The sequence below is a fragment of the Pleurodeles waltl genome, chromosome 9 (genome assembly GCF_031143425.1).
Source record: "Pleurodeles waltl isolate 20211129_DDA chromosome 9, aPleWal1.hap1.20221129, whole genome shotgun sequence".
NCBI lineage: Eukaryota > Metazoa > Chordata > Amphibia > Caudata > Salamandridae > Pleurodeles > Pleurodeles waltl.
Window position 1 is genome coordinate 222,210,275 of NC_090448.1, and position 72,089 is coordinate 222,282,363.

The window sequence follows — 72,089 nt, forward strand, 5'->3', positions numbered from 1 at the left end:
GTAGTAGAATTAAATCAGATGTAGCAGGCAGTGTTGTATTCTTACATGTGTCTCACTGGAAGTATTGCATGATCACCATGTTCCTGTTGTCTATGACCTCTTCTTCTGCTTCCTCGTCTTAACTGTCCACAGGCTCCACAGCTGCCACAACACCTCCACCTGGACCATCCTCCTGCAGAAAAGGCACCTGTCGTCGCAAAGCCAAGTTGTGAAGCATACAGCAGGCCACGATGATCTGGCACACTTTCTTTGGTGAGTAGAATAGGGAACCACCTGACATATGGAGGCACCGGAACCTGGCCTTCAGGAGGCCGAAGGTCCGCTCTATAATCCTCCTAGTTCGCCCATGGACCTCATTGTAGCGTTCCTCTGCCCTTGTCCTGGGATTCCTCACTGGGGTCAGTAGGCATGACAGGTTGGGGTAACCAGAGTCACCTGCAAATGTCGAGGGACAACTGTTAGACACACACTAACTCATAGGGACATCCCCAGACCCAGACACCGAGTCACACTGTATTGGGTCCATGTCTTCACCTAATAGCCACACACGGTGCCTCTGGAGTAGCCCCATCACACAAGGGATGCTGCTGTTCCGTAGAATATAAGCGTCATGCACTGAGCCAGGAAATTTGGCATTTACATGGGAGATGTACTGGTCTGCCAAACACACCATCTGCACATTCATCGAATGGTAAATCTTCCGGTTTCTGTACACCTGTTCACTCCTGCGGGGGGGCAAGGCCAAATGTGTCCCAGCAAGGGCACCTATGATGTTGGGGATGTGTACTAGGGCATAGAATTCACCTTTCACTGTAGGCAAATCCTCCACCTGAGGGAAAACGATGTAGCTCCGCATGTGTTTCAGCAGGGCAGACAACACTCTGGACAACATGTTGGAAAACATAGGCTGGGGCATCCCTGATGCTATGGCCACTGTAGTGTGAAAAGACCCACTTGCTAGGAAAATTGAGTACTGACAGCACCTGCACTTGAGGGGGGATTCCTGTGGGATGGCAGATAGCTGACATCAGGTCTGGCTCCAACTGGGCACACAGTTCCAGGATTGTGGTACGATCAAGTCTGTAGGTGATGATCACGTGTCGTTCCTCCATTGTCGACAGGTCCACCAGCGGTCTGTACACCGGAGAATGCCGCCACCTCCTCACATGCCCCAGCAGACGGTGCCTATGGAGGAGAACAGCGAGCAGAGTGTCAACCAACTCTGAGGTACGTAAACACAGCTTAATCGAAAAATATTAGCAAATCGACATATGCCTGTATTAGTGTTTAAGCAAGGCCTAGATATGTGTGACGCAGTCCAAAATAATGCCATGTGGGCCCATGAAATGGCGGCTGCCTGACCTGTAAAGTGGGACAAGGGGATGTGAGGTAACTGCGCTGGCGTTGTACACCGTCGCGGTAGGCGGTCGAAGATCGCAGCGCTATCCTGCATTGGTTAACATTGGACCCTATGGGTCCCAGGAGCCAATGACGATGTACGCCGGCGGTGACGGTACGCACCGCCGTGGACGTGACCGCCATTTTCTCTCTGTTCAGTCACTTGATACATGATCTTCGACAGGAGAGGACCTACACTGCAAGTGCTGCTGTGACCTCAGTCTGGAAGAGACAATGGCTCGTGTGTCTGGGGAAAGGGCCCCTGCCTTCAGCACAGAGGAGTTGGAGAAACTAGTGGATGGGGTCCTCCCCCAGTACACTCTACTCTACGGTCCTCCAGACAAACAGGTAAGTACACTGTGAGCATGCTGTATAGGCAATGCGGCATGCATGAAACGACGGTGAGTGCATGTGCGTCATGGCAAGGGTAGGGATGTGGGCCAATGACTGTGACAGTGCGGACGGTAATATCTTCTCCTTTTCCCCTGTACTATTCCTGTAGGTCAGCACCCACCAGAAGAAGGAAACTTGGTGTGCCATCGCCAAGGAAGTCCGGACACTGGGGGTCTACCACAGACGGAGCACCCACTGCCGGAAAAGTTGAGAGGACATTCGCCGTTGGAGCAAGAAGACGGCGGAGGCCCAGCTGGGGATGGCCTCCCAACGTGGGAGGGGTGCCCGTTGCACCATGACCCCCCCTGATGTTCAGGATCCTGGTGGTGGCGTACCCGGAGTTGGATGGGCATCACAGCAGCCACAAGGGGGTGAGTACACTCTCATTCTGCTGATTCAGCGAGTATTGGAGGTGTCTGGGTGGGGGAGGTGGGCTGTGGGTTCCCCTAGGCCAGGGCGAGTTTAGTAGGCAAGCTCCCTTCTTAAGCCAGGCCCTGTGGCACCCCACCCCACCTGTGTACAGTGCCAACTACACCTAGTCAGGCTCCTGTGTCATCCATGTGTGCAGCAATCGGGCATAGCCTTGTAACCCGTGTCCATGGGATTGATTAGGGAACTACAACTGCACGGCGTAGTGCAGGGGGCTTCTGTGTCTGTAGTGTCCGCCAACGGTAGCGGTATTGCATGCACTCAACATGTCTTTCTTCTGTCTTCCCCTCCTTTTTGTGGTCTCCCTGTTCTTGTGTGAATTAGCATCATCAGGCGGAAGAGCAGTGGCACCCGAGCAGGAGGGAGCTGCATCCCACATGGCCCCGGAGGGCGACACAACGGAGTCTGAATTCACCAGTGGGACGGAGGGCGAGGGGAGCTCCACGGCTGGGACAGGAGCTGAGACCAGCGATACGGACTCCTCCTCTGATGGGAGCTCCCTTGCGGTGGCGGGTCCATCTGTGCCCCCCGCATCTACAAGTACAGACGCCACACCCCCCTACCAGCACCACCCTCCCATCAGCCCCTCAGCATGTGTCCCGTGACCACTGACCCAGGAGGGTGGGCATTTCCTTCGCCCCAGGCACCTCAGCTCCTGCCCCAGTCAGCCCTGCTGCCCTCAGTGAGGAGCTCATTGACCTCCTCAGGTCCCTCGCTGTTGGGCAGTCTACCATTTTGAATGCCATCCAGGGTGTAGAGAGGCAGTTGCAACAAGCCAATGCATACCTGGAGGGCATTCATTCTGGTCAGGCAGCCCACCAGCGAGCTTTTCAGACTCTGGCCTCAGCACTGATGGCAGCCATTGTCCCTGCCTCTAGCCTCCCCCCTCCAACTTACTCCACCAAGACCCAAACCCCTGTACCTCAGCCTATCCCAAGCACACCATCAGACCAGCATGCACACACCCCAACACACAAGGGAAGCTCTGGCAAACATAACAACCACACATCCCACAGGCACTCACGCAAGCATCATACACATGCAGACACACCAACATCCATTGCCTCCACTGTGTCCCCCTCCTCCTCCCTCCCTGTCTGGTCTCCACTCGCACCTGCATGCACTACATCCTCAGCCACTATGTCCATTACCAGCACACCCACCACCACACCCCGCTCATGTGCAGTCACCACCCCCACTACCATTCACACATCCCCTGTGTCCTCTACCAGTGTGTCTGTGAGGCCACCACCCAAGGTACACAAACGCAGCCACACACCCACCCAACAGCCATCCACCTCACGACAGCCTCCAGTCCATGCACCTACACCCAAAGTCACCAAACATACACCTCCTACAACCACTACCTCTTCCTCCACTCCCAAACCCCCTCCATGTACCCGTCCCAGTGTTCCCCAAAAACATTTCCTGTCCAACCTTGACCTCTTCCCCTCACCTCCCCCACCCCTTCAGTCTCCTAGGGCCCGCCTCTCCAGGTCCCAACCCAGCACCTCAGCCACAACATCTGCGGGACCAGTGGTGCCAGTAGTAACCGGCTTCTGGAGTGCGCCAGGCAGAAAGTCAGCCAGTGTGGCAAGGAGCCAGAGCACGGACAATCCCCCACCTGTAAAGCACAAAAAGTAGGCCAGTGCCCAGCGGGAGAGAGGAAAGAAATCAGCCACGAAAGCCGCTCCCAGGGGTACAGCTGGGAGTATGGAGACAGCTGTGCCACCATCCAAGGTGGGGAAGGGGCACAGTAAAACCAGAAAGTCTGGGAAAATCTGCACAGCGGACAAGACCGCCACCAGCCCCACTGCCCAGGACACCGCCGACACCAGCCCCGCTGCCCAGGACACCGCCGCCACCAGCCCCGCTGCCCAGGACACTGCCGTCACCAGCACCGCTATCCAGGACACTGCCGCCACCAGCACTGCTGCCCAGGACACCGCCGCCACTAGCACCGCTGCCCAGAGCACCGCCGCCACCAGCCCCGCTGCCCAGGACACCGCCACCACCAGCCCGCTGCCCAGGACACCGCTGCCCAAGACACCGCCGCAACAAGCACCGCTGCCCAGGACACCGCCGCAACAAGCACCGCAGGCCAGTGAGCGCCAAAGATTCCGACCCTACTGAGGCCGCCACAAGCAGGATGAAGCACTCTGGGCACAAAGCCCCCTCCAGAACCAGTGGAGATTCACATCCACTCACACAGTCCTTGGCAGGATGAAGCACTCTGGGCACAAAGCCCCCTCCAGAACCAGTGAAGAAAGGCATCCTCTACCTCAGTCTTTGGCAGGATAAAGCACTCTGTGCACAAAGCCCCCTCCAGAACCAGTGGAGAAAGGCATCCACTACCTCTGTCCTTGGCAGGATGAAGTACTCTGGGCACAAAACCCGCTCCAGAACCAGTGGAGAAAGGCACTACCTCTGTCCTTGGCAGGATGAAGCACTCTGGGTACAAAGCCCCCCCCCAGAACCAGTGGAGAATGTTATCCACTTGTAACCCACCCACCTTATAGACTTGAGAGACTGTGGCTTTGCACTTCCCAGGATTGAATAGTGGGCAACCCACCCACTTGTGAGACTTGAGAGACTGTGCCTTTGCACTCCCCAGGATTGAACAGTGGGCAACCCACCCACTGTAGAGACTTGAGAGACTGTGGCTTTACACTCCCCAGGATTGAACAGTGGGCAAACCACCCACTGTAGAGACTTGAGAGACTGTGGCTTTGCACTCCCCAGGATAAAGCAGTGGGCAAACCACCCACTGTAGAGACTTGAGAGACTGTGGCTTTGCACTCCCCAGGATTGAACAGTGGTCAAACCACCCTCTGGAAAGACTTGAGAGACTGTGGCTTTGCACTCCCCAGGATAAAGCAGTGGGCAAACCACCCACTGTAGAGACTTGAGAGACTGTGGCTTTGCACTCCCCAGGATTGAACAGTGGGCAAACCACCCACTGTAGAGACTTGAGAGACTGTGGCTTTGCACTCCACAGGATTGAACAGTGGGCAAACCACCCACTGTAGAGACTTGAGTGACTGTGGCTTTGCACTCCCCAGGAATGAACAGTGGGCATGGAGCCCCCTTGTGGATCTGGCGTCATGCACTCATCCGGCTGAGGTGCACCCCCTTCCCTTCCTCCTGAGGTGCCTGTTTTTTTTCTATCTGATGCCCCAGCAGTGTTCTCGCTGTCTTGTTTGGGTATCTTGTGTGGGCCTTCACCATGCCTTTTGGGCCCAGTGGTCCACGGACTATGATAGTGGAATACGTTGGACTTGTATTCTTGGTGTATATATTTGTTTATAGTGTACATATCTTTATATATGTATATATTTTTGATTCATGTCTTTGAATATATTACAATCATTCGGGTCATTTCCTTTTGTCCTTGCATTCTTCCAGGGGGGGTTGGGGGTGTAACTGTAATGTATCATGATGTATTAGTGTGTGTGTTGTCGTGGGTGAGGGTGGGGGTGGGAGTTTTGCGTGTTGCGTGTGTGTGTCACTGTTTTTTCCCTCCACCCTCCCCTGTGTCGTAGGTGCAGTACTCACCATGGTCTTCGCCGCCAGCGTTCGGGCTCCTGGTAGAGGAGCAGGAAGATAAAGGCTGGAAGAATCTGGAGCTCGGGTTCCATGGCATTCTGGTTCCTCGTGGGATGTGTAGAGGTGAGCGTTTCCCCTTCCAAGTCCTGTTTCCGCCATGTTTTTGTTCGCGGTGAATCCTCCCCAGAAAAGGTGGCGGATTGGACTGTTGTAATTCTTAGTGTTAAAGTGGCTGTCTATGTTGCCGGTTTCCGCCACGGTCGTAATTCCATTTTTTTTTTCGCCGGCCTGTTGGCAATTTTACTGCCGCTTTAACACCGACCGCCAGGGTTGTAATGACCACCTATATTTCTATGAAAAATTTGAATTAAAAATGGAGTAGTTTCTATTGTATCTACAGGTCTTTCTAGCCACAGTAAAAATGCCTTCAATGAATGAATTACATAGTTTTATAAATCCCGTAATTGCATTTATATAGAAATAGAGATGGAATGCAGACAACTGTAAACAATAATTAGTTTGGCATGTGATTAGAAAAGTGCAAACTTGCAAATTATGTTCTTCTCGGACTTCAGAATGTTGTTTTCTAAACTCTCTTATCTCGAGAAAATACACCAAGTTAATCAAACTCATGAGAAAGATACACTAATGGGGTGTATTGCTAAGGGAAGAAAAAGGTGTTCAGGACAAGAACCAGCCAAAATTAATTACCAATGAGGTGCCCTCACAAGGGAAAAACGCCCATCCCTTAAAAGTTTTCACAAAGAAAACCACAAATTATAGAAAAACAATGTGAGGCACCCAACAATTTTATGGTCAAAGTATATATCTACGCAGTTTAATGATAATATAGAAGACTTTTTTAAATCGAAGTTCGAAACAGTCCTATAACGTATAGTCCAATCAACGTAATTTATTGAATCATATCTTCCAGCAGCTTGAATCACAACAATTCATCCATTGGAAAGTCACAACACATTCCAAGCCAACACGTGTTTCGTCATGGGAAATTTTCCCAAACGACTTCTTCAGTGCTGGAAATTATAAATAAATTATTTGAGTTAGAAACCAAAATGCTCAAATACAACAATTGGGTGTTTTAAAACCCAATTCCAACCAAAAAAAGACCCAGAAACCCAGAGAAAGTGAGAGGAAAGAATAAAAAATATATAAAAAATAAAATTAAATAAAAAGGGAGTTAACCAACATTATATTTGACCCTCAAACATATGAAAAAACCTTATTTCCTACAACTACTGAAACAAATGTGCTCGTGCCTAGTATCCACCAGAAAATTTGTGGAAACCTTTTGACAGACTATTCTGAACAAGAATTGCATTTAAGCCCAAAAGAACACTAGTGCCACATAAGAATGATAAAATAGCCAAACACCGTGCATGGTAACCAGTGAACGAATCATGCTGCCCACATGTATAGTTTCAAAAAGCTCATAGAAATACCTTATTGTTAACCGGCATATAGTGCAACCGTGTGATGTGTCCGTATACAAATCGTCATCAATGCTCATCAACAATCAAGACCACATACGTTCAAATCTAGTTGAGATGTAAAAGAATATGTAAATGTGGTTAAATAATACTCTAAACAAAACTTGACATGTATGCAGCATGCCACCAATCTAATAAGTGCCCACTGAAATGTCATTGTCTATAATACCTTGAAATCAAAGCCCGGTAATGGAATCTGTGATTGCACGATCATGTCTCAAACATTTGCCCTTTCACTGCCCGATAACTGTAGGAAAAAAATAAATAATTTATATTAATATTAGCCCCATTCATTGTGGTCCGAGCGACCCAATATCCAAATTATCTGGTCCTTATCCTCATCAAGCGAAAAAAATCTGCTCTGTAAAAGCCTGTCACAAACAGCAACTTACCCTCGATAATAAGAATCACGGCATTCTCATGTCAAAGCGCCATAGCCGCGAGTACGCTGACCGCATTCGTATGACCCGGAAGTCAATAAAAGCGCTGCAAGTGCCGGAAACATCGAAGACGGGCAAATTTTCAACAACATAGAAATGGGACCAAAGGTCCAGTGAAACTTGTAAAAAATAAAATCGGTCCGATCTCAGTTCAAATTGACAATTGAATTTAAAGTGTAGACTTGAACGCTATCCCAGAGCTTTTAATTTCACAAACCAGCAACCTATAAACCAGTACCTAACTCCAAAAGGTCATATTCAGATTTTGTTAACACCTGCTCAAACCCCCCTACATTATGGGGGATACACCAAAAGAAAGAAAACCCAATAAGAATATATCTGAGAGAAAGAAATATACAGAAAGAAAAAGTGAATGAAAAATAAAGACCCCAGATTACAACATGTCAAAAATAATGTACCTAAATTTGACACAATAATGTTATAGTCACATTTCTAACCCAACTACTATAATTAAATAAATCTATATTTGAGAATTTTGGTTGTCAACTCCAGTAACCCAAAAAGTGTTAAAGCCCAAATAATGGTAACAACAATGTTGTATTCCAGTAACGCAGACGGAGCGGATTTTGGTAAGAAAACAAGTTTAATCGGAAAACAAACAGGAGCCACCCACAGCGCGTCCTTCACGCCGACCGCCAACCGCCGATCACCCACATCCGTACACCCCGTTCCACATTCCAATATTCTACCTCCCCGCGCCCACCGTTCTACCTCCCCGCGCCCAACATTCCACCTCATAAACAATAGATATACATAACAAACAAGTCATGCAGAAAACCACAATAATTATACATCATATGAATTGAACCTATTACAGAGACTCAATTGTATGTATACAAATGAAATTCACATTTCAATCTCCCAAAAAGTACTCCAATTCTCTGTCGGAATTGAGACCCAGTTCTACAGCCCTCAATCTCATTATCCATAATGCCTCTTTCTTTCGTAAAGATAATTCTCTATTGCCTCCCCTTTGATCACTAGGGACATGTTCAAATCCAAAAAATTCAAAACCTTTGTGAGCAGATTGTGAATCACAGGTTAATATATGTGCCACTATAGGATATCTTACATCACAATTTTTAAGTACTCTAATATGTTCCCCAATTCTGATCTTGAGTGGGCGTATAGTGCTCGCCACATATATTCGAGTACACTTACAACGTATTATGTAAATAACATGTGTGGTATTGCAATCAGTTGTTGATCTAATTGTGAATACTCGCCCAACGGTAGAAAATTCTTTAGTGTTATGGCATGCCCAACGACATACCCCACATCAACCGCACTTGAAAAAAACGGTTCCTCGTGGAGATAACCAAGTGCTTTTAGATAAAGTAGTAGTGAAACTAGGACTCAGAATATTCTTCAAAGTCCTACCTTTCCTATACGATGTAGGCACTTTTTCTGATATTAAATTCTTTAGTGATTTGTCTTGAAATAATATATTCCAATGTTTCATCATAAATTTCTTCAAAATCAAAGAGGCATCATTGTAGTCTGTTATAAATCAGACCTTGTTGGATTGCTCAATCAGATTGTTCCGATCCTTGACTCTCAAAGTGTCACTTCTCAATAGTTGTTTGGCTCGATGTTGTGCCCTTGTAACCACCTTGTTAGAGTAACCTTGTGCTCTAAATCTCCTACCCATATCATCAACATGATCTAAAAACTCACTATCCAAGCTACAATCACGTCGTGCCCTCACAAGTTCCCCAAAGGGAATTGATACCACCTGATGTCTAGGGTGTGCACTCCTGGCATGGAGAATAGAGTTGCATGCTGTGGCTTTACGAAAAAGCCTACTTTGAATCTTACCATCCGCAATGAAAAGTTCTACATCCAACAATTCAATGTTCTCAGAACTAAATTGTTAAGTGAATCTTACATTCATGGAATTTGAATTAAAAAATCTGCAAAATTCCACCAATATGTCCTCCCCACCAGTCCAAATCAGAAAATAATCGTCTATATAACGACCCCAAAATAATATATAAGCCTGCCATTGAGTAGATTCAGGACCCCAAACCCATTTATCCTCAAACCACCCCATGAAAAGACTCACATAGGAGGGGGAGAATTTGGAGCCCATCGCTACACCCTGCTTTTGTTGAAACCAATCTTTATTGAACAGAAAAAAATTATTCATACGGATCAAATCAATCCTCTCAACTATCATTACGGTGTGTTCCCATAGACTTGCTGATCTTTTATTAAGAAAATATTGTATGGCCTCCTGTCCTAACTCATGGTTGATGCAGGTGTATATGGATACCACGTCCAATGTGACTAATAACATATTACTCTCCCAATCTATGTCACTCAGAATGCTGAGAATATGTGTGGTGTTTTTAATAAAGGAAGGAAGATTATAGACCAGGGGTTGTAGAAAACAGTCCACGAATTCCGAAAGTTTCTCAGTGGGACCTAATATACGAGATACAATTGGTCTACCCGGTGAAAAAGGTAGTCCCTTGAGTACTTTAGGTTAGGTATAAACACAAGGATATCTTGGATGATTGTTCTGCTTTCCCACTTATCTCCTATCGGAGCTTACAGAACCTCTCTGGAATGCACTTCTGAGTTTAAAGAAGACTTTTATTGTTGTTAATTCTCCCCCACCCACAAGTTCCTGAGAGACGAAATTAGTAGATTTCAAGCACATGATTAAAAGTAGTCGCAGCAATGAAAGCAAAATATATCATAGTACTTCTCAGTTGCAATGTACACAGCAAATATATATAACATAACTGCAAAGCAAAGCATAAAAGTCAAATTCATCACCGTATGGGCAAGGCGGTAGGGCCTAAAGCTTCATCTTTCTGGGGTCTGCAAGTTGATGACTCCGGTCAACTGCGAGAAAGAGATTTTCCACCCAAACGGGAGACTGGCAACTGACGTCTAGCTCCATCCTGAAGTCAAGCAGATTCAAATCTAACTCACTGTAGCCCAGAGTCATCCTTAAAAGCAAACTCAGTGTGAGATCCGAACAACCTTGGAGAGTGGCCAGTTCTCCTGAGCAATTCCGCTCTCAGACTGGATTGCGAGGTAAACACAAAATCTACGTGCTCTTATCAGCTAAGGTCTGGTGTGAAGAAAACAGGTTGGTCCATCTTGTGGAAAAACACAGCTTGGAAAACACAGACATCTGCGATGTCTCAACTGCAATGTCTAACCCCACGTTAAAGCCAATAGGCAGCTAACCTAAATATCAAATGTAATGTCTAATGTCATGTCAAAGCCAATAGGCAGCTAAGCTGAATACAGAATGTAATGTCTAATGCCATGTCAAAGCCAATAGGCAGCTGAACTAAATACAGAATGTAATGGCTAATGCCATGTCGAAGCCAATAGGCAGCTGAATTGAATACAAAATGTAATGGCCAATGCCATGTCAAAGCCAATAGGCAGCTGAACTAAATACAGACTGTAATGGCTAATGCCATGTCAAAGCCAATAGGCGGCTAAACTGAATACAGAATGTAATGGCTGACTCCATGTTAAAGCCAATAGGCAGCTAAACTGAACAAAACATATAGGCCCTCATTCCAACCCTGGCGGTCATGGACCGCCAGGGTGGAGGGACACGGAAGCACCGCCAACAGGCTGGCGGTGCTTCAATGCCCATTCTGACCGCAGCGGTAAAGCCGCGGTCAGAAAAGGGGATCCAGCGGTTTCCCACCGGAATACCCCTGCATGGGCTGAATCTCCATGGCGGTGCTGCTTGCAGCGCCGCCATGGAGATTCCGACCCCCTTCCCGCCATCCTGTTTCTGGCGGTTTTTACCGCCAGGAACAGGATGGCGGGAACGGGTGTCGTAGGGCCCCCTAACAGGGCCCCATAAAGATTTTCACTGTCTGCGTTGCAGACAGTGAAAATCGTGACGGGTGCAACTGCACCCGTCGCACCCCTGCAACTCCGCCGGCTCCATTCGGAGCTGGCTTCATTGTTGCAGGGCCTTTCCCGCTGGGCCGGCGGGCGCTCTTTTGGCGGTCGCCCTCCGGCCCAGCGGGAAAGCCAGAATGGCCTCCGCGGTCTTTTGACCGCGGAGCAGTCAAATGGCGGTGACCGCATGGCTGGTCAGAATGACCGCCATAATGTGCTACTGATGAACACTGAGTAACTAATATGCGCAGTGGTGAAACACAAAGTTATTGGTCAAACACAATTAATAGCATCACATTCCACCCTATGAGCAATGAATTTTTGTTTCACATACCTCTTATTTCAAACAAAAACAAAAAAACAAAAACATCAACACAAAAAAACATTGTAAGCAAATCAGATTTGAATGATCAAAGCAATAACTGTAAAGCAATGGAAGTGGATTAACATATTGATCTCATAACCTTTCACATCAGATACATCTACACAGAAAAGTGTCTCTAAAATAGCAATTTGATGTAGCATGAGTTCTACTCATGTAAAGGTGCACGGTCCACCTGAAAGGTTTGCTGGAATGTAAGCGAAAGTCAGAGTTCCACACGAAAAAACACAGACAGTTAACTGTTAAGGTTGCTTAGTTCCAGTGGAAGAATGTAATCAAACAAGTTGAACTTGAACTGAAGGTGCCATTTGCGCAAAATGGATCCATGGTGCTTGTACTTTACTCAGTCAGGTTCAGGTTGGGGGTTCGGTCCCTTCCCCGATCCCACACGCACACACCCGAAGAGAGACCACACAACACACTCAGGGACAGTGGCGAAACGTGGTAGGATCTGCAAAAGAAAAAAGTATGACTTTTCTTGCAAATAACGTTTGTCATCTGAAATGTGCCCTTCCTCTTCCTTTCCTTGTTTTATAATCAGCAGGACGTTTTTGGGGCCCTTTGTTATGATTTCTGCAGGTTCTGGAAGGTCATTTGGGGCTTTAACCCACACCTCAACACTGATGTTTTTATCTGCTGCACCACAGCTTCCCTTTCCTTGCACTGTCAGAAGGGCTGGGGCAGGCTTCTTCTTTACCAAACCTCCATTCACTGCATTTTGTACAAGTTGGGCCATTCTGTCTCCAATTTGTATGAATGAATCAGATTATTTTCTAGTTATCAGCAGAATTTTGATTTCTCCTTGGTAATCTGCAGCAATCACTCCCCCTAAAACATGATCAATGCCATATCTGTCCTGGTAACTTTCCTCTCTCCAACTGTTCTTTGACTGTTTGTGGGACAGATTGCGCTTGTGCGTGCTGCACAGTTTTTATCAAATCTAGGGGAATGTGCATCTCTCTCATCTCTGCCCACCTGTAAGTAGCTTTTTCTCCCAGCTGTCCACATTTCTGGTGCACCCACTTAGCCATCCCCACTAAGTCAGAATTCTGGGTGAACACTTCAGACTCTGAATTTTTCTCTTTAACATCTGCAAGGGAATTGAACCAGTTATGTACAAGCCATGTGGAAAACCAAACGGCTAATCCATTGGCAGTGAACCAAGAATCAGTGTAAAAATGACACATCTCACGCAGCTCTTGCTTTAAAGTCTGACACACATTGTACAACGCTGTTCCTTCTCCTGTGCTAGAAAACAACTTTTCAGTCTATGAATCATTAGTCAAACACACACGCTTTTTATCCTCAGGGGACACGAATTCAAATGGTGCACTCAATTTCACTGGTGACTCTTTTACCTGTGGTACTCCCTGCACCCTCTCCACATCCTGAAAAGGGGCTTGTGGCACCTGTTCATGTAGGGCTACAGTGACTCTAGCCCTGTCTTGCAGGGGCACTCTTTTCTTCCCCTGTTCCTGATTTACATGTAAATCAGTGTTTCCCTCTTGCACTGCGCAGAAACCTAAAGTCTGAATTATTTAATTTGCCAAATCACAAGGGCGCAGCTGCTTATATTTTTTCCTAGTGACTTTATACCAAAGTGTTAGGATTTCACTCAGATGAGGGCTATACTGTTTCAAAAAATCAAACAAGCAAATGAAACTCAGTGTCTCTTGCTTAGTGCAAACAGTAAGAAACTCTAAAATCTTTTGTTTTACTTGTGCATCTGCCATGTAATTAATTTTTCTTTGCAGAAGCGGTCCGTCAATAACATTCTGAGCTCTGTTCTCCGTGTTATCAGTTAAGAAATGTGCTTCAACTGGCAAAAAAAACGGCACACACAGAGGCTCAGACTGGCTCACAGCTGTCTTAACCCCCTCATTACTGGAATGGGAAAAGACAGATTCTTCTAAAACAGCAGTTTTATAGATTTCAGCATTATCTTGCATTAATGTGTTCTGGCTAATTTGCTCACATAAATTCTTAGTTTCATGTTCTAACTGCCTACAACTCTCCTGCATTTTTCTGTAAGCAGATTAAAGTATACGCACCCTTCTGTCAAGAAGAAAAGGAACATCATTGCTTTCAAAAGTCACATTTTCTAAATATGCTTTATCACAGCAAGAAAACATGTTTCTCACAGCACCATCAGGCAGTTTAACTTCACATGCATTTTCAAACATGGTCTGCCGTGCTTCTGTAATTCTCTAAACAACAAAAAAACAATTACACTTTTAAATTGTGCACTTAGAAATCTATAATTTGACTCTCAAAACTGCCGACTTTCCCACTTATCTCCTATCGGAGCTTACAGAACCTCTCTGGAATGCACTTCTGAGTTTAAAGAAGACCTTTATTGTTGTTAATTCTCCCCCACCCACAAGTTCCTGAGAGACGAAATTAGTAGATTTCAAGCACATGATTAAAAGTAGTCGCAGCAATGAAAGCAAAATATATTTTAGTACTTCTCAGTTGCAACGTACACAGCAAATATATATAACATAACTGCAAAGCAAAGCATAAAAGTCAAATTCATCACCGTATGGGCAAGGCGGTAGGGCCTAAAGCTTCGTATTTCTGGGGTCTGCAAGTTGATGACTCCGGTCAACTGCGAGAAAGAGATTTTGCACCCAAACGGGAAACTGGCTACTGACGTCTAGCTCCAGTCTGAAGTCAAACAGATTCAAATCTAACTCACTGTAGCCCAGAGTCATCCTTAAAAGCAAACTCAGTGTGAGATCCGAACAACCTTGGAGAGTGCCCAGTTCTCCTGAGCAATTCCGCTTTCAGACTGGATTGCGAGGTGAACACAAAATCTACGTGCTCTTATCAGCTAAGGTCTGGTGTGAAGAAAAGAGCTTGGTCCATCTTGTGGAAAAACACAGCTTGGAAAAACACAGACATCTGCGATGTCTCAACTGCAATGTCTAACCCCACGTTAAAGCCAATAGGCAGCTAACCTAAATATCAAATGTAATGTATAATGTCATGTCAAAGCCAATAGGTAGCTAAACTGAATACTGAATGTAATGTGTAATGCCATGTCAAAGCCAATAGGCAGCTGAACTAAATACAGAATCTAATGGCTAATGCCATGTCAAAGCCAATAGGCAGCTGAACTGAATACAAAATGTAATGGCTAATGCCATGTCAAAGCCAATAGGCAGCTGAACTAAATACAGAATGTAATGGCTAATGCCATGTCAAAGCCAATAGGCAGCTAAACTGAACAAAACATGTAATGTGCTACTGATGAACGTTGAGCAACTAATATGCGCAGTGGTGAAACACAAAGTCATTGGTCAAACACAATTAATAGCATGACAATGATCTACCTTCAAATAGAGACATTCGTCCCTATTGAGTAACCCCTGTTGTTGCCAGACAAGTAGCCTATTGTTGATTTTATACATAAGGTTGGGAATGGGATTACCACTAATTCTTTCATAACATGTCTTGTCATTCAATTGCGACAAAATCTCATTGTCATAATCTGTCTTATTTATGATAACCACATTCCCCCCTTTATCTGCTTGCCTAATAATGATATCCTTCTCATGTCTGAGTAATTCCAATGCAGCTAATTCCTCTGAACTCATGTTTTTCGAGAAATGGCAATATTTATTCTTTGACAAGTAATTATCATAATCCTGACATACTAAATCGAAGAATTTATCAAAAGGATTCATACCTAATGATCTCGGAGTCCAAGACGATTTTCTCTTCAAACCACTAGAAATACTCCTACTAGATACTACATCCAAATCCTGTAGTACTCTCAAAAGAATATCAGGATCTTCATCTCGTTCAGCTATAGATAATAAAAGTGCTGTATCGTGCACTTCTTCAATAGATAGCGTACTCAAAGATGACTTGTGCAGAGGTAAATCTAGAGTTGAACTGTCCTTTGGATTTAATTGAAAATGTTTCTTTAATTTAAGTTTGCGAACAAACTTGTATAGGTCAATTTTAGATCTACAGGGATCACCAAAAGTGGTGGGACAAAAATTGAGGCCTTTAGCCAAAAGACTCTTAACCCCTGATGAAAGCTCAATTCTTGAAAGATTAATCGCATCAATGGATGACGATCCATCCAACCCTATATTTTCTTGTCCCGAGATCTCGTTTTTATTCCACCCTGTTCTTTCACCTTGACCACTTGCTCCTCTTCGACCCCTCCTGGTCTTCCTGTATATGATACCCCTCTGTTTTGATTGTATTTGCCTCGTTTCATCCTCATAAGTTCCTGTAAAAAAACATTACCACTAGGAGTGTCACACCTTTGGGCAGAAGTACCCAAACTGCCCTCAACCTCACTATCACTTGTAAGCGAAGTACTAATAGATGTTGAATCTGAGACATTAGACATACTAGATCCTCTGGGAACCAAATTAGTAAGTACTAAATGATCATATTTACTGGAAAAAGTGAAAACTCGACCCGTCAGGTAGCCTCTCTCATCTCGCTTCAGTTTTCTTGCTTTCCTCTGAGTGACCTCTTCCTAGAACTTAAGTAATACTTCTTCTAAAATTTTATACATTTATGTCGGTAGCCTCTTTTAAATTCAAATCCTCGATTTCCTCCTCAAGAACCCCAATTTCAGCTTGTAATCGGTCCACTTTCCTCTCAGCGTTTATAATCAAAATATCCATAAGTTTAATTGAGCTAGCAGTTAACTCATTATCCCATAAGGTCAACAAATCGGCGTCCAGGTCATTGTAAGTAGGGAATATTTGAGATCTCAAACCGCGGGGGATGCGGTTAAGTTTCTTATATTGTTTTAATGTTACCCATCCCACCATTTAGATAATTCACTCTTTTTCATTTTCTCTAGTCTAATAAATTTACTCTTTAGGCCCTCTTTCTGTAGGTGTGAGTTATTCTGCAACGTATTGTGAAATGTACCTCCCTTAGCTAAATTCCTCCGCTAGTTTTGTCCTATCCATAATAGAGTAATCAAAGTTCAAGGCCAGATCCAAGCAGCCTCCCTCAATGCAAAATTCACTAATGGGGTGTATTGATAAGGGAAGAAAAAGGCGCTCAGGACAAGAACCAGCCAACATTAATTACCAATGAGGTGCCCTCACAAGGGAAAAACACCCATCCCTTAAAAGTTTTCACAAAGAAAACCACAAATTATAGAAAAACAATGTGAGGCACCCAACAATTTTATGGTCAAAGTATATATCTACGCAGTTTTAATGACAATATAGAAGCCTTTTTTAAATCGAAGTTCGAAACAGTTCTATAACGTATAGTCCAATCAACGTAATTTATTGAATCATATCTTCCAGCAGCTTGAATCCCAACAATTTATCCATTGGAAAGTCACAACACATTCCAAGCCAACACGTGTTTCGTCATGGGAAAATTTCCCAAAACGACTTCTTCAGGGCTGGAAATTATAAATAAATTATTTGAGTTAGAAACCAAAATGCTCAAATACAACAATTGGGTGTTTTAAAACCCAATTCCAACCAAAAAAAGACCCAGAAACCCAGAGAAAGTGAGAGGAAAGAATAAAAAATATATAAAAAATATAATTAAATAAAAAGGGAGTTAACCAACATTATATTTGACCCTCAAACATATGAAAACCTTATTTCCTACAACTACTGAAACAAATGTGCTTGTGCCTAGTATCCACCAGAAAATTTGTGGAAACCTTTTGACAGACTATTCTGAACAAGAATTGCATTTACGACCAAAAGAACACTAGTGCCACATAAAATAGCCAAACACTGTGCATGGTAACCAGTGAACGAATCATGCTGCCCACATATATAGTTTCAAAAAGCTCATAGAAATACCTTATTGTTAACCGGCATATAGTGCAACCGTGTGATGTTGTCCGTATACAAATCGTTATCAATGCTCATCAACAATCAAGACCACATACATTCAAATCTAGTTGAGATATAAAAGAATATGTGAATGTGGTTAAATAATACTATAAACAAAACTTGACAAGTATGCAGCATGCCACCAATCTAATGAGTGCCCACTGAAATGTCATTGTCTTTAATACTTTGAAATCAAAGCCCGGTAATGGAATCTGTGATTCCACCATCATGTCTCAAACATTTGCCCGTCACTGCCCGATAACTGTAGGAAAAAAATAAATAATTTATAACAATATTAACCCCATTCATTGTGGTCCGAGCGACCCAATACCCAAGTTAGCTGGTCCTTATCCTCATCAAGCGAAAAATATCCTCTCTGTAAAAGCCTGTCACAAACAGCAACTTACCCTCGATAATAAGAATCACAGCGTTCTCATGTCAAAACGCCATAGCCGCGAGTACGCTGACTGCATTCGTACGACCCGGAAGTCAATAAAAGCACTGCAAGTGCCGGAAACATCGAAGACGGGCAAATTTTCAACAACATAGAAATGGAACCAAAGGTCCCGTGAAACTTGTAAAAAATAAAATAGGTCAGATTTCAGTTCCAATTGACAATTGAATTTAAAGTGTAGACTTGAACGCTATCCCAGAGCTTTTAATTTCACAAACCAGCAACCTATAAACCAGTACCTAACTCCAAAAGGTCATATTCAGATTTTGTTAACACCTGCTCAAACCCCCTACATTATGGGGGATACACCAAAAGAAAGAAAACCCAATGAGAATATATCCGAGAGAAAGAAATATACAGAAAGGAAAAGTAAATGAAATATAAGACCCCAGATTACTACATGTCAAAAATAATGTACCTAAATTTGACAGGTGGTGGCCAGACTGTGTATTAACATGACAGCTAGAAACAACAAGCATTGGCTAAGCATATAAGTCTCTCCATAGGCGAGCTATTGGCTTTGACAATCAGGTGGGAGAGAAGAAACAGAAATGTGAGAGAAAAGAAACAGAGAGGGTATGTGGGAGGTATAAGAGAAGAAACAGGGTCTGGGTTGGGAGAAGCTTAAAAAGAGATGGTGTGATTGGGAAGCGGACAATAAACAGGGACGGGCTGAAGAAACAAGCGAGGTGGGATGAGTTTTTTAAAAAGAGCTATGACGCAGCCCACGTTGACCACGTCATAACACAAATAGTACCTGAATCACAGTGCGAGCAGCAGATGACCAGCATAGGGGCATTAATGAAAGCTAATTATTCTTTATTTTGTTTGTGTACCACGGACGCTGCTCAATGAGAAGGCAGCAAAGAACAGTGACAAATTGGAGTTAAAAAATAGGGTTGAGCAACTGGAAAATTACTCGAGGAGAAACAATCTAAAACTTTTGAAAGTACCGGAAGGTGCAGAGGGTAACGATCTTAAGGCCTTTGTTGTATCACTAATTAAGACAGCAGTGGATCTGGAGGAGTCTGAGGAGGAAATCGGAAAGGAGATTCAGAGAATCCATCGGGACCCTTTCAAGCTGCGAATGAACAGTAGTAGACCTCGGAAAATTTTGATAAATTTTTTGACATACCAGATGAAAGAAAAGATCTTATCTAGAGCATTGAAACAAACATCTTTAAGAGTGAACGATATTGTTTTCGAGATCAGGTCTGATTTATCCAGGGTTACTATGGAAAGGCAGTGGGAGCTGGGGAAACGCTTGGAGAGTTTTAAATCTTTGGGGGTCTCAGCTCAGTTGAAATTTCCAGCCTTCCTCCGGATCATGTATAATAACAAAATGTATAATATCAGAGATACAAGTGAGGCGGATAAATTATTGGCAGTGGTGAAAAATGGGCAGCCTACTAAATAAAGTTGCGCTTAAAAGTTTGAGTTCCCCCAGGAACACGGGGACCCCCTAAAAATTGGGATCATTAAGGTCCTTAGTCGGGGGGGTTCTCCACGGCTGGGGTATGGGGGGAAGGGTGTGGGGAGTGGAGGGTAGGCTCAGGGGGGGGGAGGGAGAGGGGAGAAAAAAGGAGTGCCTCTTTCAACCCAGTAATCTGTTTCCTAAGATTGATCGATAGCTAGCAGGGAGAGAAGGCAGGGGGTGAAGAATATACCATTGCAAATCCTTTCATGGAATGTTAATGGCTTGAGGGTGCGAGGAAGAAGGGAGCGAATATTACGGTATTTGCAGGATTCTCCGGCTCAGATTGTGGTTTTGCAGGAAACGCATTTAACAAAGGCAGAATTTACTAACATTATACAAAAGTTGAGGTGGGTCCAAACATTTTCATGTACAGAACATAACTATCATAATAAAGGGGTGGCAATTTTAGTTAAACACTCACAGCACGGGAGTGGGGTAATTTTGGAATCTAGATCAGATACAGCAGGGCGATGGGTGATAGTTAAAATACAGTTTGGGGGGCATAATCTGAGTGTAGTAGGTTACTATGGCCCCAATTGCGATGATATAGAACCTTTGAAACAGCTTCTTGAATTTTCGGATCCGGTTATCTTGATGGGTGATTTTAATGTGGTGTTGGATAACAAGTTGGATAGGTATAACTGCAAGTCTCGAGGCACGCCTAAGTCGCAACAGTATTTAAGGAGGATGATGAAGGAATTTGGCCTGTGCGATATTTGGAGACAAAGGGCGGGGAATAGTAGGGATTTTTCTTTTTTTAATAAGAAATATAGACACGCCTCTCGAATTTATTACTTTCTATTAGATTTACGTTTCAGAGAGGAGGTGAAGAATATAGCGTATCTGCCCTCGCACGTATCTGATCACTCTGCGGTGGTGTTAAATTTGAGTTTGCGGCAGAGAGGTTTTAGTAATCGGTGGACGATTGACTGGTCTTTGTTATTCGATCAGGAGGTGCTGTTAAAGTTGCGTAAAGAATCCAATTTTTTTTTTAGTGTAAATCTGGGTTCTGCCCCAATACCAGTAGTATGGGACATGTTTAAAGCGGTTATTCGTGGGGAGATTAGGAGTTGCTCTATTCAGAAACATAAACTGCGGAGAGACGAGATTAATTCGATTGAGCAGGAAATGCAAAAATATAAGGTCGAAATAATAGAAGCAGGGGAGACTGAGGCCTTGAGGGCCAGCTTGGATGGGCTGAGAAGTCAGCTGGAGAAGATACTACAGGGAAGAATTCAAAAGAAATGGGAGGCAAGCAAATTGGCTAATTTTGAATATGGGGAAAATGCGGGGAAATTATTAGCCTGGAAAGGCAAAACAGATCGTGTTAGGAATTATATCAAGGAGGTTGAAGTGGAGCACTCAGGAGAAAAAAGAACGGATGAGGCAGCAATAGAATCGGCTTTTCGTTTTTTTTTTTTACAACTGTATTCAGAGGAGTTAGTGGTGGATGAAGACATGGTAACGGATTGGATGGGGGCCGATATATCTTTAGGGATATCATTACAGGAGAGGGAAGCTTTGAATTCTCCAATGACGGCTGAGGAAATTAGGAGAACCTTGATTAGTAGTAAGTCGGGCACGGTGCCGGGGCCAGATGGTATCCCAGTGGAAGTTTATAAGGCATTAGGGGATTCAGTTATCCCCGTATTGACTGAGTTGTTTGGGGGGATTCTGGAATCAGGTAATGACATTCCTCTTTCATGGAATGAGGCAGTGATCTCTTTAATTTTTAAACCGGATACAAATCCAGCGAAATGTGCTTCCTACAGGCCTATATCATTGCTGAACAGTGATTATAAATTACTAGCTAAAATTCTGGCAGATAGGTTGAGTAAGTTAGCTAATAACTTAGAGGGGTCATTCTGACGGCGACTGAAGCACCGGCAACAGGCTGGCGGTGCTTCATTGCCCATTTACAGCCGCGGTCAGAAAACCGGGTCCGGCGGTTTCCCGACGGATTTCCCCCGGCTGGGCGAATCCACCATGGCGGCACTGCAAGCAGCGCCGCCATGGGGATTCTGACCCCCTTCCCGCCAGTCTGTTTCCAGGAACCGGCTGGCGGGAACGGGTGTCCCGGGGCCCCTGGGGGCCCCTGCACTGCCCATGCCACTGGCATGGGCAGTGCAGGGGCCCCCTAACAGGGCCCCAGTATGCTTTTCACTGTCTGCCTAGCAGACAGTGAAAAGCGCGACGGGTGGAACTGCACCCGTCGCACACCTGCAACACAGCTGGCTCCATTCGGAGCCGGCTTCAGTGTTGCAGGCCTCTTTCCCGCTGGGCCGGCGGGCGCTATTTTGGCTAGCGCCCGCTGGCCCAGCGGGAAAGTCAGAATGGCCCCAGCGGTCTTTCGACCGCGGAGCGGCCATATGGCGGTTCCAGCCAGGCGGGCGGCGACTGCCGCCCGCAGCGGTTGGAATGAGGGCCTTAGTGCATACAGATCTAAAAGGCTTTTCTAAAGGCAGATATCTGCATGAATTAACTTTTGAACTGATTGGGGCAATAGATATGGCTACAACGTTTGGGGCGTCATTGGCAATTATTATGTTAGATGCAATGAAAGCCTTCGACCAAGTAAATTAGAACTTTTTGAACTCGATCTTGAGGCGGGCCAACTTAGGATCCAAGTTCTGTGGGGTTATTGACCAGTTCTATACATCGCCATGTGCTAGGATTTTGGTGAATGGGAATCTTACGGACCCCATAACAATTTCAAGAGGTACTAGGCAGGGCTGCCCCCTGTCGCCTGTATTGTTTAACTTATATATTGAACCGTTTGCTAGAAAAATTAGACAAAATTCTCTAATATCGCCCTTTTGCTGTAATGGTTGGGAAAAGAAAATCTCCTTATATGCGGATGATTTACTGATTTATACTAATAACCTGCCTGTAGCTTTTAATACAGTTAAAGATCTGGCCGAACAATTTGGAAGGGTATCAGGGTATCGGATCAATGTGGGGAAAACAGAAACTATGCAGTGGAATATGGATGTAGGGTCAATATCAAATAAGCAGGAAATACGGTACCTGGGCATTTTAGTCACCCAAAATTTGAAGGATTTAGTGGAAAGGACTGCACGGAAGTTATTAGTTGAATGTAAATCCTTGTTACAAAAATGGGCACATCTCCCTTTAACGATTCTCGGGAGGATAAATTTAATTAAGATGTTTATTCTGCCCAAATGGAATTTTGTGTTTGCAACCATACCACTGGCAATACAGAAGGGATACCTGGAGAAAATGCAACAGGCGATAAGTAGTTTTATTTGGAATTCTAAGGGGCCGAGGATATCGTGGAAAAAACTATGCAGAAGAAGGGATAAGGGAGGACTTGCCTTACCTGATTTGTCATATTATGCATGGGCTTTTTTGTTCAAGAACTCAAGGATGTTGTTTTGGTGCCCAGATGGCTCAGCAGTGGGCAGAATGTATAAGGCAATGGCTTCATCTGTGAAAGGGGCCTCAAGGTTCTTTCTATTCAAATTCGGCTATCCTAAATTTTTCAAACAAATTAAACTGAAAGTGTTGCAAGGATTGGCAAGGAGTTGGCATCAGTTGAGACGACGTCTGGGTGCACATTACTACAGCTATCAGGCCCCTATCTGGGATTCTCCGGGCACCCCAGAATGCTGTAAAGATATCTTAGCATTACCACTCAAAAAGGCAGGTGTGGAAAGGTGGGGTGAGCTTTCGCGAGTGGGTACTTTACTCTCATGGGATGAACTTGTAAGGATGACGAATGGATCGCTGTCCAGGTTAAAATACTTACAGATAAAAGAGTGGGAAAAAGAAATTAAAGGGGGATTGGGAGAGGTAAACGCTTTGGAAGACTCTTTTTTAGATCTGGCAAGTTCGACACCGGTGAAGAGGCTGGCGGTGTGGTATTGGGAAATATTAGAAACTCTTGATGAGAATTTTGTTCTACCAAACAATCTATGGGGCAAGGTGGTGGCAGGTGACAAGATTGGGATATGGTGGAAGAAGTCGTTTGTGACGCTTTGCGAAGTAGTGAAGCCTGCCCCACTAAGGAAAAACCATCTTTATACTTTACATAGAGCATATATATCACCAGCAAAACTTGACAAGTTTAAGAAGGGGGAAGGGGTCAAATGTCCGAAATGTGGTGGGCAAGGAGCAACGGATATTCATATGTTTTGGGACTGCCCTGCTATTCGGGTATTTTGGGAGGAGGTTTTTGGGGCAATATCATCTATGCTGGGCTGGAAAATCGATATATCACTCCCACTGATTATATTTGGACAATCACAGGAAGAGGGTTTATGGACCAGGGTGAATACAATTAATCGTAAATTTTTGTTTTATGTAATTGTGTTGGGCAGGAACGAAATTTGTAAAAATTGGATGAAGGAGCACCCTCCGAGTAATACAGACTGGCTTAAGGCAGCTCTACGGGTGGCGAATATGGACTTAAATGTACAGGGCTCTAAGAGAAACGCGGAACTGTGGTCGCCATTGCTAAAATGGGAGGGAGTAGTTTGAATCTGTTTATTTTTTTTAATTTTTTTTTGTTAATATTTGCTATTGAGAGACTATATGAAATGGGCTTGGTTATTTTCTTTCTCTTGTCCAATGATTAGCCACCGTTTGATGCTTCGGCAGGTTTGCTCAGGCAGACCAGGAGATACAAGGGTGCATCCCCTGGCTAGAGTCTCTCTCTTAGTTAGAGGGCGAGAAGGCTATAGGAACTAATAGGTGACTCAGTAAGCAGGGTTGAATGAGGACTAAAAAAAAAAAAAAGAACAGTGACAATCATGCTAACTAGTGTTAAGCTATGGGCTGGTTCCAAGCCCATTACTGAATAGAAGAGTCTCACAGCAAGAGCGTATGTGCAAGACCATGTTCTACCAGGCTCAAACTAAAAAAGGATTAACTGAAGTGGTCTCAAAGACTGGAGGAATCGACCTGGAGCTATGCAACAACTGGGCATATTGGAAAGCACTCCCTAGTCATTAAGATGTTGAAACACTAGGTTCAAATGCAGCTGTGCAGTGTGGGAAACATATTGAAAAAAGTAAACATGGAGTGCAATATTGCCAACTTTTCCCAATTCTGTAGAATTACTACACTTAGCTCCACAAACATAAAATTTAATGCTATATATATCTTCAAATGCAAAAACAGGGAGGACTTGGCTTGGCACTTTGGGCTAGAGTGCTCTGACTGGAGAAAAGTCAAGACTTGGTTTGCGTACAGCTGTGTCCAAACAGGTGACATGGTGTGCTAAATAGCAATCTATCAGGATGCAGCCAAGTAATTACCAGCTGCAGGAGGCTGGCTCTCCATGTAGTGTGCAAAGCTAGGCACACTGTTCAGAGAGTCCGGGCAACCACACTTTGGTTTACAGAGGTAAATACTAGACCACCTAATTCTCTAATTTTTATCATAGCTTGGTTAGGTTAATCTTGGAGAAATTTGTTGTACCCACAGTATCAATAAAGCAAGACACACACTCAAAAGAATAACTCAAGACAATTTACAAAATACTGCAGATTTTTCTAAAATATTTAAGACCAAGATCATCATAATTGGGTAAGTGGTTTTTAAGTTATGAATGTTTGAAGTTCAGAAAATGTCTCAGTTCTGTGAGTAATTTTGCCCCATAGGAATCAATGGAGCAGTGGTCCCCAACCTGTGGTCCTGGGAACCTTGGGGGTCCTTGTAAGCCTTCTCAGGGGGTCCGTGACTGCTTAGAAAATTAAGTAATATTAACAGATTACATCCCTAACTTTCAGTAATGACTCAGTGAAGGGATCCCCAGATTCCAATAATGGTTCCAGTAATGATAAAGCGGGGGTCCACAGAAGTCAGTCAAAAGGTTGGGAACCACTGCAATAGACAAAAACTTTAAAAAATGCATATGAAATCAGGCAATGTGTTTACCAAAGCCTCCTTTTGCTGGAATGTCAAGGTCGTCAGTGGGCCCTATGGACCAGCTGCAGAAGTTTGTGTGGCTCCCGGTTTCTGCTGGTGCAGCTACAGAAAGTCATTGGAGCTGGTACAAGGCCACTGCAGAGGACCACTTGGAAAAGCACTGCACTGGTGGACTTCAAGGTGAGTCCAGTGCATCCTCTTAGAGTGTTGAGGTCACAAGAGGTGGGGGACCCTTAGAACACAGCTGGATAATGCGCAAAGGTGCCCTTGGAAGCAGAAGGTAGGTCGATTTGAGGGTCGCTTGCAGGTTAGCAGGTGCACTCTGGTGGTAAGTCCTTGTGTTTTCTGAAGTCCCTCAAGTGGGGCTTCTGCCTGGTCCTTTTTCAGTCCAGAGTGGACTGCCCTTCTGGGTTTCCGATGTTATGTGACTAGTACCTGGGGCTTTTGCATGGTTTGGCCACTACAGTTCACAGTGCCACCAAACATGGTACACATGTGGGGTTTGTCCTAGCAGTTTTTGGGTGAAATTTGGTCTGACTATGGCATGTGGTTGCTTGGTCAGCAGCCAGTCAGTGAACTGGACTTCACTGTTTTTTTTATCTTTGTTACAGGAGAGTGATATGTTCACTCTGGAGGGAGATCTTCAGCCATTTTTAGAAGAGTGTGGGTCCTCTCAGGGTTTGTAGAGTCTGTCCAATGTCCAAGCAACCCCTCAGTGGCAATTGTCAAGTCCTGGGTGCAGCAGGCAGGGTTTGGTGCCTTTTTCTTGGTGCAGCAGGACTTCATTCCTTTAGCCTTGGGTCTTCTTTCTTGCTGGTCTTCTCTTGTCCTTGGAATCTGAATCTCTGGTCTAGGGGTGACCACTAAATACTGTATTTATGGATCATCTACCTTGGGTCGGTTACACCCAATGGGTGACCATTTCCTGTGGGCAGAGGTCACTTCCCTACGCCTGTTCGGCTATTTTCCCTTCATGCAAGATGGAGGAAAATGACTTTAGGGTTGGTGCAAGCTGGGGCTGACCACTCCTCCTGTCTTTTGTGTGTTTTCCCACCGTTGTTCCCGCCAATAGTGGGGGTTTGTAACAAAGGCAGCAATCTGCTGCTAGCAGCAGGGCTGGGGGTTGAGGTTCAAAGGTGGAAAGCCCTTTGAAGTTCGCCACCTGGACTGTGCATATTCCTGGATGGAGGAGGTGTGAGACCTCTGCCCAGGAAAGGCTTTGATCTCTGCACCCAGAGAGCAGAGGCTCTCACCACAGGATTCCACAATCTTGTCTGATGGTGGTAGGCTTGTTGTGACTGGCCAACAACCATGCCAGGGTTAGTTGGATTTGCAGGAGTCACCTCAAAGGTGGGCTCTGGGTACATTTTGTAATAAATCCAATACTGGCAACAGTTTGGATTTATAATTCTGAGTTGTTTGATACCAAACAACCCAGGGTTCAGAGTAGCCATCATGTAGCTGTGAAACTCATACTGACCAGTGTCCAGCACATGCATTTAAAATGGCTGCTCTGGTCACTTGTTATGCCCCAGGTTTGGCAACCACACAGTAGGGGCATATTGCACATGCATCTCTGCCTCCACATGTTTATAGAACATCCTGCCTTAGGGCCAGAAGGCCTGCCAGAGGGTTGACTTACCTATTCTGCATGCAGTGTGTAATGGACAGGTCCCACAGGCTGTGTGCCATGTCAGTTTGTGTTTTAGGATTGCACCAGGACACTCAGCCTGCAATGGCAGTGCTGGGTGCAGCTGGATACATGGCCCTTGAGGGAGGCACAATCTGTGCTGCTGTCCTCAGGGACCTACCCTTAGTACCCCAAGCCCTGGGTACCTAAGTACCATTTACTAGGGACATACAGTGGCAGCTAAAGGCGTTGGCAATTGTATCAATACCTCTGCAATTTTTAGGGGAAAGAGCACTGGCAATGGGAACCTGATTAGTAGGATTCAAGTGCATTCCAGTCAAGTTGCATCCAGAAACCAGGCAATAAGTGGGGAGGTACTGCAACAGGCTGTCAGTTTCCCACACCAGTGGCTGAGATTAGTTCAAGCATTCCATTCATCACTTTTTTGTATACTTTAATAAATATCTTAAAAGTACATAGGTGTGGAGTTAAGAAGAGTAAATCAATATGTCAATCTTTAGGCTATGATATTTTGCACATCCAAGATATTGTGATATACAACTATCCCCAAATCTTATTTTCATTACCACTGAGCATTTTTGATTATGCAAAGTTAACTTGTAAAGCAATTACCATTTGTTAGAAATGGGGTCTCTAGTTGGCAGAGGTATACACCCTTGTCCAAGTAGGGACCACAATCCTAGTCAGGGTAAGTCACACACAATCCAAATTATCCTGTGCCCACTCTCTGGTAGCTTGGCACTGAGCTGTCAGGCTTAACTTTAAAGGCAATGTGTAAAGTATTTGTGCAATAAATCAGGCAGTAACACAGTGAAAACACCACAAAAATACACCACACAGTTTTAGAAACATATGAGATATTTATCTGAATAAATTAAGGTCAAAATGATCAAGATTTGATAATCACAAATTGAAATATCACTTTGAAAGTAATAAGAGTCTTAAGTTCTTAAAAGTAACAATTGTCTCTTGCAAGCACAAGGTGCCTGATATGCGTCAAAATCACACGCACAGAGACCGCAGAGAAGGAGATGCGTGGAAAACTAAGGGTGTGCGTTGGATTTCCGGGCGCACACAGATGATGCATCAATTCTTTTCCATGCGGCAAGGACTTTGCGTTGAATTCTGGCATGCAGGCTTGAATGCTCTTTGCCATGTGGGATCTTTTGATGCCCAGGGGCGATACATGGAAATCCTGGGCATGCAGGAGGAAGTCACAGGTGCTACGTTGATCCGGTGGGCGATGCGTCAGAGTTTCTGTTGAGGTGCTGCGTTGATTCCTCCTGCAGGAAGTTGGGCTGCATTGTTCTGTATCGGTGATGTGTCGATCCAGTGGGCTGTGCATCGAAGTTCCGGTCACAATGCTTGCACTGTGTCAATCTCCTCTCGGGGAGCTGGGCTGCGTCATTCCGGTTCGGCGATGCGGTGATTCTTTCACTGCTAGGCAGGCTGTGTGGCGATTCCAGCAGGCTGTGCTGCGATTTTCACCACACAAGGAGTTCCTTTGCAGAGATAAAGGCCCTCATTATGACCTTGGCGGCAATCATCGCCGACCGCCGTGCTGGCAGTGAACAAAAGACCACCACTGGTGGTGAACTGCACAGCGCCGTATAATGATGCCAAAAAGACAAACCTCAAAATATCTTGCAACCTTCACCCACTGCAAGGGACAACAACGGCGGAAACGCAGTACACCTCACCCCGCCACCACCATGCTGACAAATCCTCCACCCACACAATAACGATGCACAAATCAGCTCAACGGACAGTGAAAGTCGAATGACCATTGGCGGTACAGACCGCCACGGCCAGCAATGTGACCCGCCAACAACAAATGCACACATTGGCAAGTTCGAAAAGCACACACCTGACACACATCCACAATAATTTAAAACACACACATACACACCCCACAATCCTTTGCAACGTCAATAGCACAACAGATATTGACACCACAACACACTTACACTGAACTAACCATCACACAAGTCACATACACAAAAACACCACCAACACTCATACATTGCACACCCACCGTCACAAGCCACACACCCAACCACACAACAGCACCCTCACCAATACACCTACAAAACACCACCCACAACACACACCATAGCACCCCATAAGCACCCGCTTCACAGACAGGGAGGTAAGGACCATGGTGGACAAAATATTCAGGGTCGGAACCACGCCTACTTGGGGCATAGGTGCAGCAGACACCCTTGGCCAGGAAGATGGAGCTATGGCAGAGGATAGTCAACAAGGTCAATGCAGTGGAAAACCATCCACGCACAAGGGACGACATCAGGAAGAGATGGAACGACCTTCGGGGGAAGGTGCATTCCATGGCATCCAGATACAATATCGCCATACAGATGACTGGTGGCAGTCCCCCCACATCCCCCTGAATACACCGACTGGGAGGAGAAGGTCTTGGCTATCCTGCACCCGGAGGGCCTCACTGGACTCACTGGCGGACTGGACTCGGTTAAGTCAGCTACAATACCCTAACAGTCACCACACCTGAAATGCATGTATCACCCCATCCCTCTCACTACCACCAGGACCCCATCCCCTACCCAGTCCACAACACCCACACACTCATATCCATGTCACCTGCATGCCACAATCTCCCATTCAAATCACCATCCAGCCCCCTGTGCACAGTCACCAACCCATGTATGTAATCTCAGGAGCACTACAACACCCAGAATGCACCACCACCCCCTCACTAAATGCATCAAAAAGAACACGAAGGGAGCCTGCATGCCACTACATGGGAATCCAACCACCAAATACTGCTGACCAGAGCTACAATTGACAAGAATGTACAGGGCACTCACATCTCAAATCTCTCATCCACAGGCACCACCACCCATGCCACCCTGACAGAGACATTAAGGAGTGCCAGTCCTCCACCTGAAGATGAAGGCCCCACTCAGGAAAGTGCAGATGGATGTCTGTACACAAAGGAAATCCTCCAGAAGCCCCACTCAGGACAACACTGACACCGCTACCACTTAGCCACCACCATCAGCTCTGGCCCAACGCCCCCACACCAGTGTCCCCAAGCCACAGACTGGCTGCCCACATATACAGAGGCCCGAGTCCCCATCCACCACCACACAGGATGATGAAGGGCCCATTTCAAGTGGGACGGCCAGACCTGTGCAGGGGACACAGGCACAGGGGGCTGGGCCAGTGGGAGGGTATCAGTGGCCCAGGGGGGAAGGCCCAAGAGGGATGCTGCTGCCGAGGAGGACATTGCTGAGGTACTGGGATCATACCACCATCCCCAGGAGAGGATGGGCCAGATCATGGCCACCTTGGAGGAGAACCAGAGGCTGCAGGTAGCACACCACCAGAAGGCCATGGAGCAATGGTAACAGTTCAATGCTACCATGGCTATTGTGGCCACCATTGTAGGGGTGCTGCAGCGCCAGACAAACATCCAGATTGAGTCCTCTACCCACCTGCAGGCCCCTTCAACTAGCCAGGACACTGCCCTGCCATCTACATCTGCAGCAGCTACTGGACTGGTGGTGCTTCCATAGGACTCTAAGGACACCAACACACCTTCCCCTGCAGTCCAGCTTCACCCTCGCAAACATGGCTTCAGACCCAGTAAACCCACTGAAACACCAGCCAAGACCAAGCCCACCACCAGGAAGTGACTCTGCCCTGAACTGTCTCCCTTTATTGCCACTGAGCTACCTTCTTGACATGCCACTGCCACTTCGCCATCTTCCAGTGGCCCTATGGACCCTCCCCCTGTGCTACCAACAGCTGTGCAAATGTACCTAAGAATGTTGTTCACCATGTGCCCACTCCTTTCCACTGTCCCATCACTCATGGATGTTTTGACTTAGAATAAATACACATGTGCATCATATATATCTGTCCTTATTTATTATGAGCAATCAAATGTGATTGTGTGTGCAATAGCCAGTTACCATCATGATGCTGCTTGCATTGCAGGAGTGGGGGTCTAACAGACTGTAGTGTCTGAAGTATTTCACACTGTACATTCCATTGCGTTAACTCACATCTGCCACTTCAGTCATGAAGTTGCTACATCACTGGTAAGGGACACCACAGCACTTACTACATGAGTCACCCTGAAAAAATGCAGTGAAGCCATCAGCATCATAGGAAATGTACCTGAGAGTCAATGGAAGTATAGCCGGATTAGCTGGGTCCTGGAGTTTATGTCTTACCCTTCTTCTTCACCATCACTCTCATCCCTCCTCTGAGGTGGCAGGGCCGGTTAGACAGCTTACTCCTCATCCAGAAGTGGGATAGCTTTCCTCACAGCCAAGTTGTGCAGCATGCAGCAGGCCACCACTATCTGACACACCTTGTCAGGGCCATAGCACAGAGATCCTCTAGAGAAATGCAGGCAACAAAATCTTGCCTTCAGGAGTCCTATGGTCCGCTCAGTCACCCTCCTAGTTCAACCATGTGCCTCATTATAATGCCTTTCTGCATCTGTCCTAGGATTTCTCACATGTGTCAGGAGCCATTGCATGTTTGAGTAGCCAGAATCCCCTGCAAAGTGGGCGAAAGAGGGTTTAAACAGACACTATCTACTTGTATACAGCCTGCCTTTCAGCTATGTAACTGATCCAGTGTCATACACACTCACCTGTGAGCCAAGCTCTGTCCCCCTGTAGCTGTCCCATCATGTGTGACACACTGCTGTTTCTCAGGACAAATGATTCATGGACTGATCCTGGGAACCCTGCATTAACTTGTGAAATGTACTGATCTGCTGTACACACCAATTGGACATTCATGGAGTGATAGTTTTTACAATACCGAAACACCTGTTTATTTACTCTTGGGGGTATGAGGGCTATGTGGGTACCATCAATGGCACCTTTCACATGGAGGATATTTGCAAAAGCATAGAATCCCAATTTGATGGCGGTGTAATCAGTCCTTTGGGGAAACTGGACATAACTTTGCAGGTGTTGCACAAATGCATTCAGGAAATTGGACAGGATGTGGCTGAACATTGGCTAAGATACCCCGGCAGCCATGCCCACTGTCACTTGGAATGAGCCTGTGGCCAAGAAATGTAGCACAGATAGTACCTGCACAGTTGTAGGTACGGCATGGGGATTCCTATTAGCTGGCTTCAGAACAGGCTCCATTTCTGCACAGAGTTCCAGGATTGTAGCTCGATTCAGGAGGTAATTTATGATGATGTGACGTTCCTCCATTGTGGCCAGATCCACCAGGGGTCTGTGATCAGATGGTTCTCTCCCTTTCCACATGGGTCTGTACCTGTGAGGGAGGACATACGCTTGCATCACATGGTGACAGAATTCATATTTTACATGCAACACAAATGTACCTCACACAGACACAAAGAAGGAAATAATCCTGCCAGGCTAATGTGTGGTGAGGTGTCTCATTCATAATGGCATCACAGTGCAGACACACTTCCCACCATGATTCCTTGTGGAGGACCAGTACTCATGTCAGTACTCGATGAAGGGGAGAGGGAATGGAGCCATGGATGAGGCCCCCGGCCAGCCAGTGGAGGCGTGGTGGATGCAAAATGGCAGCCTCCTGCCATACAGGTAGTGTAGTGTGGAAGTCACTTCATTCCGCTGGCGTAACTCGTCATGCCGGTAGGCGGTGTTCACCGCTGTGCACCTGATCATTGGATAACATGGGTGTCAATGGGGGCGCTGGGCCAATCATGATCCCAGCCGGCGGCAACGGTGCACACCACCGTGGTATCTACCACCATTTTGACATGCCCTTGACACTTGACCCCTGCACTACGAGAAGGGACGAACTCCACTGCGTGTGCTGCTGTGTCCTGACTCTGGTCCCTGAGATGGCATGTGTAATAGGGGAACAGGCCCCGGCGGAGGAGCTGGAGAAGCTGGTGGACGGGGTCCTACTCCTGTATGCCATGCTGTATGGGTGACCAGAGGAGCAGGTGAGTTGCTATTTGTCCTCCTTAGATGTGTGTGAATGTGGCGGATGCCTGTGTGCATTTTTGTTGGCTGTGTGAATGCTCACCCGTAGTGTGTCTGGCAGTTTTTGGCTTGGAAATTGTTCATATGTATGTCTCCATGGGCCATGTCAGGTGGAACGGGCATGGCATTTGTGTATGGGGCACCCACAATGACGTCTGTTTCTTTACTCTGTGTGCCCCATGCAGGTCAGTGCCCATCAGAAGAGGGGACTGCGGCAAGCCATTGCCAAGGAAGTGCAGGCTCTGGGGGTCTACAACCGGCGGAGCACCCACTACAGGAAAAGGTGGGAGGACCTGAGGTGCTGGGCCAGGAAGACTGGGGAGGCCCAGCTGGGGAAGCCCTCCCAACGAGGGAGGGGTGCACGTCGGACTCTGACCCCCTCTAATGGCCAGCATTCTGGTGGTGGCCTATCCAGATTTGGATGGGCACTTGAAGGCAGCACAGCAGCCACAAGGGGGTGGGTACCAACACTGTTGTGACGCCACTATGATGAGTGTAGTTAGGTGCAAAGGGGTGCATGCATAGTAGTGCCAGGCACATAGACAGGTGTGTCCCTGCAGTCCTGCCCCCCTCCACGGCTGGGTCTGTAGGCTTGTGAGGGGCCCCCTGTTTGGGCCATTGTATTCAATGTAGCATCATGGACTTGCAGATGTGTTGGCTTGGCATCGTCGCTCATTGATTCACTTTACAAAGTGTATTAGAGTAGTGGGGCAGGATGGGAATGTAGTATACTGTGGGGTCATGCCTACCAGTCAGGGGCACATTCATAACATGTGTTGTGTCTGCTGAGGGTTAGTGCCTGAGCTGGGATGGAGCGTATGTGTCCCAACATGTACATATTTACTGGAAATGACCTACTTATTTCTTGTTTTGTCCCCCCCAGTGCTTTTGTGTCCTTGTGTACTTCAGCATCATCTGGCGAGGGAGCTGAGGCACCGGCGAGTGGGGATGCTGCAGCCCACGGAACCCATGTGGCAGACTCCACCGATGCCAAGGGGGCCAATGGGTTGGAGGGCGAGGGGGGTACCATGGGGGAGGCAACTACCACTGGATACCTCCTCCGATGACAGTTCAGTGGTGGTGGTGGACCCTACTGGGCCAACCCATTCTTTGCCATCTTCCACCACCCCCCCATACCATCACTGCCCTCCCGGTAGCTCCCTACCGAGTTGCCCGTGCCCGCTCACCCAGGAGGGTTGGCGTCTTCTTCGCCTCAGGCACCTCATCTCCTGCCCCAGTCAGCCCTGCTGCCCTCACGGAGGAGGCTATTGACCTCCTGAGAACCATCTCTGTAGGGCAGACAACCAAAGTGAATGCCACCCAGGGGAATATTATGCCAGATGCAGCAATGCAATGCATACCTGGAAGGCATTCATAGTGCCATGCCTGGCTTACAGAGATCTTTTCAGGCTCTGGCCTCCTCTTTGACGGAAACCAGTGTCCCTGGTCTTTCCGTCCCCCCCACCACCTCTACCCCTTCCAGCACTCCACTCCCTTCACCCATTCCAAGCACACATACAGACAGCCATGCACACAGATCAACACACAAGAAGCACACAGAGAAGCACCACACTTCCCACCACATGCAGGCACACACCCAACATAACAAACCAGACACAACAACATCCACCTCCCCCACTGTGTCAACCTCTGCCGCCTCCCTGTCTGTCACCTCACCATGCACACCCACATGCACTGCACCCTCAGACACTGCTGCTGCTCCCATTCTTGCAGTCACTACAACAGCTGACATCCAGTCATGCACACAAGACACCACACCACAAATACATTCAAAGACACTTGCAGCACACTCACCAGACCTGCAGACACCCACACAACATCCATATACACTGGCAGCATGTCTTCTCCCACTGTGTCCACCCCCCTCCACCCAAAACACTCAAACGCTCACACTCATCCACACCACACACATCCACCATACATAAGCAGTCTGAACAGGCACCTGCATCCACGTCAAGCACACCTACACCACGTACCACCACTCCCTCAACCTCCACTCCCAGACCTAGCTCCAAAACCCCTCCAACTGTACCTAAGAATCTTTTACTTTCCTGTGTTGACCTGATTGAACCCACTGGCCCACCCCGTCTTGTCCCTAAATGTTCCCATGCCCTCGCCCAGTCCACTCCTTCCTCTTCAAAGTCCTCAACAGTCCACCTTTCCCATTCCCGTGCACCTTCCCGAGGGAGGAAGAAGCCCCATGTTGCCCATGGTCCCTCTGCCACCCCCCCGGTCCAGGCCCACTACCCCTCCTTCCAAGGGCAAGCCCAAACCCTCTCCACCTCACCTCCTAAACTTGAGCCCAAACCCCCCCCCCTTTAAAACCTGACTCACCACCCCTGCCACCCCATGCCCCTGATCCCTGAGGTGCCTGGCTGCCTCATAGATGCCCCTTCTTAGTGGAGTTTCCTTTGTCATCGTAGGAGTCAAGTGTAGTCTATATTTGCCCTTCCAGAACTTGTACATATGGACTGGCCTATGGCCTTGTTTGTACATTTAATTTTAATCCAGTTGGAGTAAATTTTAGTGCTCAGCAGTCCTCTTGGCACAATATTGACCCATTGTGCAGCGTTTCACTGTGGGGGTGTGGTGTGCAATGGTGTGTGCATTGGTGCAGGTATTTGTTGGCTTGTGTCTAGTAAGTACATCTTGTTATGGTATGTATGGCTTCGGATGGTGGAAGGGGTTGGGAGTGCATTGCGGTGTGGGTGGGTGTGTAGTAGGTAAGAGAACATATGAACTTTAGCACTGGTTAGCAGTGGTAAAGTACGCAGAGTCTTAAAAACCAGAAAAAAACTGTATCTAAAAAGTGGAGGGAGGCAGGCAAAAAGTTAGGGGTGACCACCCTAAGGGTGTCAGGTCTAACAATCACCAAAGTCTTTTTGGCCCTGAGAGTTCAGGAAACAGGAGGCAAGCTCAATCAAAGCCCTTGAAGAGCACTTCTCAGCAGAGGTAGAGGCCAGCAAGGTAGCTGGGCAACAGCAAGGCAGCAGTCCTTCACAGCAAAGCAGGCCAGGTGAGTCCTTTGGGAAGCCAGGCAGCTCCTCTTGGCAGATTGCAAGATCTGGTTCAGAGTGTCTGTCACAGGAAGTGTCTAAGTTGGTAGGGTCAGGGACCCAGTTTATATACCCAAAAGTGCCTTTTGAAGTGGGGGAGACTTCAAAGAGTGGTTTTGAAGTGCACAATGTCCCCTTTCAGTACAACCCTGTCTGCTAGGGTCCCAGGAAGTGGTTTGGCAGTCCATTGGTTGAGGGCAGACCAGTGTCCTTTGAAATGTAAGTATCAGCCCTCCACCTTTCCAGCCCAGGAAGGTCCATTCATTATGTAAATATGTGCAGGTGTGACTGAGCATCCTGTGTTTGTGGTTGTCTGGGTGAAATGCACAAGGGATCTGTCAACCAGCGCAGCCCAGACATGGATTGGAGACAGGCTGTAAGTCAGAGAAGGATTTTAATTGCAGAGAAATGCTCACTTTCTAAAAGTAGCATTTCTCAAAGTGTAATCTAAAATCCAACCTCACCAGTCAGCAGGATTTTGTATTACTCTTCTGGCCATACTAAATATGACCTGTCTACCCCTTTCTGATAAGAACCTATTACTCAAACAATATATGAGGGTAGCCCTAATGTTAGCCTATTGAAGGAGCAAGCCTCACGGATTTAGGAGATTTCCAATACCAGCACATATAAAACACACAGGTATTTTACCTACATAGCACCCTGCCCTGTGGTTATCCAGGGCCTACCTTAGGGGTGAACTATGTGTAGAAAAAGGGAAGTTTCAAGCTTGGCGAGTACTTTTAAATGCCAACACCGAATGGCAGTAAAACTGCACACAAGGGTTTTGCAAAGAAGCCTTAGGGTGGTCATCCCCCAACTTTTTGCCTGCCTCCCTCCACTTTTCTGACACTGCTTCTTCTGGTTTTAGTACTCTGCACACTTTACCACTGCTAACAGTGCTAAAGTGCATATGCTTTCTCCCTTAAACATGGTAACATTGGTTAATCCCCAAATGGCATATTTGATCTACTTATAAGTCCCTAGTAAAGTGCACTACATGTGCCCAGGGCCTGTAAATTAAATGCTACAAGTAGGCGTGCAGCACTGATTGTGCCACCGATATAAGTAGCCCCTTAACCATGACTCAGGCCTGCCATTGCAAGGCCTGTGTGTGCAGTTTCACTGCCACTTCAACTTGGCATTTAAAAATACTTGCCAAACCTTAAACCCCCCTTTTTCTACATATAAGTCACCCCTAAGGTAGGCCCTAGGTAACCCATAGGGCAGGGTGCTATGTGGGTAAAAGGCAGGACATGTACATATGTCCTGGTAGTGGAAAACTCCTAAATTTGTTTTCCACTACTGTGAGGCCTGCTCCTTTCATAGACTAGCATTAGGACTGCCCTCATATACTTTTTGAGTGGTAGATTCTGATCTGAAAGGGGTAACCAGGTCATATTTAGTGTGGCAAGAATGGTGATAGAAAATACTGCTTGGATGGATTTAATATTAATATTTTTGAAATGCCACTTCAGAAAGTGAGCATTTATCTGCATTTAAAAGCATCTGTGCCTTACAGCCTGTCTCCAATCAACATCTGGTCTGTGCTGGTTGATATCTCTACTGTGAATTTCAACCAGACAACCACAAACACAGGACACTTAGGGGGTCATTCCAACCCTGGCGGTCGGTGTAAAAGCGGCGGCCAACCCGCAAACAGGCAGGCGGCCAAAAAAATGGAATTCCGACCCTGGCGGGAACCGCCAACACAGCCCGCCACTTTAACACTCCGACCGCCACGGCGGTACAGACAAGCAGCGTGACGGTCACCGCCAACAGACAGGCGGCAGACAATGTACCGGCCACCCTATCACAACTCACCAATCCGCCACCTTTTCCGGGGCGGGAGCCCCGCCGATAAAAACACGGCGGAAACAGACTACGAACGGGAAAACGCTCACCTCTACACACTCCACGAGGAATCTGGATAGCATGGAACCAGAACTACACATCCTACCAGCTATTGTCTACCTGCTCCTCTACCAGGAGCACGAACGCCGGCGCAGAAGACAACGGTGAGTACTGCACCTACGACACAGGGGAGGGGGGAGGCAAAAAATTACGGGGACACACATACGCCACACACCCACCCCCACCCTCACCCACTACAACACACAAATCAATGCAGAGCAACAAGTCAGAGTGACACCGCCCAAACCCCCCGGAAGAATGCAAAGACAAAATAAAATGATCATTAAAAATGAAGTATATTATAGCATAATTGAAGTTAAGTGAAATATGAAATATATAAATAAAATATATTACATCATGAACAATAAATACATAGGTCAAAAGTCCGGCCCATATTGGCTATCATCCATTGTTCGTGGGCCAATGGGCCTAAACACATGGGCAAAGCCCACACACTAGACCCGATTCCATTGGAGAGAACACTGCAGGGGCATCAGATAGTAAAACTACAGGCACCTCAGGGGGAAGGGAAGGGGGGGCACCTCAGCCAGTTGAGTCCACGACGCCAGATCCACGAGGGGCCTCCATGCCCACTGTACCATCCTGGGGAGTGCAAAGCCACAGTCTCACAAGTCTCTACAGTGGGTGGGTTGCCCACTGTACCATCCTGGGGAGTGCAAAGCCACAGTCTCTCAAGTCTCTACAGTGGGTGGCTTGCCCACTGATCCATCCTGGGGAGTACAAAGCCACAGTCCATCAAGTGGATTACAGACTCCACTGGTTCTGGAGGAGGCATGGTGCCCAGAGTGCTTCGTGAAGCCCTGGCCGACACAGATACGGCCCTGCCAATGGGCCAGCGGTGCTTGAGATGAAGGGCCCAGCGGAGCAGTGCTTGACAGGAAGGGCCCAGTGGAGCGGTGCTTGAGATGAAGGGCCCAGCGGAGCGGTGCTTGAGATGAAGGGCCCAGCGGAGCGGTGCTTGACAGGAAGGGCCCAGCGGAGCAGTGCTTGAGATGAAGGGCCCAGCGGAGCGGTGCTTGACAGGAAGGGCCCAGCGGAGCGGTGCTTGAGATGAAGGGCCCAGCGGAGCGGTGCTTGAGATGAAGGGCCCAGCGGAGCGGTGCTTGACAGGAAGGGCCCAGCGGAGCAGTGCTTGAGATGAAGGGCCCAGCGGAGCGGTGCTTGAGATGAAGGGCCCAGCGGAGCGGTGCTTGACAGGAAGGGCCCAGCGGAGCAGTGCTTGACAGGAAGGGCCCAGCGGAGCGGTGCTTGACAGGAAGGGCCCAGCGGAGCGGTGCTTGAGATGAAGGGCCCAGCGGAGCGGTGCTTGAGATGAAGGGCCCAGCGGAGCGGTGCTTGACAGGAAGGGCCCAACGGAGCGGTGCTTGACAGGAAGGGCCCAGCGGAGCGGTGCTTGACAGGAAGGGCCCAGCGGAGCGGTGCTTGAGATGAAGGGCCCAGCGGAGCGGTGCTTGACAGGAAGGGCCCAGCGGAGTGGTGCTTGAGATGAAGGGCCCAGCGGAGCGGTGCTTGACAGGAAGGGCCCAGCGGAGCGGTGCTTGACAGGAAGGGCCCTGTTCAGCGGTGCTTGTCTTGAAGGGCCCTGTTCAGCGGTGCTTGTCACGGCGGGGCCCTGTTCAGCGGTGCTTGTCACGGCGGGGCCCTGTTCAGCGGTGCTTGTCTTGAAGGACCCAGTTCAGCGGTGCTTGTCACGGCGGGGCCCTGTTCAGCGGTGCTTGTCACGGCGAGGCCCTGTTCAGCGGAGCTTGACATGTGTTCCCAGGGAACCAGATCGGGTCAATATTTTCCGCTCAGTCGCCATCCGACCTTTCGCTTGCGGGGCCCTCTTGTGCTGGAGTCCTGGGCCCGTGGGTGTCCTCCTTCACACCCGAAATGGGGCTGGTGGGGCCCTCCTGGGCAGCTCGCCTGCTGCCGGACTTGTCCGTCCTGCTGCCCTTGCCCTCCTTCGCCGATTCTCTGGGGCCCTTGCCTACCTTTGTGGATGTGCCAGGTGACGGTGCCAGGGTAGTGCCTTTGGGGGCTGCCGTCTCTGGCCTCTCGTGCCGGCCCTTCCCTTTTTTCGTTTTTTTCCCAGGGGGTGGGCTGGCTGTCCCCATGCTGCTGGCCGATGTTGCTGCCCTAGAAGCTGGTGGACTCCAATAGCCCTGGACTATGGTCCTTGTAGGTGCAGGGCTTGTAGTGGCTGAGGTGCTGTTTGGACTCTTACGAGATGGAGGGGGTGGGTCAGGTGATGCAAAGAGGTTAATTTTGGAGAGGAAAAACTTTTTAGGAGCAGTGGGAAGGGTAGGTGCAGTGGGTATGGGAGTGGAGGAAGAGGATGTGGTTGTAGGAGAGTCAAGTGTGCTGTTTTTGGGTGCAGGTGCTTGTGACGGAGGCTGTCATGAGCTGGATGGCTGTTGGGTGGGTGGCTGCCTGCGTTTGTGTGGTTTGGAAGAGGGGGTGACAGACACACTGGGAGAGGACACAGGGGACGTGTAAATGGCAGTGGGGGTGGTGACTGCACTTGTGCGGAGTGTTCTGGTGGGTGTGCTGGTGATGGACGTACTGGCTGATGGTGGTGTGCATGCAGGTGTGAGTGGAGACGTCACAGGGAGGGAGGAGGGAGACGAGGAGGAGGGGGACAAAGAGGAGACAGTGGCTGTTGGCATGTCTGCATGTGGATGTTGCATGTGGGAATGCTTGTGTGATCTGTGGTGCTTATGTCTGGATGAGCTGCCCTTGGGTGTTGATGTGTGTGCAGGCTGGTCTGTAGGTGTGGCTGGGATAGGCAGAGGAACAGGGGAGTGGGGCTGGGATGAGGAAATTGGATGGGGGAGGCAGGAGACAGGGACAATGGCTGCCGTCAGTGCTGAGGCCAGAGTGTTGAACGATCGCTGATGGGCAGCCTGACCCGAATGAATGCCCTCCAGGTATGCATTGCTCCGGTGCACCTCCCTTTCTACACCCTGGATGGCATTCAAAAGGGTAGACTGCCCAACAATGAGCGTCTGGAGGAGGTCAATGATCTCCTCACTGAGGGCAGCAGGGGTAACTGGGGCAGGGCCTGAGGTGCCTGGGGCGAAGGAGATGCCCGCCTTCCTGGCCGAGCGGGCACGGAGCGAACGCTGAGGGGCTGCTTGGAGGGCGGAGCTGGTGCGCTGGGTGGCGGCTGTACCTGTTGTAGCGGTGGGCACGGATGTTGCCGCCACCACAAGGGAGCTCCCTTCCGAGGACGTGTCTGTGTCGCTGAGGTCTCCACGGGTCCCCGTTGTGGAGCTCCCCTCGCCCTCCGTCTCACTGGTGAACTCGGAGTCAGTTGCATGGCCCTCCGGGGCCATGTGAGATGCAGCTCCCTCGTGCTCCGATGCCAGTTCTCCTCCACCTGATGATGCTAATGCACACATGAACAGGAAGACCAAAAAAAAGGGGGGGGAGAAAAAATGACATGTTGAGTGCATGCATTGGCGACACCGTTGGCGGAGAGGACAGACACAGAAGCTCCCTGCACTACGCCCCGCACTCGGTGTACACTACTCAATTATTGTGACTTGGCCTACAAGCCTATGGACGACAACTGCACACATAGGTGACCCAGGGCCATGGATAGCTGTACTTAGCACCCTACAGAGGTGGGGGGCGGGGGCACAGGGCCATGCCTTACGGAGGGGCCCAGCCTACAGAAATCGCCCTGGCCTAGAGATACCCACAGCCCTCCTCCCCCACCCAGACACCTCCACTGTGCGCTAACATAGCAGAATGTGCTGGTACTCACCCCCTTGTGTCTGCTGAGATGTCCTCACGCGCCCATCCAAATCGGGGTAGGCCACCGCCAGGATCCGGGACATCAGGGGGGTCAATTGACGGGAGCCACCCCTCCTACGTTGGGAGGCCATCCCCAGCAGAGCCTCCGCGGTCTTCCTGCTCCCGCGGTGGATGTCTTCCCACCTCTTGCTGCAGTGGGTGCCCCGTCTGTTGTGGACCCCCAGGGTCCGGACGTCCTTGGCGATGGCACGCCAAATGTCGATCTTCTGATGGGCGCTGACCTATGTGACATGGACAGGGTGGAAAAATAAATATCATCATTTTCTGCATGGTCGATGTGAGTGGCCCCCCCTCCCCAACCTTGCCACATGGCACATGCTCTCATCTGTCGTGCGATGCATGCCTCATTCGCTCCCCTCCCCACCATCTTTCATCCACCCCACTCAACACAGGCATTGCCCACAAAGCATGGTTCCCAGTGTACTTACCTGTTGGTCTGGAGGACCGTAGAGTAGCGCATACTGGGGGAGGACCCCATCAACAAGTTTCACCAATTCCTCAGATGTGAAGGCAGGGGCCCTTTCCCCAGTCGCAGCAGCCATTGTATCTTCCAGACCGAGGTCACAGCAGCACTTGCAGTATAGGTCCTCTCCTGTGGATGATCAGGTCTCGAGTGATTAAGCAGATAGAAAATGGCGGTCACGCCCGTGGCGGTGCGTACTGCGGCGGTGCGTACCGCGGCGGTGCATACCGCGACCGCCGGAGCACATCGTCATTGGCTCCTGAGACCCATAGGGTTCAATGTTAACCAATGCTGCTTTGCGCCGCGGTCTTCGACCGCCTACCGCCACAGTGTGCCACGCCAGCGCATTGACCTCACATCCCATTGTCACACTTCACAGGTCTGGCAGCCGCCATTTCAAGGGCCCACATGGCTTAATTTCTACTGCGTCACAGAGGCCTAGGCCTTGCATTGCCACTCATACAAGCCATTCAATGCATAGCGAATCGTGTTCTGTGCAAGCTGTGGTTACGTACCTGTGGGTTGCTTGACTCTGTGCTCCATGTTGTCCTTCCTAGGCACCGTCCGCTGGGACTTGCAAGGAGATGGAGGAATGTTCCCGTGTACAGACCGCTGGTGGACCTGTCGACAATGGAAGAAAGACATTCATACTGACATACAGACTTGACCGAGCCACTATACAGGAACTGTGTGCCCAGCTGGAGCCAGACCTGATGTCCCCCATTCGCCAACCAACAGGGATTCCCCCTCTGGTGCAGGTTCTGTCAGTACTCCATTTTTTGGCAAGTGGATCATTCCAAACAACAGTGGCCATATCATCAGGGATGTCTCAGCCTATGTTTTCTAAGGTTTTGTCCAGAGTGTTGTCTGCCCTGATGAAATACATGCGGAGCTACATTGTTTTCCCTGAGGTGGGCGATTTGGCTACAGTGAAGGGTGATTTCTATGCCCTTGGCCATATCCCCAACATCATTGGTGCCATTGATGGGACCCATGTGGCTTTGGTTCCCCCCAGTGAAAGTGAGCAGGTGTACAGGAACAGAAAAAGTTATCATTCGATGAATGTCCAGGTGGTCTGTTTGGCTGACCAGTACATCTCCCATGTAAATGCCAAGTTCCCTGGGTCAGTGCATGACGCGTACATCGTGCGAAATAGCAGCATCCCTTATGTGATGGAACAGCTACAGAGACACCGTGTGTGGCTAATTGGTGACTCTGGTTACCCCAACCTGTCGTGGCTACTGATCCCAGTGAGGAATCCCAGGACAAGGGCAGAGGAACGGTACAATGAGGCCCATGGGCGTACTAGGAGGGTGATCGAGCGGACCTTCGGCCTCCTGAAGGCCAGGTTTAGGTGCCTGCATATGACAGGTGGATCCCTAATGTACTCACCAAAGAAGGTGTGCCATATCATCGTGGCCTGCTGTATGCTTCACAACCTGGCTTGGCGACGCCAGGTGCCTTTCCTGCAGGAGGATGGTCCAGATGGTGGTGTTGTAGCAGCTGTGGAGCCTGTGGAGAGTGAAGAGGAGGAAGACGATGGGGACGACACAGACAACAGGGACACAGTGATACAACAGTATTTTCAGTAGCACACAGGTACGAATCAACCCCGCCATTTTACATTTACTTAAAGTCTCCTGCCTCTCTACTGTATGTGTTTTCCCCCAGTTCCTGTTAACTGAGTTGTGACTTTCCCTTCCGTTTTCAGAGCTGTGGGCCCCACTGCGTGACCTCTGCTTTGTTTGCCCATGGACTACAGCTGTGTGACAGTGGTATGTTGTCATCACAATGTAACTGAACATTTTGGCACCGTTATGTCTAATACATTTGTTCAAAATACAAGCAGACTACAGATTTTTTAAGTGCAATAAGTGATTTTATTAAAGTGCTAAATTTAGGGACAAGATTGTAAAACGGTGATGGGTGATGGTGGAGTAATGTCCATGGCAGAGTCCAGTTTTCAGTCTCACAGGTGCATTGTCCATATGCCTGTGGAAGGATGGAGCAGGGGCAGTTTAAGTTTGGACAGGGTGACAATGTGGGACAGTGGGATGACATCAGGGGGTATCGTTTGCTGGCGGGGGTCTTGGCATCCTACTCTGTCTTCTTGTGAGATCTCAGGTACCGCTTGCGGGGTGGTTCTTCTTCTGCAGGAGGTGGGGTTCTGGTGGCCTGTTGTTGTGTGGGGGCCTCCTGTCCACTAGCGCCGGCGGAGGTGGTAGCCTGGTCTGGGTCCATGCTAGTGACAGGGGCCCTTTGTGGTGCCACATGGTCCCGCAATGTGGTGACTATCTGGTTAAGGGCCAGGACGATGGTCCCCATTGCGGAACTAATGTTTCTCAGTTCCTCTCTGAACCCCATGTACTGTTCCTCCTACAGTACCTGGATCTCCTGGAACCTGGCCAGTACCGTAGCCATCGTCTCCTGGGAGCGGTGGTATGCTCCCATGATGGAGGAGAGGGCCTCTTGGAGAGTCGGTTCCCTGGGCCTGTCCCCCCCCCTGTCGCACAGCAGCCCTCCCAGTTCCCCTGTTTCCCTGGGCCTCTGTCCCCTGGACCGTGTGCCCACTACCACTGCCCCAGGTCCCTGTTGTTGTTGGGGTGGTGGGTCAACCTGGGTGCCCTGTAGTGGTGGACACACCACTGATTGACGTGTCCTGGAGACAGAGGCATGGGCCCGCTGGGTGGGAGCTGTGCTGGTGTTCCCAGAGGGGGTTAGCTCTGCTGTAGCCTGTGGCTGTCTGTGGGGAACCGACTGTCCCGAGGTCCCCGATGGGCCGGGCTGGTCATCTGGGTCCAGGGAGACAGAGCTGCTGTCATCACTGGGGGCCTCTTCTGGGGGTGGGATGGACATCTCTGGACCCTCCTGGGTGGTGTGGTGGTGTTCGGGTCCTGCAGGGGTATAAGAGTATGGTTATTGCTTCTGTGTGTGCCATTTTGTGTAATGGGTGGGTGTCTTGTACCCCAGTGCTGGCATTCCCTTGTGGGGGCTTTTGTGACGGTGGCTTGTGGGGGAGATGGGTATGTGCAGTGGGCATGCTTTGGTGATGGGTGTCCATGCTTTGGGGACGCATGCAGGGCTAGGTTTTGGGATGGGTGGGTTGTGATGGTGAGCCATTTGCAAGGAGTTGGTGTGATGGGGGTGGGGGTGAGGGTGGGGGTATGATTTGGCATGCAGGTGGGGTGGGGGGAATGAAGTAGTGAAGATTTGACTTACCAGAGTCCATTCCTCCGCCTACTCCTGCGAGGCCCTCAGGATGCAGGATGTGCAAGACTTCCTCCTCCCATGCTGTGAATTCTGGGGGAGTAGGTGGGGGTCCGCCGCCAGTCTTCTGCACCGCGATGTTGTGTCTTGATACCATGGAACGCACCTTCCCCCGTAGGTCGTTCCACCGCTTCCTGATGTCGTCCCGATTTCGTGGATGCTGTCCCACAGCGTTGACCCTGTCCACTATTCTTTGCCATAGCTCCATCTTCCTGGCAATGGTGGTGTGCTGCACCTGTGTCCCGAAGAGCTGGGGCTCTACCCAAACTATTTCCTCCACCATGACCCTGAGTTCTGCGTCAGAGAACCTGGGGTGTCTTTGGGGTGCCATGGGGTGGTGTGGATGAGGTGAGGGGTGGTGTATGTGTTGTAGAGTGTGGTGAGTGTGGTGGTGTATGGTGTTTTGTGCGTGGATATTGTGTGGGTGATGTGATTTGCCTCTGTGTGATGGTCTACTCTATTCTGTGCTTTCTCTCTCTGTCCTTCAGTCGCAATTGTGGTCGTAAGGGTTTGTGGGTGATGTGGGTGTGTGTTTTATATTGTATTGGGTGTGTGGGAGTGGTGTGTGTATGTGTCTCAGGTGTGTGTATTTTGAATTGTCCAATGTGGTAGTGTTTTGTAAAGGTGTGTGTATTTTGACCGCGGCGGTGTGTACCGCCAATGGAATACCGCAGTTGAAAGACCACTGCGGGGATTTGTGGGTCGGAATGGCATGGGCGTATTTCTGTTGGCGTGACGGTGGAGCTTTGGTCATCGCCAGTTTTTCGCTGGCCGTTGCTGTGCCGGAATTTTGTTGATGTCGGGTTTTTGGCGGTTTGCCAGTTGCGGGTCAGAATAACCGTAGCGGTTTACCGCGACCGCGGCGGTGTTATGGCGGTCTTCTGACCAGCAGTAAGCGCCTTTTACCGCCGAAGTCAGAATGACCCCCTTAATCACATCTGCATTCATATGCATATGGAATGGGTGTTCTTGGGCTGGAAGGGTGGAGGGCCTGACACTTACATTTCAATGACCAGTGGCCTGCCCTCACACAATAGACTGATAACCCCCTCCACTGGCACCCTGACAGACAGGACTGGGCTGAAAGGTGAACTTGCGCACTTCAAAACCACTCTTTGAAGACTCCCTCACTTGAAAGGCATTTTTGGGGACACGAACTGGGTCTCTGACTCCACCAGCTCAGACACTTCTGAACCTAAAGCTGCACCCTGTCAGAGGAGCTTCCTGGCTGGCCAAAGCGCTCATCTGGACTGCTTTGCTGAGAAGGACTGCTGCCCTGCTGTTGCCCTCCTGCCCTGCTGGCCTCTGACTTTGCTGGAAGGACTCTTCCTTCCTCCAAAAGTGCTCTCCAAGGGCTTAGATTGAGCTTGCCTCCTGTTTCTGATGTCTCAGTGCCAACAAAGACTTCGGGCCTGATTCAGACCTTGGCGGACGGCGGAGGCCGTCCGCCAAGGTCCCGCCGACAAATGACCGCACCGCGGTCAAAAGACCGCGGCGGCCATTCAAACATTTCCGCTGGGCCGGCGGGCGCTCTCCAAAAGAGCGCCCGCCGGCCCAGCGGAAATGCCACTGCAACGTGGACGCCGGCTCAGAATTGAGCCGGCGTAGTTGCAGGGGTGCGACGGGTGCAGTTGCACCCGTCGCCTATTTCAGTGTCTGCAAAGCAGACACTGAAATACTTTGTGGGGCCCTCTTACGGGGGCCCCTGCAGTGCCCATGCCATAGGCATGGGCACTGCAGGGGCCCCCAGGGGCCCCGCGGCACCCCCTACCGCCATCCTGTTCATGGCGGGTTTCCCGCCATGAACAGGATGGCGGTAGGGGGTGTCTGAATCCCCATGGCGGCGGAGCGCGCTCCGCCGCCATGGAGGATTCAATCGGGCAGCGGTAAACCGGCGGGAGACCGCCGGTTTACCCTTTCTGACCGCGGCTGAACCGCCGTGGTCAGAATGCCCTTGGGAGCACCGCCAGCCTGTTGGCGGTGCTCCCGTGGTCGGTGACCCTGGCGGTCACCGGCCGCCAGGGTCAGAATGACCCCCTTCATCTCTTCAAGAAAGTACTTGTGCATCGAAAAGCAACACAACGCCTGCCAAAAATGACACGAAGCCTGCATTGCGACCAATAAATTGCTGCACAGATGACTAAAACGATGCAGCTCAACTTCCCGACTGGTAATTCGACGCAGCACCTACCTTCAGATGGAAAAATTAAACTCATCGGCTACCGGATCAATGTAGTGCCTGTGCCTTCTCCCAGTGCACCAAGAACCTTCATGCATCATCCCTGGGCGTCCAAAATATCCCCGCATTGCAGTGAGGAACCAAGACTGCATGCCGAAAAACATTGCAAAGCCCTTGCACCATGGAAAGAAATGACACATCGTTTGTGCCGCGTCCGAAAATCAAACGCAACACCTTATTTTCCACGCATCTCCTCCTCTGCGGTCTTCGTGTGTTGTTATTTTTGATGCATACCAGGTACTGTGTGTAACAAAAAGACAACTGTTTATTTCTAAAGACTGAGACACTTTTAAACCTTTTAAAAATGGTATTTCAACTTGTGCTAATTGGATCTTTGTCATTTAGACCTTATTTTATTCAGATAAATACCTACTTTTCTAAACCTGTGTGGTGTATTTTTGTGGTGTTTTCACTGTGTTACTGTATGATTTATGGCACAAATACTTTACACGTTACCTTCTAAATTAAGCCTGACTGCTCAGTGTCAAGCTACCAGAGGGTGGGCACAGGATAATTTGGATTGTGTGTGACTTACCATGACTAGGATTGTGGTCCCTACTTGGACAAGGGTGTATACCTCTGACAACTAGAAACCCCATTTCTAACATTGGCACTATCACAATAGGCATTAAAAACACCATTATCTTAAAATACTATACATTGTAAAAACTCAATTTAGTGGGCAGAAACATGTTGGCCAGTGATTTATTGGTGACTCTTCGAGTAATTGTTCTCTAGAAGCATCCCTTTTTGTTTTTAATCGCACCAACAATCACCACTAATAAAGGTGTACTATCACACAGGGGAGTGGTTAGGTGATTTTAGACTTTCTATAGTACAACTCGATCCTGCTCTAATCCAGATATACTTTATCTCTGCACTCTTTCCAAGTTCTTTTAACGACGAGGTTGAGTCCGTCCAGGTGATACTGTCCTACTTGGATGGGGGTAGGTGGTCATATGATGAAGCATGACACTATATAGTGTGTAAGACCATCTAGTCTGTCTTTATATTTTGTACCCACATGACACCCCATGCTCTTTGTGTTATTTGTTGTAAACCCAGTGGAGGTAGTATGGGATCATGAAAAAATGCGCCCCTTCTCTCCCTTTGTGTTAAGGAGGGTATTTATTACAGCCACTGAATACCCTCACCTGAGGTAGATAATATTTTAAAGATATCGGGGGTCATTACGACCCTGGCGGAAGGCGGAGAACCGGCATTAAGACCGCCAACAGGCTGGCGGTCTTTTTTTCTGTATTATGACCATGGCGGTTTCCGCCATGGTCATCAGCCGGTTCTCCGTTCCGCCCGCCGGCAGTATTTGGACCCGGCTTACCGCCGCGGTTTTCCAGCGGTCTGAACCGCCATGAAAACCATGGCGGTAAGCACTATCAGTGCCAGGGAAGTCCTTCCCTGGCACTGATAGGGGTCTCCCCCACCCCCCACACCCACCCCGACTCCCTCCCCTACACCCCCACCACCCCTGCCATCTCCCAAAGGTGGCAGGTCCCCCCTCCCCACCCGACCCCCAACATCACTGCACCCATACCCACGCGACACGCACGCAGGCACCACCTACATACTTACACGCACACACGCCGACATACATGCCTACATCCACACACAGAGTCATACACGCACACCCACATTCACACATACACGCATAGATCCATACAGACATACCCGCAGGCATACACGCACTCACACACCCCCTCTACATACACAGACGCACACCCTCATGCACCCACACAACACACAACACCCCCCTCCCCTCACGGACGATCGTCTTATCTGGTGCGACGATCCTCCGGGTGGGGACGGGAGCCATGGGGGCAGCTCCGCCGACACTACACCGCCAACAGAACACCGCCACAGTGACTCACAGGTCGTGATTTGCTGGGCGGTGTTCTGTTGGCGTGGCGGTGGAGGTGGAGCAACCTCCACTTCCCCGCCTCCCGCCAGTAAGGCTGTTGGCGGCTCTCCGTCGGAACAAGGACGGAGAGCAGCCAACGGTCATAATACGCCGAGCGGAAGACCGCCACCACTGGCGGTCTTCAGCATGGCGGTACCTCGGCGGTCTTGCAAAAAGACCGCAGAGGTCGTAATGACCCCCATAGTCTTCATTTGCGTAATACTAACACTGATGCAGTCACACTTTGTTAGAGACTGTGTCAACGTCTGGTAGCATTCATGCCAACTCTGGACACTCGCCTGACTGTTAACAGCCAGAAAATAAACAGCCATTTCTCAGTCATTAGAGACTTGCAACAGCTGGCTGAAATGTGGGTAAGGGCTGAGGAGGAGGAGATAAGTAAAAGGCAGCAATGATGTTGCTTGTGGTCATGGTCTCAAAGGGATGAGTCAAGCTGGGTGAGTTGAAGTGCAATGCTCCACTAGTTATAAGGTCCAAATCCAAGATGAGTCACAATCTTTCGATTAGGGTGGTGGGATGGTGTCCTTCTGTGTTTGGGACTCTTGTTTCTGCTTGTGAACCCATGCTTTACACTGTTTAATTGGTGTTTGGTGGTTCTCTTAAACCTGTATTTTATACATCATATAATATTGGTATCTCTGTAATACTGTAAGCCACAATTTACGCCTGATCAGGTTTGACCAACTGGTGCCTGGGCATAAATTCCTGTATGAACAAGCAAGCAGTTACATGGAATAATTTATAACTATTTCCTCATAATATGAGCCTAGCCTGCTACATGCTTCCTTACCATTCTGAGTGCTTGGAGTGAGCTGGGGTTTTATTTTTAACAAATATTGTGACTTGGAATGGCTGGCAGTGGTCCCTGTGGGGGATTTGAATTCTTTCTGTATGTTCTGTTGCTTCTTTGATTGACAAGAAAAAAGTGAAGTTGCAGGGCCAGAAACTATAAAACATTCTGGTGAGTCATTCTAATAGTCAATTTATTTGATGTTGTATTGGATATCATGAATGTTATGTCTTCAACATCTGTAAAATTACTGAAGAAGGGGGCAAAAGTACAAAAAGTCAAAAACATTGACTACTTAAAAATGAAATATTTCATAACTGCATAAAGGGAAAGCAATCATACTATGAGTTCCTCCATCCTAGTAGCTTCAATGAAATACAATTTTGAAAGACACTTATAAACAAGTGCTTGGATTACTAATTGTAAAGCTTCATTACTATGATTCTCCTTAGTCACCGCAGTACTTAATCAATGAGTTAATGTGCCCATTCTCCACAATTCTTCACCATGTCCACAAGCTGTTTTCTGTGTCTATTGTGAGTATGGCAGTCTACCTATAAAACCCTTATCTCCCTGAAGTACTTCCTGATCTTTATCAAGCCCTTAGTTAGAGGATAATGAAGAAAATAGGACCTTATGGAAGGTTTGTAAGTACAGAGATGAGTAAAGAGAATCAGAGTTATGAAGATTACCAGTAAATAATTAAAACATTGCCTCCTCTTTCCCTTCCTTATCTCAGTCCTTACTCATTGAGCTATATCCAAGCTAAGACTTATCTTCATCAGCCAAGAAGGAATACACTAAACACACCATTACAAAAATAGGGAAGACTTTTATTTGGCATTCAACACCTACTTCAAAAAACACTTACATAACTAATTCAGGCTCTATACCCTGAAAACAAAGAAAAGAAACAATATGAACCTAAGCTGGCAAGGATGATGTAAGGAAATCCGTCTTGTTGCATGATCAACCCCAAAGTGTTGGACTGATGCTGCTGTTTTTTTTTTTTACCCTGAGAGTGCACTAACCAGAGCTCAGTACCAGTGTTCTAACCCATCACAAAGTGCATATTGAATTGGCTATCCCCGATTGGCATGAGCTGCCTTACTTAGAGTCCCCAGTATATGGTCCCTATTATATGGTACCAAGGGAACCCAGAGCATGTAAGTTGGACTTCCCACCCAGAGCTGCAGCAGTGATTGTGTCATCCCGTGTGTGACAACGTACAAAATGGCTCCCAGCCTGCCACTGCAGTCTGGAAGATCATTTTTAAAAGTAATAGCTGAATTTTGCCATTTAAACCAAGGCAACACCTCCACTTCTGTTAACAATATATATGTCTTACCTAGGGAAGACCTATAAAGCCCTAAGGCAGGAGCTGTATATTATTAAATAAGACATATACTTTTTAATATGCCCTAACAGCAAAGCTTCCAAATTGCTGTTCTTGCTGTGTAAAGGTTAGTAGCCCTATTAGCTGATACAGAGTTACTGGCTGACCTCTCCATCCAGCTAACTTCTGAATGGGACTACTAAAATGGATACTTCAGGGTATCAAATTTGTCATGATATTAAACCTGACTTGATGCCCAAGTCGAATTTAATGTGACCTTTAAGGAAAGGAACCTTTGAAAAAGTTGCCACTCTGTTGCCCAGTTTGTTCATTGGCCTACCACAGTTGCTGGAGACCACACAGCTTTCTGCCCTTCTGGAAGAATAGTGTAAAGAATTCCCACACCCAGCAACACCAGAAGTCTACTACAGAGGGAGGAGTTACCTCCCCCTTGCAGGAGGCCAAGCAGGGTGTTGGCTCATAAGGTGAGCTTCAAAGCTGAAGCTGCCTTTGGTGGGCAAATGGGGATCACACTTATTTAGGGCTGTCCCTTTGTTCAAGTGGACATGCTTATTTCCCCCCGACTTTCTACATGTCCGAATTTGTCACCTGACCTGAGGCCAGAGTAGCTGAACACAACTCTTTCAAATCTTTCAAAAGTTTCTAAACGTTACAGTTACCAATGCTTGTTTGTGCTTTAGACTAAAAAACTGAGATTTACTTTTTGCTTTAAAATTTATTTTTCTGGAACCCTCCAGTGGATTTTGCTCATCTTGGTGTCTAAAAATTAATAAACAACACAATTTATTTATTTAAATAGGTGTTTAATTTCTTTTGTGTTGCTTGACTTTCTTACTTTGTTGTTTGGTGCTTCTAATTGCTTTGCACTAGTTCCTTTGTATAAGTCTTGCTGCTGGAAGCAACAGCTACCCGGGGTTGTGCTAAAGGCTTTACAAACAAGTCTGGCTGGACCCAACACAGTTTTTTGAGAATATTAAAATGTAAAGTCACACATACCTGCCATATAATACTCAATAATCCTAACAGATGCCAAAAACATCTAATTCAAAAGCTAGTTCAGAGCCCTGTGCCAACTGCAGTGTGTTATGCAATATAACCAGAAATGGGAAAGCAAATGTTGCAGCCTTGCAGTTATCCTGGATATATATTCCTGCCCAATTAGCCCAAGAGGCTGCTATCCCTTTGGTACAATGTGCCTTGTTCATTCAGGAATCTGTTTATCAGAGTCCTGATTAGCTGAAGCAATCACTGTCCTAATCCATCTTGTTAGGTAGACAAGGAAGGCTTCTCACCCCTCCGCTGAAGTTAACAAACAGAGAATCTGAGACTCATATTTTGTTACTCTTATAGGGTAGATTGTTAGAGCTTTGACCACATCATGGAGATTAATTATAGGATCCTTCCAGTCTCATCATAGGGAGGAGAAGGAACGACAATTTCCTGAGTTCTATATAAATCAGTATTAATCTTAGGTTGAAACTTGTGATCTAAAGAAAGAATAGCAAGATCCTTAGAAATCCTAAGATATAGGTGCAGACATACCACCACATCTAGCTTCCATAATCAATGAGCTGCAGTGATAACTATCAAAAATGCTTTTCAGTGTGAGGAATTTGTTAGTTGCAAATTATGGTTCCTGCAGAAAAGAAAAGACCAGAGGAAGATCCCAGATCAAAAAAGTATTGAGACTACTTTATCGTGAAAGCACTTCACACAGCCTGAAGAAGGAGAAGCCTACCAAATTACCAACCATAGAGTGGTAGGAAAACATGAGGGAACTCCCTTGCAGTAAATACAATATAAATAAAACAGAGTTCTTACCTTCAGCCAGAAACCAAAATCCAATGGATAAAGCTACAGGGTACACCCAAGGCAATGACTAGGTTTGGGAAGAGGGGTGAAGACAAGAATAATCAATACAAAAACTTAACCTATATACATTAATCAATGGACTGGAATCCCATGTGAGAAGACCCAAAAGAAATGTTACTTGTTCATTTCATTTAACATGATTTGCCATTCATAAACACTCTCCCATGCACTCCATATTCACTCATCCTCCCAAAAACCCAGAATGACAAGTCTTGAACACAAGCACAATGGAAGCCATTCTTCTTTAGCTGTCTGTTGGTGTTTCATGAACAGGGTTTGTTCTTCAACGTGGTCAATTGTTGTGTACTGTACTATCGTGAATTTGTATTCATGGTAATTATGTTTGTGAATATATGAAGAATTGAAAACAAAGTTTTTTGTCACAATAAGACAAACTGTCACAAAATAAAATATGTTAAATTAAATGAACAAGCAACAGTTCGTTTGGGTTTTCACACATGGGATTCCAGTTCTATAAATTTTTTCAAGTTTAGCTTGTCTGCTCTGTGCCATAGCTACCAGGGATTGAGCTGGTGTTTCAATTACTGAAACCTTCACTGGTCCTAACAAGAAGAGTGCCATTATTACTTATGTTGGGCTACCAACCACTCCAACTAATATTCCACTTTCTCATACCAATGCTATGTCCCACCAAACTGAGAGTTGAGCATAGTGGAAAGGTGTCATTTTTCAGTAAGCCATAATTAGCAATGGAGATCATTAAGACTCATCTGAAGCACATAGGGGGTACAAATTTGACTTACATTAGTCCAGGATCCATTTGTGGGGATGATAGAATTGTAGTCGCTGGCTTAAGTGACAATGATTAACTATATATCACATTTCCATTAACAGTTGTCCTTGCATACCCAGGCAAGTAAAAAGAGTTCTATATGTTCTTAAGCATGGGTGTCCTCTCTCTGGATGCTTATAAGACAAATCCCTTTCAGTAGCTGATTAATTTGCCACTTCAAATATTTTGTTACGATCACTTACTATGGTTTTTTGTGGGGTTCCTTTTGAGGTTTTCTTTAGTGCTGTGACTATTTGTTGAATGTGTGGAGTAGTATGATTGATTGCATCACAGTGATGTGTGATACTAATTGTTGTGGGCTGGATGCACACTCATAGGCACTCCATGCTTGGAGTTCAATTTCAGTGATGATGTGGGTTGCACTGATTGTTACATTTTTGTCTTGGTTGTCAGTGGGTTGTTTGCAACAATTGGAATTGGTATGGATGGAGGGTGGGACTTGAGTTGTTGTGGGATTTGTTAAACCACTTGTTTATATTCTTAAATGGTACCCAAAACATGTGCTGTAAAAGATATAATAGATGCATTCCCACACATTTCTGCATCCCTTTGAATCATATAAGCGTGTGGAATCTGACTTTCCTTTGCCACCTTGTGAAAATATTTTGCTGGAATATATGTGGGATTAACAACCTGTGTAAAGCCCTTCAAGTACTCCCTATAAAGCCGATGTGACTCCGCTTCTAGGTCAGAACATTCTGAAAGATTTCAGGGAGATGGCAGACACAAGGGGCCTGATAATGACCTTGGTGGAGGGTATTGCTCTGCCCCAAATGTGATTGATAGGATATAATGGAACTTGTAATACGGCGGGCAGGATATCTGTCACATTTGGGACGGAGTAAGTAATCTCCTCAGCCAAGGTCGTAATCAGGCCCAAGATTTTGTATTTAGACAGGAATGCTTGAGACAGAGCATATGGTGAAGGCAACCGGGCAGGACATTTTTTTTTGCATGGGTACCAAAGGCCTGCAATGACAATAGGCAGGTATTGGGCACTTCTCCAGTAGATGGCTCAGTTATAACATTGCTGCCTGATATTCTGCATATCTTCAAGCAACACTACAAGATGGTGTATGCATCATGCTTGCTTGAGTTACTCTGCATAAATAGCAATAGCAGGTTATTTAAATGATATTGCTGGACAGAGGTAGAAGTGCATGAGCTTCTCAACTCTCTCCCGTCATGATTGAGGATTGTAAGAAATTATGGTTTTATTTGTGAGGGGCCTGAGAGCCCCATTCAAATAATAAACACAATCCTTGTCAAGGTGAACCACAAAATCATTAAATAAACTTGTGCTTAACCCTCTAGCAGCTTGGCACAAAGCTAACATATTTAACTTAGAGATGATGGGCCAGATGTAGCAAAAATCCAAATTGCGACTTGCAATTTGTGAGTCCCTGCGACTCGCAAATTGCAAGTCGCAATTTGGTATGCAGAAAGGTGTCTTAGACACCTTCTGCAACTCGCAATGGGGTCGCAAAGACCCACCTCATTAATATTAATGAGGTGGGTCGCAGTTTGCGACCCCATTGTGAGTATGGGCACTCACGGGGATGGTGGCCTGCTGGAGACAGCAGACCACCATGTCCGTGACTGCTTTTTAATAAAGCAGTTTTTTTTTTCTAAGTGCAGCCCGTTTTCCTTAAAGGAAAACGAGCTGCACTTTGAAAAAAAAACCAAAACCTTTAGTTTCGGATTTTTTCAGGGCAGGTAGTGGTCCATTGGACCACTGCCTGCTCTGAAAAAATATTTTTTTGTCCAGTCACAAAGGGGAAGGGGTCCCATGGGGACCCCTTCCCGTTTGCGACTGGGTTACCATCCACTTCAAGTGGATGGTAACTGCGATTCCATTTGCGACCGCTTTTGCGGTCGCAAATGGAATTGAATTGCATTGCGAGTCGCAAGTAGGAAGGGAACACCCCTTCCTATTTGCGAGTCGGAAATGCATTTTGCGAGTCGGATCCGACTCGCACAATGCATTTCTGCATACCGGAGAGGCTTTTGCGCATCACAAATGGCATTTTTCGCTGTTTGCGAGGCGCAAAACCCTTTCTACATCGTGCCCAATGTGTATAGTATTTATTCAGGATTCAAGCAGTAATAAAGTGAAAAAACAACACAAGAGAAATCCCAAACCAATTTAGAAAAATATAGAATATTTTAATGAATAAAATGACACCACAACAAACATCTAACAAGTAGACACAAATATATGAATTTTTTACGTTTTAAATAAAATAGCACCAAGAAGCACAAAGTGCAGTTTGCTATCATTGGATTGTACAGGATCGAGCCACAAGTTCATGCCAACCGAGATGGAGTACAGGTCACATACAGTAGCTAGATTCATCCCTGGTGGAAAGTCTTCCTTCTAACCTTTAGTCCAGTTTCATGTAAGCACGCTTTTGAAGAGGTTGTCAGTGAGAGGGCTGCAAGCTGAATCCAGAGAGAGGCTCATCAACGGAGCACTGAGGAGATTTCAAGCCTCTGTTGGAACTTGGAGTTGGCTGTAAGATGCCATCACCGCAAAGGGATGGTTGATGGTCAGAACTTCACTTTGGTGGCAAAGAAGGGACAGTTGTTGTTGACGCAAAGAGCTTAAGGCAGTGAAGTCTGAGGTCTATATCCAGAGTTGGGTCAGCCACAGTGAGATGCAGGTCCCTCATTGGCCTCAGCACATTGTGCTTGCATTTGTGAGAAGATCAAAGATGGTTCTATAAACTCTAGGATAGTCTTCCCTCAAACGTTTTGCATCACTTCTTTTTTTGCTAATATTGTTTTTGTTGGCCTTAGGACTCTGTGCACTTTACCACTGCTGACCAGTGCTAATGTGCATGTGTTTACTCTATAAAACATGGTGCAATTGGCTTACATCTAATTGCTCATTTCATTTAGCTAGATGTCCTGAGTAAAGTGGCACTATAAGTACACTGTAAACGACATGCTACCAGTGGGCCTGCAGCACTAATTGTGCCACCCACTTAGGTAGCCAGTCAAAAATGTCTCAGGCCTGCCATTGCAGTCTGTGTGCAGTTTCAAACTGCCATTTCAGACTGGCAAAAAAAAAGTTTTTGTCAGGCCTAAACACTCAATTTTAATGAATATATTCCACCCCTTGGCTGGCCTCCTAATCAGTGCCTCAGGGACAGAAAATGCTCGAACCACCATGGTCCCAGCACCTGGACTCTATGTGCTGTGGTTGCCAGTGGTACCACCCCAGACCTAGACTCTTGAAAGTGGGCCTGAAGGTGCTCTGCCAGCCCAGCTGTGGCCTTTTGGGCAGAACCGACTCCTCTCAGTGTAATGCATCTCATTGCAGTTCTACATCACAACCATAGTTGTGCAATGTATCGCTGACGCAGGACCTCACATTGTAGCCTGCAGCACCTTGGAACCGCTGCTACACAACATCCTCTAAAAAGGTCTTCGCTCTGGAAGCCTTCATCGATGGCATCCTCAACGGCAATGCAGGACCAGCGATCACAAGCCCTATTGATGGCTCCTTTGGAACCACCAGTGCATGACGCATCTTTGACACAGGAGTTCCTGCTGCCACCCACAGCCCTTTAGAACCGCTGCTGTACAACACATCCTCGATGTTGGAACTTGCTGCGCTTCATAACCAGGATTTAAGGTGCTTTGGCCTAACTTGGTTTCTGTATCTGGCCTGTACTCCAATGCAGTCAGCCTGAACTTGTGGCGCTTTGTGCTTTGAGGCCTTATTAACACTTAAATCTTTAAAATTGCATTTCTCCAATTCTACTGATTGGATTGTATTGTCTTGGTCTCAAATAATGTATTACATTTTACTCTATTACTCTAAATTGTAATGGGATTTTTCTTGTGTTCTATTTTCACTTAATTGTTATTTAGAATGCTGCAGAAATACTTTACATATTATCTCTAAAGTTAGATTGACTGCTTTTGTGCTAAGCTACCAGAGGGGTAGGTGCAGGTTAATTTAAGGCTGCTTGTGACTTCACTCTGATAGAAATTGTGGTTGGTGCTTGAGAAGGGTTACACCTCCCTCAGCCAGTAACCCAATTTCTTACAGGGAAGAGCCCAAGGCCTCTGATTTTTCACCTGGAGTCAAGTTCCTGCTGTTTTGGGATTGGAAGAGTACACTATAACACCAGCAACATGTCCCGGACCTGGGGAGGTACCTTGCATCTCAAACATAAGTCCAGCCAATTGGCCCTTGGACTTACGTCTGGGGTCCTGGGGTCCTGGGCTCAAGGCAAGCAACTGCATTCTTCATTCAGGGTTCAGACAGCAGGCAGTCCTTCTTCTGAGTCTGTGCTGGTTCAAGACTCTCCTGATGAAAGGTTCTGAGGGTGCCACTTTAATACCTAGTGTCATCCTGTGTATGGGGGACACACCCTTTGTCTAACCCTAAAGTGGTTCTGGTATGTTCTACCCCTTTCCATGGGGTTGACACCAATCTGTATAGGGAAACAAACGGCAGGAAGCCCAGGTGTGGGCTACATTTGCCAGTGACTTGACAGACATCTTCAGAAGTCAGAACCTGGCTGGGTGCAGACCCTGGGCTGCCATTTGAAGCTCAGGAAGAGTTGAGTACCACCCCACCCCACCCCCTAGGGAGAAGCATCCTTCCCACACCCAAGGCCCTGTTGGTCCCTTTCGGGAAGAAAAACACACCACGCCACAGGTAGCTATTAAGACTCATGTGACACTGGAAAACAAACAGAAAGACACATTTGATTTAGGCAGAAAAACTCCATGTTTCTAAAAGTTAACATATATATTCTCTTCCATACCATTCTTATTTCACTTATACTGTACATTAAACTTGTTCATGACAATAGAGCAGATGTTGCAGTAGGTGAAATGGTAGGCAAGTGACCTATGCATATATAACATCTGTAGATAGTCCCTGGTCCATTTAATGATCACTGTATACGTTTGTTAATGTTTCACATGTATTTTCCATAAGCCAACTTGATAATTCCTTATGAATAAAGGGATATGCTGTTGACATTTCAACCTCATTGTTAATTATAAGGTCTCATCAGAACAAACCATCTAACTATTGTTAACACCTACAAGATAAATATTTTCATAGATATGTTTATTGTGCTGTATACCTGAAAGAAAAACTGTATAGAGGAAAATAATGTGATCAAATTCTCACAAAAGAGGCCTGGTTGTATTGAATATACCTCAATATGTATTTTCCAATTGAGTGACAAATACAGCAGTTACCACAATATTGCTGTTCTCTAGAATATGTATACCCATTTACCAGTGAGCCTAGTGAATTGGTCTTTGTGAAAAATATAAACACTTTCCAAAAGAGGCATTTTCAGAATAGCAATTCAAAATCTTTCTTTACCGGTAAAAAAGCATTTTAAATTACAATTCAAATGTGTAGAAGAAGTATATCTCTAGCTTTTCTCAAACTGAAATAAGGTAACTCAGTGTTAGCCAATAGGAGACCTAGCCTTCCTGCAGTATCAAATTACCTTGTTTTTTTTTCACTGGCAGCACACTTAAAACTTAATTACACATATCCTACTTTTTAAACACCATGCACACTGCCCTCTGAAGCCTGTAAGGATTATGTTAGAGGTGGCTTATGAGTATTAAAAAGAAGGGTTTAGGCCAATGTGCCAATTAGGTGGATGCCGATTTTGCCATATTTGGAAGAAAGAGCACATGCACTTTGCCACTGGTTAGCAGGAGAAACGTGCACAGAGTCCAGAGGACAACAAAAAACAGATTCAGCAAAGGAAGGCAAAAATCTGAGGTTACTCTGCATCCAGCAAGGGTGGTAAAAGTGTGATATCTCATTTTGCTAATGATAAAGCGGCAGGAGATTATGGCCTACCAGTGGAGTTTTGCAAGGAGTTCTTTGGGATTTATGACAGAATATCAGAACCAGAAATGTTGTGTGGGCAGAATATTGTGTCAAAAATATTGAGGACGAAAATATCTGGAAGGTAAGTGCAAATATGTAAGTATATATTTCCTATTCTTAACTCTACATCTACATATCTTAAAGATATATATCTATCTATATATCTATATATGTCTGTGTGTGTGTGTGTGTAGGTGTGTGTGTGGGTGTATGTGATATGTTGTATGTGTGAGTGTGATGTAGAGTGCTCCAGCACACCACAGTGGTATAGGAGGCACTAGACAGTTAATTAAATACATGTGAAAGAGTGGCTATAGATAGATGAGATGCACTGTTGGAGGGTGATAGTGTGGGAATCATTGAAGTGTCTCAACAAAGATTGTTGTATTCTGGTACACTGTAGGTTCATCATTTACTGTGCTTTCAAAGCATATAGTTGAATATATAATAAAAAATGTGTTGTACTAGACACCTTTTTTTCTATTGTCCCCAAATGTTCTTGGAGGGATAGTCCCCTCTAACCCCCTTGTAGTGGGCAGGCTGTCTCACTGTGCTTGCTCACTATGCACCAAACAGGAGCTCGTCTGACAAAATTTGCAAGGGCTGCTCTGGGTTCCCAGTCTGGCCCTGCTATTTTGGGGTGCCCTAAGAGGGCGGGAGTAGAGATTGGCCCAGCCACTGGCCTATTTGCCCACATCATAATTAAAGCAGCATTTGTATTGTCTTAGGGTGAAAGAGCTGCACGTAAGGTTGATGTCTGCTGACCAGGCACCCTTCGAAATTAAGGACCATATTTATGGGAAAATGACAGAGTGCGATGCTGTGACAAAATTGGCAGCACCACGCTCCGCCATTTTCACAACGCAGAGATGCGCCATATTTAAGTGACCATGGTGCAACCCTGTGTTGTCCCCTGTGCTGACACTAAATTTAGCTGCCAGCCCCAACGCAGGCATCCTTGCACCATCGTGCAAGGATGTCTTCATTGAGGGGTGTGATTGCTTTTGTGCGGAAAGGTGTCCCTTCCTGCACACCAACAATCACCAATGGTGCTTTGGCACTTCTGTGTGTGCTTCATAATGCGGCACAAACAGAAGTGCCTAAACGTCTTATTTGAACGAAAGTTTATGTGCAGGAAGGTACACCTTCCTGCATATAAACAATAATTTCTGGCATTTTGCTCTTTCTATGTCTGCTGCAGAATGCAGCATGCATTGATACAGCAAAAAACAAGGAGGAATAAAAGTATTCCTCCTCATTGTGCCTTGTAGGGTTGCATTAGATTTTGGCGCTGCCTCAGGTTTACGAATCTTGTAAATCTGATGCAGCATCAAAATGCAATGGGTGTTGCTGTGGCACACCCACAGCAACACCCATTGCATGCCCATCTGATGCTGATAACTGCATCGGAGGAGCCCATATTTACAAGGAGGTGTAACGCCACAAAAAGTGGCGTTACACCTCCTTGTAAATATGGAACAGAGGTTAGCGCCACTGAAGCCTCACGTAAAGTTACGCGCCAGTGACGCTAGGGGCTCATAAACATGCCCCTAAGTCCTGTAAGTTTTGGAAAATGAGGTTTGGTTGTGTTTATTTTTAAGAAATACAATACAAACATTTATTGATACATTTACAGTGGTGACCACAAACATCAAACTGTGTTTGTACTGGAAAATTTTTGTGATCACCCTATGTTTTCTTACTCATTGATGTACGATTCCTCCCAATCACCCAATCACCGATTCTGTAGCAGCATAAAGTTGTAGAAGAGGTAGCTTCAAGTGAAGGTGGTTGGGAACAAACAGTAAACGAAAATAATTACAAAAAATAACAAGGGAAACAAGTTGCACGTTCGCCTGTGAAAAAAACGAATCATTTGTGTTACTCTATGCATTAGCCAAAAGCGATGCCAACTAAAGTCTACCTTCCTCAGTGATGACCTATCTATGGTGTAAAATGGGTTTCTTAAGATAGGTTCTTCTCTATGTCTCTCTTTCTTGTTCTCTAATGTTAACAGAGCTACCTTAGGGAACAACATTTACAAGTCTTGTTATAACATAAGCCAACTTACCCACTTCCTATTTGTCTTTAAGATTTGTGTTTTTGGGGGAGGATAAATGAAAATGCCTCGTCTTTCCTCCTGTCTACCTTGCGTATTTAAATGGAAATCTTATCTTAGTTGTCAAGATACCTGCTGTTGGGCCGACCCAAACAATATGCACAGATTTGCTAAAACCTAAAACAAACATACAATTGCATGTTGAGAAATCAAACACCAGTGGCCAATATTTCCCTAAAACATCTTTTTCATCTGATACAATGCCCTGTTGCAATGCCACGTGTCCAGTACTTAAACACTGGGGGTCTTGAAATTTACATTTACACTCAAATTGTGTCAATAGCCAAAAGTAGTAAACTTACTGAAAAGTGCAGCATTAAAAAGAAGTTACCTTTGTGAATATCCCCCTGCAGTTTGTGAATAACCCAGGCCATCCATTTTGGCTGAGAATTGTAAGTTGCTCTATTGGAGTCAATTTTCAATCAGATTTTGTGAATAGCCAAAACGTAGTAAACGTACTCATCAGTGTAAAACTCTCAAAAGTTACCTTTTTGAATTAGGCCGAGAGATTTTAGTTACATGTGTGAAAACTTAGGCCCATATTTATACTTTTTTAGTGCTGGATTTGCGTCAATTTTTTACGCAAAGGTGGCGCAAACTTACAAAATACAATTATATTTTGTTAGTTTGGGCCGCTTTTGTGTTAAAAAAAAGTACGCAAATGCGGCGCTGAAAAAGTATAAATATGGGCCTTAATAGGTTGGTTTCACTGTTTCAGTGACATCAGACAGGTAACCTTTTTATTTTGTCTATTTTCAACCCTTTAGGGTTCTTTTTAAAATTCTATTCTGGCAAACAAGCAAAGTCTACAGAGGTTGCACAGATCAAATACTTGCTCTGTTAGCCACGCATGCACTCGAGTTTGGGCTTTTTCCATTCACATAAATCGGAAATTGTTCTTCAAGGTTGGTACTTACTCTATCTATATGAAATATACTTAGCTGACATGTTGCCTATTTGGGGCCTCTCACTCATCGCCGTTCCTCATCAGCTGTGTCCTCGAAACCTGCTCCAGGATATCGTGTGTTCTCATGTTTCTCAATCCAAACCCTTAAGAAACCTGTAAGTGCAGATTAAATAGACAGCCTTCACAAGACGTCACCAAAGGTTTTGGATGCTTCCAGAGAGCATGCATTCCAGCAAGACTTTGTGCTCCCCAGTGCGAGAGTTAGCACAAGCCCGTGGTGAAGACAAAATAAGCATTTACCTTGTAAGAATCAACTTGTGACAGTTAGAGATAATGGTGAAGGAAACACCTAAACACAGTTTTATGAACATCACCAGTAGAAGGACAAATTGATACTTCAGTAACCAATTACCAGGACTTGGCCAAGTTTCTTATTTCCCCGCATACTAATCGATTATGCCGCAAAGAACCCCATACAGTCCCGGCTAATGAACCAACCTTTCTGTCTAGTATATTTCCTACAGAGAAGACTAAGGGGCATATTTATACCCTGTCTGCGCCGAATGTGCAACAAAATTTTTGACGCACATTCAGCGCAAACATTGCACCATATTTATAGAATGAGGCCTGACCCCGTGAATGCCAAAATTCTGCGTGTGTGTCATTTTTTGGATGCGGAAAACCACCTTGCGTTAATGACATGTAAGGTAGGCGTTCCCGTCCAAAAAATGACTTAAACACACTTGCACCATATTTATGCTACTGCGCAAAAATTCCACATGGCCGGGAGGCGGAAAATGCTGCACAGCCCGATTTGCATAAAAAAATAATGGCTGGGTCATGGCAGGCGTTAAAATGGGGCAAACACACCCCTACTTAAGGAAAACACACACAAGCAATAGCAGAGTTCCAAAAGGAAGACATGGAGGTGCTTTTCATCCAGCATGCACGAAGACGCAGAGCACAGGACCAACAACGGCAGCTTCCAGAGCACCAGCAGGGACCCCAAAGGCAACGCAGAAGGCAGGAGAGGATATTCTGCACCAGGACAACCCTTCTGGGACTCCGGCAACAAGACATCATCCAGAGGTACAGACTCAACTGGCAAGCCATTCAGCATCTGATGCGCAACATTGAGCCACAGTTGGCACCCAGCTTGCAGAAACCCCACATCTTTCCACCAGAGACCAAGCTGCAAGCTGTCCTCCACATGTTGGCAAGTGGCTCCTTTCAAACCACTGGTGCCCTGCTTGCCTGGATCTCACAGCCCATATTCTCTGCCTTCCTACCCAAGGTATTGGATGCCATCATCTGCCTCACACCCCACCACATCAGCTTCCCCAACACACAGCTGAAGCAGCAGGAGACCAAACAGAGCTTCTATCAAATCAACGGCTTCCCACACGTGCTTGGTGCCATTGAACATCTATACCGCAACAGGAAGCACACACACTCCATCAACGTGCAGGCCATTGTTGATCACCGGGGATCGATCACCAACATCGTGGCAAAGTATCCTGGGAGTGTACATGATTCATTCATCTTCTGCCACTGGACCATCAATCAACACTTCCAGAATGGACGATGTGGAAATGGCCTACTTGTAGGTAAGTACAGAAACCTACTTATATACACACAGAACACCAACCCTGTAGGACACACAACACATGCACCACTACATTGACACGTGGCCAGGAAGACACTGAGGTGGGGATACTGCTAGGCATGTTTGAATTCCTGACCCAATGGATACACACCTATGGACAAATGACAGATCCAAATAACAACAGATGCCACTCCACAGACACAAGGCAACAATTTAAAAAATGTTAAAACAACACAATGACAATGACATAGCCTTAATTGGCAGTACAACTTGAAAGATGAATCAATAACACTCAATCAAACACCCTTCCAAGCAATAAGTACTGTGTAAGGGGTGTGCAATGTGTTTTGCTCCAGGTCCAATACCATGAGACACATAGCATGATGATGATGACTCTAAAGAAGGTGACATGGAATCACTGAGGCAGTGGCAATATCTCACATCACTCCTGCTCTGACATTGCCCACTACCAATAAGCAAGTGGACTGTGCTAAGAACACATATTGATGTGACAGTATTGAAAGTGCACATTGCTACACATACGGTTTGAGACAATTACACATATACATAACAGATGTACAGGTATATGGACCTTCGGACACTCAAAACGTCAACCTCACAACCAAGTTAGCCAGCTGAACTGGAGCAGGTTCAGTAGTATAGGTACACGTTTGAACCTGAGTCGACTCGGCAAGGGCAGAGAAATAGGTCTGCAGAGAACTTGTCACACATGGGATATTTGTGCATTGTCAATTGTCAACAGTTCAGTGTTGACAACTTATGGAGATGTGTTGTACATTGTCACCTAGCCAAATCAAAGGGCCTCACTGATGTTTAACAAATTCTATTGCATATGTTAAATTGGATGGGATGTCCAGGCCATATAGATGCAACCGTGTTACCACCACTGTGGAATTGATTCTCTGTTTGGAAGTATCATGTTACCCCCAGTTAAGACACATGGACACCTCTTTCGCATGACATAATGCAAGGGAGTACACAATGTACTGCAACTCTACAAAAATACAGCTGAAACCCGGTCAATCAGCCAAACACCAGTTCAGATAATGAAACAACCCAATGCTGATGGTACATCCTAGAAGCCTAGGATTCCACACAATAACACAAACACAGATGAGTCACAGACAACACAGGAGAACAACTGCCATGCAAAGTGATAATCATGGTGCAAGCAACATCAACATTTTCTCACTCATTTTCTCTTTCAACTGATCAGGGGTATGGGATCCAGCCATGGATCATGACCCTATTTGCAAACCCAAGCACAGCATCATAGCGTGCCTACAATGAGGCACATCGGAGGACACGCACCATAGTCGAGGGGACTTTTGGCATCCTGAAGTCAAGATTCAGGTGCCTCGACATCATCGGAGACAGCCTCCAATACTCACCAGAAATGGTCTGCAAGATCATTTTGACCACTGCCATCCTGCACAACATTTGTGTAAGGAGGAACATTCCCCTCTATGAACCAGACCCACAAATGGCTGAAGAGGAGGACGTTATCCATCAACATAAGGGGGGACCATCCAAACACAGCTGCAGGATTGCGTCGGAGACAACACATTGTCCAAAATTTCTTTTAACTATAGTCACCATCACCACTGTCTTACCATATGTCATTAAACACCCATTCTAATCACTATATCATGGTCTGGGTAATCATTTTTGCATCACATTATCCCTAAGATTCATAATCAGAGTGTAGCCTCATGGAGCATTGCAGAAATACATATTAGGATACTGAAAAATCCACATCACATTTGATGGGTATGAATGTACAGCCAACTTCACACTCACTGTAAATGACATATATCCTGTCCATTTCACATTTGAAGGGCAATAGCAGAGTACCACAGCTATTTCACACATACATGTTGGCAACATGGTTCATTGCAGCGTATGGCGCACAACAAGGACACCATCATTCTCTAAGGAAAAAAATGCCTCATACATGAGACAGTGGTTGTGCTATTGCATTGGTAACAGGAATGTATGACCAGACCCTTGACAGCAGTAAGTGTGACATCAGCTATCTTTGCAGGGAGTATGTGTGACAAGAAATCCATGTAAGCAGCAAATGGATAGCACGAATGCCCCAGGTATGACTAGCATAGCTCACAAGACATCCCCTGCACATGCCATCCCAGGTCATAGGTCCTGCCACTGCCATGTTTTCTGTCTCTCCCCACCCTTCTCAAGGGGCCCCTGGAAATGGACTATTTTTACCCAGATAATCCCTCATTGACACACACCCAGACTCACATTCTGACTCCAGTGTGCTTCCCTCCTTAGTATGGTATGCCATAGTCATTGTTCATCTGTCTGCATGGACTTCTGGTCAGATAATGCACTGCCTTGTAGTCTATAGGACCTGTAATCACCTGTCCATTGCTTCCCATGTGAAAGGTACTGTTGGCCCTTTGAACTTGTTCCTCACCTACAGGACTTGTGAGAGACTGAGCTGCACACACCTGTGAGCACCTCCATGCAGACCAGCCATTTGAACATGCACTGCCCTTGCAGCTGCCTGGAATGGCATAGAAACTGCCATTATATGTATATCACTGTTTTGCATTGCTGTATAAATCACTTGTGTCACACAGGCCTTGGGTTATTGTGTAACGTTGCAGCACACAGGACAAAAACAGTTTACATTTTCCACAGTGTTGTTCCTGATTTGACCAGTCTCAGTCTGCTCACTGTGTATTTGCCTTGTTCATTTTTGTTCCTGATTGACCCTGCATCCTGTTAGCCTGACTGGTTCCTGTCTTTGCATTACCATAAAGGTTCCCTGTGGCTACATTTGTCTCATAGTTGCTTTCCATGCCCTCACTTTCTTCCTGGGATATTGTGTCAGGTAGGTCTACAATGAATACTCGAATACATTATATAGCGTAATCAGTTTACTTATCGTATTATGGGGTGGAACTTGTCTTTAAATAGCCTAATCAGGGCCCATCCCTTGTCTGGGTTTTTATGTATGCATGAGTGACAAAAAGTGACAGTGTACCACGGCTGTATGCATGGATTGGGTATGGTGCCTCCAGCACAACAAACAATGTTAGATAATGAGCACGAAATGTCAACACATGACCATGACCCTGACGGTCCACACATCGGCCCCAACATATTGATGGGGCTTGCATGGTGAATAGCTGTGAGATTTATCAGCACAGAGGCACTGATGTTCCCGGCTGCAGTGGGAATTTTAGAGTCCACCCTGTGTACAAATGTTTGATGAAACTTGCTGGTTTAAAATTCCTGATCCATTAACTTTGTGAGCACACCAAGGTTGCCCTGTTGTCAGTCTCATAAAACTTCTGCAGTGCCATAGCTGGACTATCCCCATGTGTGTTCTCAATTCCTCTTCGGCTTTCGTTCAATTCAGCTGTGAAGGATACTTTGTTAATGCAGGGAATGGCTCTATAGACTCATGACTAGACCTGCACGTAACTGTGACAACATGGACCCCAATAATGACACAGGCTACACATGGGCCCACACACTTGAACTGGACACCTTTGTGCAATTAACCACTGGAAATATGTGAACACGTGCTGCTTGGTCTGCTGGTCCTCCACTGCCACAGGAGAAACATAGGTCATTTATATGACTCAAACTGTGGAGTGATATTACATTTGTGGATTGGTTTTGGGACTCGGTGTCACAAACACCGTACTAACATAGCATTTTCAAATGCCTGACTCATGGGAGGTATCGAAACAAGTGACCAGGAAGTGGTATCCAACATTCCAGGACATGTGATGGCTTAGTCTTGGAACATTGCCATGATCAAGCGTCCTCTATCTATCCTGTGCATGTTTTTTCATGGGAGATGCTTATGTCCCAAAAATCTGGGACTTTTACACAGCATTTGTTGCTAAGTGTATGACAAACACATTTCTTTACTCATTTCCACACTGAATAGCATCTGATGGTTGTCCCCATTGACAACACATGCATACAAGCACATTTATGAAAACACACCTTATGATGTTCACACAGTGGGACAACTAAAATTGTAAGAGGCAATTCTCACACATTGACACACAGGCAATGAGTTACTGTATTGAGTTGCGTAGCCTTGCTATCCTCTATTGACACACAACCTGCTCAAACTGGGTAATATCAATTTGTTTTCCAAAAGTTTGGGGATCCATTGCATCAGTGAAGAGTGCAAATCCGGTAAAACAACTAGAGGATCATTGTCCGCAGTAGTGTGATCTGCCACATGTGCCCATACACTGGAATGCACAATGTAGGTGCAAACAGCCTATCTCTGTATAGTTACAGCTGTCATGTACTATAAATTTGAGAAATCACCCAAACCCAGTAAAATACATAAATTGTGATGCATACGCGTTAAAAAAAGACTCACATGTGTCAAAAAACGCCACATATGCGTAAACAAATGACGCTCACTGCCATGATACATCCATTGGCCCTGAGCGGTAATTCCCACACTGTACCCCATGAAATTGGTTAACTATGATAAAAATGTAAAAATATGGATGCAGGGTAATTTCTAAGCATGTGTGTTAAAAAAAATGACGCACAGACTGTAAGCGTTATAATATTTTGACGCATCATAATAAAAACGCACCACATTTGAGGCAGGAAGTGATGTAATAGGATATCCTGTTTACAGAATTGGAACAGTGGGTGTACTTTCACTTTCACTTTGCAGTCTGTGATTTTTCTTGACTGTGTGGCTGTGTTTGGACTTGTCTCTGTGTGAATATTGTGAATTTGTCTCCTGTGTGCTCTTTATATTGTCTTTTGGCGTTTTCTAAGTGTCTGTGGTATCCTATTTAAGTGTATTTTTTGTCATTTCTGGTGTCTAATTTTGTCTTTGTACTGTTGGGAGTCTGTTGTGGGTAGTGTTAGTTTGGGGATAGTTGGGCTGTTTTAGTGTTATTTACTTTTCATTTCCCTCTCCTCCTTTCCCTTCATTATCCTCTGTACCCCTTAATTCCTTTATTATTTCAAGCATGTTGGGTAGGCCACGTCTCTGTAGAATGGGAGAGGAGGAGCTAGGGGGATTCATTTGGCTGGTATGCCACTTCCTCCCATTGATGATAGTAGCAGGTGGCCGGGTGATACAGGGGTATCACACAGAGGCAAGGAGGCTCCGGTGTGCAAAGGTCCTGTACCATCTGCAACGCATATATAACACACCGCGCAATGACCACGAGCTAAAGCACCATTGGGCTGACCTTGTTGCCAGGGAGCAAGACCTGCTGGACCACATGGGGATTGTGATTGGTGGCCCTGTTGGTGAGTACAATTCAGAGTAATGTGCACATTTAAATGCTCTGTAGTGACAGTAGCAGAATTGTTCATATGCTGCAGGCAATGTTTTTGGACATGTGGAATGCAATTTAAACGTTCAGTGGCCGTGAGTTATACAATAATTGCTACACATTACCATCATTTGTTGACGCAACAGCTGCACTGAGTTACAAAACAGAACTGGAGCCTGTAAATTAGTGCTGCCTTCACATCAATACTGTAGATGATACAAATGTGGCTCTAACATATGTTTTAGTCATGGTCTGTGAGTGTACCAGGAAAGACATGTTTAAATCCAGATATTTTCAAGAATTAATGTGTCCCCCAATTATTTCTGATACATGTCTGAACTGGATTCTGACACATACGTACCAAGTTATTTCTAACCTCAGGTAACATCTTAGGCTGATAGTTTGACTTGGTTGTGCCGCAATTAAATTAGGGATGGATGCCAAACGTATAGCACACAGGTTCATATCTAAATGTTTGGTGCTACTTTCCATAGCTGTGGCACATAAAATGAAGCAAAGTATACAAATTGAGGGGTAACAACTATCCATGGCCCTCTGTTCACTGTACCTGTGTGTTTTTCATTGCTCTTGGGCACAATAGCTGGAACAGAGCTAATGCATTTGCCATATGTGTTACTCTATAGCCATGAACTTCTCATAAGTTATGGGATCATTATGGGATACCTGACGTTGGGGAATGCATGATCACAATGTATTACGTGCATGATGTTGTGCAAGTGACCCCTGACCAATTCCATCATACATATAAAGTTCACAAATACTTTGCTAGTTTATTTTGGCACACCCCTCCTGATCTAGTGCAGCATATGTTTTATAACTAACTTCCCAGTATGGAGGCTATCACAGACATGGGTGTATGCTAATATCAGAAGACCAGCATTCCTGTGACTGCTGCCATTCTGAAGGTACATACAAATTGAAACCTACATCATCATGATTGACACAGTGGTACATTTGCTAAACCATGTGTTAATAATATGACAGTGTCAGTTTGCTGTATATCCGCTGATCAACCAACTTGGCAAATATAAAATGATGAATGTAGCTCACTGTGATTTCCAAAACCGTAATGTGTACACAGAGCAATGAGTGACACATTTCAGGTGCGAGCCTGTTATGGATGACTACAATATACACTGTCAACATATATCTCCTTGTTGTATCCAAATATTAAAACTGGTCAATCCATGGCTAGCCTCACACGGGCACCAATTAATGCACATTATCCCTGCCATTATGGTGTCATGGGGGCATATGTGGCTGAGGGTACACTGTTAATGTAGCATATGTAACCTACACACAACACAGGCTCTACATGTAAGGGACCATAGAAAGCATGATAAATCATGACCTTAAATC